This window comes from Melanotaenia boesemani, chromosome 8 (genome assembly GCF_017639745.1).
Source record: "Melanotaenia boesemani isolate fMelBoe1 chromosome 8, fMelBoe1.pri, whole genome shotgun sequence".
NCBI classification, from domain to species: Eukaryota; Metazoa; Chordata; class Actinopteri; order Atheriniformes; family Melanotaeniidae; genus Melanotaenia; species Melanotaenia boesemani.
In genome coordinates, this window is record NC_055689.1 from 23,786,529 (window position 1) to 23,851,422 (window position 64,894).

Here is a 64,894-nt window from a genome sequence, read left to right on the forward strand (position 1 = left end):
GCTCAGATGCTGACTAAATGAGCCACAGTGCAGAGCAGTTTGACACAGGTTGTGTATCTGTGAGTGCACAGTCACAAGAGCGTGTATGTGTCAGTGTGTGTATACAGGGTGACTGCATTGTTTGTGACTCAGCCATCATCTCTTACTGATGCAATGACTGAGAACGATGTGGGCTGACCTTTTACAGAGTGCTGCCATAACTGGCTGCGTTCCGGCCAGCACATTACAAAGCCTGGCATTAGACGGTTACTAAATTATGCCTCGCTCTTACATTATCCATTTTGCATACAGCTGGAAATGAGCATTGATTCACAGCTGAATGCATCCAAGTAAAGCCTGGTGTTTTGTAATGAATAAAACATCTCAATGATTGTGAATTAAGACATTTGGAAACAAAAGAAATGCAGGAAAACTGACGCACTAATATCCCATGCTTAAGCTAAAGTGCTAATGCAAGTGCAAAAATATGCCATTGCATGAAAAATTTGTGTTTGTAACATGCTTTGTTTTGCAAATAAGATGGAGCTACTGTAGGACGTTTAGTACAATGGTTTCCCATAGTACAAGATAAAGATTTATAGGAATAAAATAAAGAAAAGCTGAAGTTCTGCAAAAATCTGTTTCATCCAAGTAAATTTCAAAACGTCCCCTTTTTGTGAAAGTTTGGTTGAATATAACCATCTTTAAAACAAAAAAGGTCCCAAAAGGCACATTTTTCTGTGTTGATTTACAAGTCAAGCAACTGCTTTACTTTTTGTACATGTTTGACTTAACCTGCCCAGGCTGTACCCTAACTTTCACCTGACAGCAGCAGGGATAGGCTCTGTCTCTGCAACCTTGAATTTCATTCAGTGGGTTTAAAAAAGGGGTGGAATGATGGATGTTTTTTTATAGTTAATGTTATATTTAGGACATATGGAGACAGTGAAGAACAAAGTTTCATACTATCCACTCTTCCTCTTATCATTCAGGTGGTTGAGCAGATTGATCGTCTCACAGCCAACATCGATCTTAATGAGGAGGCTTGCATCACTCAGGGGCCATCCAATAACCTTCATGACTCAACTCATTCAGGAGATTTCAGGGTAACCCAGCTGCCGAAACACAAGCCTGTTTCCGTTCAGACATTACAGCATATTGATGAAGACAGAGTCATTCTCAGAACTAACTCTCCCTCCCCTGTCCACATGGCTTCAGTTGTCAAAACTAGCCGCTTCACGCCACCCAATCTCCATAAAGATGCCAAACCCCAAAAGCCAGGTGTGAATGGCCACCTGCCTCATCTGTGTTCCACAAGAGACTCCAACCACACCAGTAAAACATACCCAGAACACAAACTACAAACCTTAGACCCTAAAGTCATCATAGCAAACAGCACCACCAATCCGAGAACTCAAAAACCTCCACCTTACCCCCAAAATGGCCGGTGTGGGAAGGGACCATACCCTCCGCCCAACTCTGTGAAGACCCCTGCCTACCCTGTGAGAGGACGCCAGAGCACCAGTATGGTGTGAAGGAGGGGGTTGTTCTGCCTCAGTGCCATAAGGGGCCTGAAACATGAGGCCCTGCTGCAGTGATCGGAGGTCAGAGAGGGACCAGGCAGGGGGGTGACTCACAGTAAGTTTTTTTTTCTCTTCTTTTACAGTGTTGATGTTTCTGCTAGTACTTGCAGCTGATGACGTTTGCTCTGTTTACTGGCAGAGCAGAGTTCAAAGTCAGTAAATGAATTGCAGCGTTCCTCTCTGTTACAAGAAGATGTGTTTGATGTATGTGTGTGTGCACAATGTCTGTGTGTGGGCGGCAGTAGAGGGGGAGGGTGTAAAATGTCTGCTTTTGTTGATATCACATGATTTCCCCTCTTCACCACACTGCAAAATGTGTCTGTCTTGGCATGTGGAAAAAGAAATGATTTCTCAGTTATGCTACACATGTGGTTATAATCAACCAGCAGAGCGAAACATTTAAACTGACTGATGTAAAATTCTTCTTTTATGAATAGGTTTGAAGAATTTTTGACCTTGAAAAACATGAGCTGCTAGTTATTATTTATTTTAAAACACAGCTTTGAAAATATCTCAAAAAGCCTCAAAATGTAAGCTCTTTTAATCACTTCAATCTGTAAAATCTTACAGCAGAGGGCACATTAAATTCTCGAGACAGACTTTTTAGCAGTGTAACGTAGTCATAACTTTGAGGGAACTGAGACTTGGCAGGATTTTAGTTGTTTTTGGCAAAGGAAGACCCCAAAGCCCCTTGACTACTATTATGTGACACAAAAAAGGTGTCATTAGATTTACAGGATGATCATAGCTCTGAGTCAGAACTGACATAATTTACTGGTAAGGAGTTGATGATGCAGAACTAAGCTTTTCTTCACATGCCATAACCCGATTTATCATTACAGGCTGTAAACAAAAAATAGACTAATAATAAGGTGACATCTGAAAAAAGTTTTGTATAGCAGACTTGGAAAATTAAACAGCATATACATTAATTTAAGCTCTCCTCTGACAAGTCCACCTTTAAAGATGCTGCAGGGACATATGTGCATGTTTCTGTACTTCCCTCTTGTGCAGAGTATGCGTAACTGCAATCTATTTTTCTGGCCTCTTTGAGTTGGGTAAGCACAGCCTGGTTTTAATCATAAAACCCCCTCAGCCATGTGCCAAAAACAGAGTGAAAGAAACTCTTGGTATATTTGTGACGTCCATATAAACAGGAGCAGTGCAGATCAGAAAAGCAGACCTCTGCATACCGCTGCAGGGAGAAAAAAGCTTCAAAAGGTAGCCTCTTCAGGCTGAGACTTGCAGGCAGACAAAATGGCTCAACAAGCTGCATGTAAGTGAGTTTTTCATGTATGTGAATGAGAATAGGTTCTAAGTGGAGCATCCTCTGCTCAAAACTGGCCTTTCAAATTCAAGGCTTCCATGTTGTTAGTATTATAAAGGTTTGAATGATCAGACTTAGTCACCCAGAGCAGGTTCAGTGTTAAAATGGACAGCACAAAACATTGCTTAGCAACCAAGCCATGAACAGAGAGGTGTCCCTCAATGTCTTTTATTTACTTTTTTTTAAAAAAGAGAAAGAATTCTCTTTAAGATTATTGAATGCAATTCCTAAATCTTATTTTAGATGTAAACAACCTTTCATTCATATGGGTTTTAAGTTTTATTGACTTAAAATTGGGCTAAGTTTATCTGTATACTGTATAAAAAACTTTAATTTAGACATAAAGTTGGCAATTTCTTCCTTTTCCTTTTCCTCTTTTTTGTCTTCTATTTTTAAAACATGTCCTGTCCAGCATCATAGCAAGCAGAATGATGGTTGTCTTTATACCAAGGGGGCGCTTAATGGATTTAAAGAGAATGAAGTTTGTGGATATAAGGATCCCCTTGACACTTGAGTGTTGTTCTTTATTTTTTAATACATTAGATGTTAATGCTGGACCTGATAGTTAGGATATGTAAAGTGTGAGGAGAAGGGGAAAAAAGGAGACAAAAATGCAAAAAATAGAAAGCAACAACTGTACCATGAAAACCAAAATACAAAAACCATACGTCAAGCTGCTACACCTGTAAATAAACTCAACAGAAAACATCCTACAGCAGCTGTAAGAACACAAAGCCGAGGATCATCAGGAGCACGTATGGGAAGAAAACTGCAAAAAACATGAATAACAACAAAAACAAGTTGGAAGTTTACTTTAAAGCTGGCAATTTCTAATTAAAATCAAAGTTGGAGAAGTTAGTGATTACCATCCTGTGACTCAGAAAGCCTCTCCAGTAGTTTGTGGTCTGATCTATTTATTTAAGGTTGTTTGAGATAGTATTTAAATAATATGGATATGCTGTTGATGATACACATATATAATCAGAATAATATAACACCAGTGATTAGCTTATAGGAACATAACAGGAAAAACTGTTGCCATTTATTTAAAAGAACATGTGTTAGAGAGAGAGGGAGAGAGAGAGAATTACAAGTGAAGTATTGGATCTGTCACAGCAGCTGATACAGCCTAACATCAACCATGCAATAACTCACTAACTACTACTCCCACTCAGTCATGTTGAGGTTAAAGGCTCTACATCTCTGTCCCACAGAGTTTTTGTTCAGAATAAACTATTTTATAAAAATTTACATCTGCATCATGTTTAAGATAATAAATAAATAAATAAATAAATAAGTAAAAGCGAGGGAAAGCATAAAAACGGAAGAGTTTTTTTTGGCATTTCCACTTCTGAAATGAATCTGCCATGATTTACTGGAAGGGATGATTGATGAGGCCAAGACTGAATACATTTTACTGGTAGCTTTTCATTTATTTTTGTACTTCATCATGGCAGCGGATTTACTGTTAATACTTTTAAAATCTTTTGGCTATAATATTTGCGTAGTAAAAATATAATATCTTGAGGTGTTATGTATTTAACAAGACCTTAAAAGTTAACTATGACAACTCAGAATGATGCCAGATGCTAAACAGATATGCATTTAATTAAATAACTATGTTACTTGGAGTTCATTATCAGCTATGTGCTTTATAGCCTATTTCAGCTTCTCTGGGGAAAATAATAAGTGATTGACTGGATTTTGAGTGAAAGGGAAAACCTTCTGCGTTAACCGAAACCTGAAGCATATTTCACTTGTAGTGTAAAATCTTATGGAAATGCTCCCACTTTGAAAACATGTCCATACAAAAGACAGAAAGAGCAAATACACAAACCTTGTGTCACAAAAAGACACAAGTTTTAAAAGACCTTATTTAGAGTGCTGACTCACGTCTGGCAATGTGACTCACAAGGACACACAATGCCTCATTTTTCAGCACAGCACAGAACAACAACCTTGACAAAAAAGCACAAGTGAAGCATGCTGAGTGTTTGATTAAGGAGGACTAAGTTTGACTTTTCTGAGGTGCTGCTGAGTTCTGAATTTAAAATATGTTTTCTCTTTTTTTATGATATGATGTTTCCAGCAGGAACTGATGCCACTGAGACAAGTTGTCAGCTGGTGGAAACAGAGCACGGCCTGAAGGTGGGGATATTTCCAAAGGGAAAACTCCCCCTAAGAGTTGACCTGCCACTGTGTGTCACGTGAGCACAGAAGTGTGGAGGACTGACAGCCAAACCTTTCTCTGAATTTAAAGCTGGGCTATGTGGTTGCTAATGAGAGGAACAAATTGCAAGCTGTTATGCAACATCCACCATCTGAAACATAAATGTGTATTTTCATGATTATTTAAGTTATTTTTCCTATTTTTCATTCCAAATGATATCTATTTTTGGAGAGTTTACTGTCTAGATATTACATTTGCAATATCAGATTCCTTTTCCTCTTTGCTACACGGTTGTTTCAGGGTGTAGTGTGAGAATATATATAAAAAAATTATCTGTCAGGAAAGTTGCTCAGGCAGAGCAGAGACTGAATTGCAATACATCAAACTCTCCAGCACTTTCTCACACAAATCAATCTGACATCTTGGTTACATAATTCTAGAGATGCTTCATTGATTGCTGAATGTTCTGCATTTGAATTTAAAATAAAGAAATGACACCAGCATTTTATCAAACTTGTCTCTGCTAAATGATGTATATGTTCTCTAAAGTAAGAGAGACTGAAAATTGTTTAAAATCTCTGATCTGGAGGTGGCAGTGTGTGGTCTCTTAGGACCGCTGTGGCCAGCCAGGCCAGCGTCTGTGTCTCTGTTTATTTAAATCTTGTCTGAGAATTTCAGCACTCTCTTCTCACAAGCTCTTGCAGCTATCGAAGTCTACTGCTTCCCTTAATGAATCACCACTATCTATCTTCCTTTACGAACCATCCCTCCCTTTTTGTTTTTCCTTCTGACCTCAGAGACACAGAGACAGATGGAGGTTGACACACACAAACCGTTTACTGTCCTCGCCACTTTATCATTAACAGTCCATCTGAGTAATTGTGTTATAGAGCTGAGTGAGAAGCAAACTTATAAAAAGCTGATAAACTACACTAAATAGATTAGTGAGATCATGTGCAAGACACCAGAATTACTTGTCAACATACAAAATGAAAAATGCTCTCCTGGACTCCAAACATCCTTTGTATATCAGTTTCCCTTATATGAATAGAACAAATATGGAATTCCCTTAGTTTATTTCTTGTTATATTTCTTAATAGTTAAAAAAGCTGGTAGTTATGTGCTCATAACACTGGTCATTGGTTGGGTTTCTAAAGTGACTTAACCAAAAAACAAAACAAACAAACAAACAAAAACAAAACAAACAAACAAACAAACAAACAAACAAAAAAAACCAAGTTACTAGAGGTAACTAATGCTATGAGTATGGTTAGCTAGTGAATGTTGAATTAGCAGTATAGAAAATGGATAGCTAGACTGACCCAACTGAGGTCAGCAAAGCAAATTCAAGATTCTTTTTCAAGGTTTTCCTTCTATTACAGATCTATCTATCTATCTATCTATCTATCTATCTATCTATCTATCTATCTATCTATCTATCTATCTATCTATCTAGCTATCTATCTATCTATCTATCTATCTATCTATCTATCTATCTATCTATCTATCTATCTATCCATCCATCCATCCATCCATCCATCCATCCATCCATCCATCCATCCATCCATCCATCTTTCTTTCTTTCTTTCTTTCTTTCTTTCTTTCTTTCTTTCTTTCTTTCTTTCTTTCTTTCTTTCTTTCTTTCTTTCTTTCTTTCTTTCTTTCTTTCTACCAACAGTTAGATTTTAGACCATTAATTGTAACTGACTGTGGAGTTTACAGTTAGTTCATAAGAAGCTATGAGCTAAGGAAAAGTGGAAATCCTCTTGTTTGGAATGAGGAGGAATGTTTTTCACATAGTCACTACTGTAATCATACAACTGCAGCTGCCACACTGGAAATCACATGTAGTACTATTTGTAGTTAAACTCTAAAATTTTACTTTGGTTTTGTTTTTTACAGAAAATTTGATCAAAGAAAAGCTCAATCTTGTTGGCTTCTCATGATTTGGTTCCATGACAATGAGACTGAAGTGGTCATTGGCTTATGTCCAACGACCTCCTCACCCTGTTCAAAACAATGACTTAAACAGAGAAAAAATTATGGCACTTTGACTTTTTGCACTGAACCAACCTAACATAACTACAGAATGAGTTGCCTAAAATGTTGTGTCTTTGGAAACAAAAAAGAATTATTATTTTAAAAATTTTATTTAAAGTTGTGAACCTAAAATCAATTGCACAGTCATAGGTATAGAGCAGTAAATTTAATGTATGTTTTTAAAGAACATTCTTCCAAAGGAATTATCTTTAAGTCTAACCTTTAAAACAAATACCTGAGGTTAAGAGATATTGAATTTGCTGTTTGAAAACCAAGTTATAATCAGACAAGTATTGTCTACAAGCTTAGATTTCAGATAACGTCTGCCGCACCTAAAGCCGGGTGGGCTTAGAGAAAGGTCATGTCTCAGCCTGCTGTCCAAGTCTGAGCCTTGTGCACTGTGTCCATGAATCTTTTCAGACAGAGGGCACACCGGCTGAGCTGCTGGCTGTGGCTTTTTGTAAATACCAGAGTGAGTGGGGAATGCTAGACAGAGATTCAAACCAAGAACAACACTTACTAACACCTTCCTTCAATCCAACCAAAAAATAATGCACCAATAGGATTCTGTTAAGACAACACTTTATCAATGCTTTGTCTGGTTGAGTATTGTTTCTCAGTCTGCTTAAGTTCTAAATGGAAAGTTACAGCAACTGCAATTTTTATTTAAGAGACACAGCAACAAGTAAGTGCTAATCAGCCTTTTGAAATACAAGCAAAGAGACAAAGTAGCTCTTAAATAATGAAAAAGTTGATACTAATTAAAAATAGCATCACATGTGGAGACTGCAGCTACACTACAGCAGTTGTACAGTCCTCCCCCCCCCCCACCAAAAAACAGCTCCTTGTGTCAAAATTACATGTAGTGAAGGGCCAAAATCAGATTTACAGACAGGGGGCAGGCAGATGAAGAAAAGTTATTTTATGGACCACAGAACAAACCATATGAACTTGAAGGAAAGAAACCCAATACCCAAAGCTTAAATCCAAGAAATAATCATAAAAAAGTGCAGGGCAGAGTAGAAAACATGAGGAGGACATGAATGAAGATAAAGGGGTGGCACTGAAGACAGAAGAAGAAGAAGAAGAAGAAGAAAAAGAAGAAGAAGAAGAAGAAGAATTTATATATATATATATATATATATATATATATATATATATATATATATATATAAAAAATCCAAAATGCTTTGGTATTCAGCTGATATAAAATCAGGCAGGTTATTTCGAGATAGCTATGAGCTAGGGAAAAGTGACCTGTGTTAAAACACAAAAAGAGTCAAAAACCAATTGAGATGCACAAAGAGTTAATTTGACCTTATTGGGGATATCTTCATCATAAGCTGTTTGATGAGCTTCAATCTGTTGATGTGAACTGTGGAGAATATGAGAATTTTTCTGGGTAAAAAGGAGCTGGAAAATGCTACAAAAGCAGAAAAATATGCAAGTTTTGGCAGCAATAGGTGAAAGAGGACATCATTGATATATGTATACACATTGCCTTTTATTTAACCTTTGCTTTAAATTTTGCAGTTTCTCTGACTAGTTAGCTGTTGGCACAAACATGACTTGTTCATGTTTTTTTTTTTTCTATTTTTTTTAACAATAAATAACAACAACAATAACATGTAGAGAGTTTTTTTTCAGATTTCATTAGTGTTTTTGTTGTTTGTAAAACAGGATCCCCAGAAGCTATGTAAATCTTACAAGTGGGGTCCATGTACAAAATACATGCTAATATCGTGCAAACAATCAGTGTGGCAAAGATTTTCCACCAAAACCCATATACATACATATAATACCGTTGTGCCTTTTAACTATTTTAAATAAGTGCTATGCCATTTATACACATCCACTTTTTATACAATATTATACAAAAATTACAGACAAGTTTAAAAATAAGTTAATCGTTCAGACAGTCAGACCTGATGAAATCTGAGCATCAGTCATTTGCAGTTAGCTTCACAAAGTCGTAGTAGACCTTGCTTAAGATATATTTTAAATATATTCATAGAGGATAGTTATTTTATAAAGCTGCCCATCTCATTCCAGATCTCCGGGCCCTCCCATGCACTAAAGCTGAACACTTCAGCTTACGCTTCTTTCCATATAGTAATGATTTGATTCTGGTGTTACGGTCATGGGAAGAAGACGTAACAGAGTCTAGAATTTAACTTATACACTACATAATACAAAATTTTTAAATATACTCAATATGTTTTTGTGTTTTAAAATTCAAGAATTTGTCTATATATATATTCCTAAGAACTTGGTGTTCTCTACTCTCTCACAAGCTCTTCTATTTATTTTAATTTGTATCTTATCTATGTTTTTTCTGGCTTCTATTTGAACAAAATATGATAAATTTAGTTTTATTTAGCTTTAAATATAATTTATTACATTTGAACCAATTGACTATTTTATCTAATTAATAATTTACAAGATTTTGTAGGTTATTTGGATTTTTGTGTGACAAGACTAAATCATCAGCAAAGATTACCTTATGTATAGAATAAAAAGAAGTGGTCCTTAAATAGAGCCTTGAGGAACTCCACATCTAATAACTTTACATTGAGATTTGTTTCTGTTTTTTAAATGTATTGCTCCCTTTCAAATAGGTCGCTTCTGAACCAACTGAGCGCATTTCCTCTGACACCATTATGTTCCAGTTCGCCTACTAGTACTTCAAGATCAATGGTATCAAACACTTTTGATTAGTCAAGAAAAACACCAATCCCTTTATAAACAGCGTCATGGTTTTTTTTCAGTGAGATCAAGGATTGCCATTCAGGTAGTATTCTTCTTTCTGAAGCCATATTGAGAAGGGATGAGTATATCTAGTTTGTCCATGCTTTAATACTATTTATCAAAAGTTACTTACATCAAATGTAAATAATGTAAATGATTTCATTAAACCATCAAACACTAAGCATGCTGGGAAGTCTGGTCCCATAGTTCAAACTTACATTTTCAGATTAAGTATTTTCCATTATGTGAAATTTTAAGCACAGCTTGAGCAAACATTGGTAGATATTCTTTAGAAATATCACTTTGTGTAAAAAAGAAAGTAAAAAGAGAATCAGAAACTCTAAATTAATGGCATGTTTCAGGTATGATTTTATTACATTGACTTATTGCTGCAGACATTATTATAAGTGGGCCCAGATGTTACAAAAGACATATTTTTTGTATGTGAAACATGTGGTTTTCACCTTTTTGCTATTGCCATCAGGACTGGGAAAAAGTCCACTGACAGATCGCTTCAGGAAAAAATTAATACATGTGCTCGAAGAAAGAGATGAAGTGCTTAGAGACACCATTTGGATCAACAATTGTAAATCCTATAAGCCTGTCTCCAAATACCACCCAAGTTACAATACCACCCAGCTTGAAAGAGAAACAGAATTCATCATCAGCCCACTCGAAGATGACTCCAATGTTTTGTCTCTGAGCTTGATGTACTGTCGTATTCACTGGTCACGTACAGTAAATGACAGCGTGCTGCTGGTTGTGTAAGTGACCTCAAGTAAAGTAACCCAAAGTGTCTGCCCTACACTCCTTCGCTGGTCTTCAGCTGACCCCAGCCCTGCTCTTAATCTCAGCAGGATGACAGAGGTGCTGAGGAATTTCTCTGCTCTGTGCCTAAACCAACTTGCCAAGATGCTCTCTTTAGGCTGAGCACGTTCATCTGTTACGTCCCTGCCGTCTCTCACGTGGACCTGTTTTGTGGAAATACAACCTGCAAATACCAAACCCTGCCCTTAGTAACCTCTCCAAACAGTACCCACCTACGAGCAGATGCACCCGGAAAATGTCTCCCCTTGCTATACTGTGTTCAGTGTAGGCTGAAGGGACACAGCAAAACCTGTTCCATCCATAGCTTATGCTGGATCATATGTTCTAAAGGCCAAATTAAATTTCTGTATTTTTTTCTTTTACTTTGTGAGAGCTTTTCTGTGCTCGTGTAAGACTAACAAGAAACTATCCAGATGTAGGTGTGAAGCTCTGCAGCTGAGCAAACAGTTGCTTCTCCACAACATCACATCTTTAAAATGTCATATTGGTCTAAAAAGGGGCAGACTGTCCCATTCATTTTTAATCTTCATCCAGTGTAGTATGTTTAATTTTGGTAATCTGCCAGTGGCACCATATGCCCTTTGTCAGCTGTAGAAACAGAATAACTCTTTGGAACAGCAAGTAAGCTTTTTTTCTGCATCAGAACAAAATTTTTAAATGAACCTCAATCCACTTTGCAATACAATAATCTGACATTCATTCATATTTCAAATAGCTACTTTGATGCTTATTTCAGCCACCAAACTTATTTTGTGATCTGAAATTTGCAAATAAATATTCAGAATTAATAGGCAGAGATTTCAGTTGTAGTCTGGGAAGGACAGACCGGTCATGTTTGAATGGACTTTGGTTTTTACCTTAGTAAACATTCATGAGAGGAAAAAAGGTGGAACACAGTGGGAGAAACATAGTTTTAATAACAGTTTCAGGTACAGACTATTTAAGTCTAGCTTTTATAAAATGGATATGCAGATAGTCTTAAAAATATCATGATCCAGATGTTTGCTGACCCTGAAGCCCTACAATATCAGCCATTGTCTCTGAAGGCAAACAGCTGATTGCATCAAGCCAGTTCACAGGATTATGTGTCATCATTGCAACATTAACATCTAAATAAAATTGTTTTTCTCACTGTTTTCACCACTAGCTTGTCTCAGAATTTAATTTGCCACACAAAGGCACAGTAGGTAGTTGACCGTGGGCAGATCCAAAACAGAGTAGGGGCATAAGCGCATTGGCCCCTGTTGAAATGTGACTTTGCTTGTGTATTGTCACTGTCCAATCGCTGGCAACCTGACTCTTACGTAAAAGTTAGAAACTATGGCACTTTAAACACTTAATCACTTTTAAAACTTAATCAACTCTGATACAGCTAGCTCCCATGATCCTTTTATCAAACGGTATACTCCATTGTCCAACTTGTCCCACCTCATCTCTTCTCCTCTGTCCTCCTGCCCCTGACAGAGAATCATTCTCACCAAAATGTTTTCATGGATGCCTCAATTCTGCATCTGTTGGGGAGAAGAGTGAGGAGAAAGGAGGCGTGCCAAAGGAGATATGAGCAAGGGTGACAAACTTTTCTAATATTTTTGTACTTCATAATTTGAAATAGAAATAAGTAATATACAATGTCATTAACATCTTTAAAATGTTACTACTGAACTTTGGCAGATTTTCACTTTTTGGAGCCCCCTAATGAAGACTCACTTGGCATCCATCTTGCATCCTATCTCTTGTCTGAGCTCTCCAGTGAGTAAAAGACAGTCTAAGGGCTGGGATATACTTGCTGTGAACACAAGCGTACACTTTAATGTTCCACTACGTTTGTCTATATACTTGTGGCACAGCAAAAATGCTCAATATTGGAGGTCACCACAAGGGGGAGTACACAACACTTGGACTTTAAAATCATAGATAGCTATAATAAAGGCTAGATGACTCACCCGTGCTGCTGGCCAATGGAATCAAATGTCCGCACCGATTATATATATATATATATATATATATATATATATATATATATATGTATATATAAAACGTGATCAAGAAAAATCCGATCCTCTTCTGTACAATGTGCAGGACCTCCAACAGTCTGATGGGCTGTGATTGTCTGGAACTTGCAGATGCATGGTGATTAAGCTGCTCTGCTGCTCTGATGAGCCTTACTGTGCCTTCTGATGGAGAACACAACTATGCTGCACGTTTAAGTTGTTTTTCAAAGACAAAAGCTGCAATTTCAACATGTTCAAGTATCCATTCTAACGTGATGACATTTGAAACTCTGCCATAAAGCCTTTAGCGTTATTATAAAAATCTATCTGAGAAATAGTGAAAAGGTCAATCTAACTTATACCCCTTGATTTCACGTTTGCTTTGTCAGGTGATCTGCTGTGTTTCCTCAACATGTCTCCTCTGTTTCGGCCTTGTAAGTGGTTCTTAATTGAAACCTTCATTTCTGCACCCGTCTGCCTCCTGCCTTATCGTCCTGCATTTGGCTCCACTTCCTTCCTCAAATCATGACACAGTGTGTTGATATCCAGTTGTTGGTGTGTGACATGATGCAAAAAGCAAAACTCAGCTGTCACATGATGCTTCCAGGCTGGAACACAAAGTTGTGAAGTGTGGTTTCTCTGTCTCGGGACACTGTAGAGCAACAACAGCTGCAGTAATGAGCAGAATAAATGTATGTGTTCCATCAAAATGAGTCACAAGCACAAAGTTTAAAGTTTGGAAACTTATGCAGTATTGCTTTAAAGCTCCTCTAGTAGAAATAATTAAATTGTGTGGTACATGCAGCTATGTCAAACATCATGTTTAACTGATGTAATCTGCAATTACGGCTCCAACATGAGGAGTTCTACATTGATTAAATGTGTGTGCAAACTGGGAAATAGGAAAAGAGATATATCTTCTGTTATAGTTTTGACTGAGAAACCCTCTGATTACTGAAACTATATACTGTGCATTTGATGAGCATTTAATGGACTTTTTGGGAACATTTGCTGCTGACTGTCTGCCTGTGGTTCAGACAAATGCCTTAGCAATCATTTTATGGAATAACCAACATTTTGTGCAGACCTTTCTGGTGTGCAAAGGTGAAATCCTGTGGTGGTCTCTTTTTCCCCCTACATCTACCATGAACTGACGTTTTGGTATTTTTTAACAAAATATCTTGACAAATATTAAACCTCTAACCCGATGTTGACACTTATTTAGTGAAATGTTTCATAAAAAATTTAAGCTAGGGTCAATAATACAGTGTATATGTTACAACTAGACTTTGATAGAACTAGACTTTAACCCTATAGTATACAAATCCTCTGCTAAAACAATCATTGCCTGTAAATATTATTTTTAGACCTCCTAGACAGACAAAAATCAAGTCAGCTAAGCGGAAGTAAGTGGAATTTTCCAGACATATTCAAAAATATATACAATCTATTCTGACAGGGAAACACCTTGGCAATGCCCAAACTATTTCAATTGTACTTAATCTCCTTGGTTGACTGAGACTGAAGTCTGTGTTGTTATGAATACCCAACATCTGTGCATTTAACAGTGTATACATTGTCTGGAACATGTTTTCCAGTACATCATTCAAACCACTTATACAGTATAGGGCTTGTCTTAAACAGTGATTCAGGCAAAGCACTACAGATTGAACATGGTTTATATTTCCCTCGCCATTCCCTTGGTATTTGAAACTGTTTAAAGCTTGTGGCAAAAACACATTTGTCCTTGGTAAAAACAGCTTTTAGTGACTAGAAATATTTTCTTCATCAGTTTCATCAATTCTCCTGAGCAGATCAACATCCCAGTGCTATTACCACTGCATCTAGGATGATCCCTGATGAGAGTGAAGGCAAGGCAATATGTGATGAATTCTGAGCAAGGGAGGACTCCTTTACAGCAGCTGACAAACCCTATTTTCAGCATGCAGAAATGAAGACAGTAGAAAAGGCCTCCATTCATTGCTCTATGGACATGTTTTAGCAGATGTGGCAGGGATGTACAAGATCCTGCAGAGTGTGTCTTCACAGAGGTCTGTCAGCAAACATGCCACCAGATCTGCCTTGCAGGCCTGTTTGTCTCTGAGGCCACAAACTGCTCTATCACATCCTTCAAAGTTAAGCTCCACCATTTATCATGAGGAAGACAAAATAAGACATTTTTGTCTTGCAGTGTGATGTAATAAATTTGATAATAAAACACAAATATGCGTTTACAAACAGAAAAAGTGGAAGTTGTGGCATTTCACAAAATCTAACATTATCTCCCATTAATGACAAAAAGAAGACTGTTTTGATAATTTGAAAAAAAAAACTCAAATCTATTTATTTTAATCTAATTCACCAAACAGAATGTAATGAGAAATGTTTTTGCAACAATCACAGTCTTTCATTCAGTAACACAAACACACCACACATTCATCAATGAGACAGACGTTTAACCAAACCACCAAGAGCCAGAAGGATAAGTTAGGTGATATTCTGTATTTTTGTCATTGTTAACAATCTCATGAAAAAAATACCATTGAAAAAATGCCACAAACAACTATAATCTGTGTTCTTATCCAAGTCTGGTATATCTGACGCTACAGAAAGCTCAAATGAAAAAATATGTTATGCCGTCTTACCAACATCCCTTCTTTATCATGTTTTTTTTGTTGATCCCACATAAACTATCACACTGACCTACACACTCAATTGCAAGCTAATTATTTAACTCTTTTTATTGGAACAAGATATGTGACATTTGTGGTGCTGCGGGTCAGGAAAATAATTTTGATGTGGGCAACTTTTGAACACATGACAAGGGTTAAACTAGTTTGTGAAATATCTCCAAACATTTACAGTGCAAAAATGTTTAAAGTAACAAGTCCTCCCAAAGCATAAAGGAACTAAGTAGAACTTTTTCTATGTGGAACTCAGGGCTCCCAAACCACCAAACCCCCGAGTGTGCTTGACTTGTCAAAATATCTATCCATTGTCTGATGCTTATCTGGAGTCGGGAGCAGCTGCCCAAGCAGGGAAACCCAGACTTCCCTCTCCCTGGCCACATTCATCAGCTCATCTGGAGGGATTCCGAGGTATTCCCAGCCCAGCCGAGAGATGTAGTTCATCCAGAGTGACTTGGGTCTTCCCCAGGGCCTCTTTCTGGTGGGACGTGCCTGGAACACCTCACCAGGGAGGCGTCCAGGAGGCATCCTGACCAGATGCCCGAGCCACCTCATCTGGCTCCTCTCAATGCAGAAGAGCAGCGACTCTACTCTGAGCCCCTTTCGGATCACTGAGATTCTCACCCTATCTCTATGGGAGAGCCTGGCTGCCCTGTAGGAGAAAACTCATTTTGGCCACTTGTATTTGTGATCTCGTTCTTTCGGCCACTACCCACAGCTTGTGACCATAGGTGAGGGTAGGAATGTAGATCAACCGGCAAATCGAAAGCTTTGCCTTTTGGCTCAGCTCCCTCTTCACCATGACAGACCGATGCAGAGTCTGCATCACTGCAGACACTGCACCGATTCGCCTGTTGATCTCCCACTCCATCCTCCCCTTACTTGTGAACAAGACCCCGAGATACGTGAACTCCTCCACTTGGGGCAGGACCTCTTTGCCAACCCAGAGAAGGCACTCCACCCTTTTCTGGCTGAGGACCATGGTCTCGGATTTGGAGGTGCTGATTCTCATCCCAGCCGCTTCACACTCTGCTGCGAATCGCTCCACTAAGAACTGAAGATCACAGCCTGATGAAGCCAACAGAACCACATCATCCCAATCCTGAGGCCACCAAACCAGATCCCCTCAACACCTCACCTGCGCCTAGAAATTCTGTCCATAAAAGTTATTAACAGAATCGTGACAAAGGGCAGCCTTGGCAAAGTCCATCCCTCACCGGGAATGATTTTGATTCACTGCTGGCGATGTGGACCAAGCTCTGACACTGGTCATACAGGGACTGGACAGCTCGTACAAGGGGGTCTGGCACTCCATATTCCCAGAGTACCCCCCACAGGAGTTCTTCAGGGACACGGTTGAACACCTTCTTCAAGTCTACAAAGCACATGTAGACTGATTGAGCAAACTCCCATGCCCCTTCCAAGACCCTGAAGAGAGTGTAGAGCTGGTCCACTGTTCCACGACCGGGACAAAAACCACACTGCTCCTCCTTAATCCGAGGTTCAACTATCCGACGGACCCTTCTCTCCAGCACCCCTGAATAGACCTTACCAAGGAGGCTGAGGAGTGTGATCCGCTGTAATTGGAGCACACCCTCAGGTCCTCCTTTTCGAAGAAAGGGAGCACCACCCCAGTCTGCCAGTCCAGGGGAACTGCCCCGATGTCTACACAATGCTGCAGAGGCGTGTCAGGTAAGATAGTCCTACAGCATCCAGAGCCTTAAGGAACTCTGGGCAGACCTCATCCACCCCCGGGGCCTTGCTACTGAGGAGCTTTTTAACCACCTCAGCGACCTCAGTCCCAGAGATGGGAGAGCCAACACCAGGGTCCCCAGACTCTGCTTCCTCATCAGAAGACGTGTTGGTGGGATTGAGAAGGTCTTCAAAGTATTCCCTCCACTGCCTCACAATGTCCCAAGTCGAAGTCAGCAGCCCCCCATCCCCACTGTACACAGTCTTGATGGAGCACTGCTTTCCCCTCCTGAGCTGCCGGATGGTGGACCAGAAGCTCCTCGAAGCCGTCCAGAAGTCATTTTCTATGGCCTCTCCAAACTCCTCCCATGCCTGAGTTTTTGCCTTAGCAACTGCCGAAGCGACATTCCGCTTAGCCCACCGATACCCATCAGCTGCCTCTGGGGTCCTACAGGCCAAAAAGGCCCGATAGGACTCCTTCTTCATCTTGATGGCATCCCTCACTGCTGGTGCCCACAAACGAGTTTGGGGGTTACCGCCACGACAGGCCCCGACGACCTTGCGGCCACACAATACAGGCACAGAACACAGCCCAATCGGACTCAATGTCCCCTGCCTCACCCGGGACCTGGTTGAAGCTCTGCCAGAGATGGGAGTTGAAACTCTTTCTGACAGGGGACTTCGTCGGATGTTCCCAGCAGACCCTCACAACACACTTGGGCCTGCCAGGCCTGACTGTCATCCTCCCCCACCATTTGAGCCAACTCACCACCAGGTGGTGATCAGTTGATTAAAAAAAAAAAAAAAAAAACACAAATAAAACATTAAATAATTTAAATAAAAATAGTAATGATCACATAAACAAAATTTTATACTATTTTAATTATGATGAGAAAGTTTTAAGCTTTTTTATAGTAGAAAAAATGCATTTTGCACCATTTTGTTCCCTTGTTCAAAATTGTAGGAATTAAACTGTTTAACTTTTTATTCTAAATCTGTCTTGTCTGTTTATGGTTTCTCGGATTTTTAAATACAAATTTTGTATGCCACACACATACATGACACTGCATACTAAAAAGTAAATTAAATACAAGAACATTTTGAAGGTTAAAACTACAGAGTGATACCAGTATGATCTTAGTCACTAGTAAAAGTTATACACTCGTGATGTTGAGGTCATGTTCTGCTTGGGGTCTCAAAAAGGCTCAAGCCAGCCCTTAGTCCTCCTATCAAAATGACCAAATAAACTGGTTGCACCTTCAAATAGGACTCCTAAGAGCATCTTCTGAGCTACTGCCCCCTGTAGGGAGCAGACAAAAATGACCATCATTCAAATCAAAGCAAATTCTCATGAGTTTCCCTCTTAAAAAGTATGCTTTCACCTGCCTACATGCAGTGAGACGATGTTGTGTGTGTGTGTACCTGTTGCTCTTTGTTAACATGTACCAGTGGTTACACCTTAATCTTAGTTGGTCTAAGGGTGCAATGTTGACATTATCACAGAGTCATCTAAAGAAAAACCGCAGAATCTCACCATGTCTCAGCCCAGTATGAAGAGCAACTTAATCACATTTAGTAAATGAGACATTTTTCTGATCTACTGCATACAGTTTCCTCATTCAAAGAAAAAAAAGTGAAAATGTTTTGTTTCACAATTCATGCAGCTGCTTTAACGGACACTAAAGGCTGCAAATTATTTGAATGTAATTAATAGGTTGTTATTTCATGCATGCATGAACAAACATCCCACAGGGTGTATTTTGAGAGGAAGAATGTCTTATATTGATAATCTGGTTGGAAAGCACTAAATCTTTTACTGATGATGGGTTCAGACTCAACAATATGATCCCCCATCAAGATGTATGCTGATGCAACTAAAAAATATTTCATGGCAGCTGAATACTTTACCCTATATAAACCACACTGTAGTAGATATATTTAGCCAAAATGCTTTTTGCTTAATGCTTTCATGAGATTAAGTTGACAACAACAAAAATATAGAATATCTTATCCTTTAAATAAAACTGTAATAACAAATGGTGAGCACATTACAGGTACACGGAACAGGAATAAGGGAATATTCCACACATTTTAAGCAATTAACACCAAGCAACAAGCAACAACAGTGACAATATTCATATTTGCTAATAATTTGTAATTTAACATGGCACAGAAATACATAATTAGTTACTAGTTTCATTTACAGGATTGTTTTACACTGATTTTGTATTCACTACCAATGAATTTGACTTGAACCTTAACTGCAGGAAATACACTTGTAATGCAAACTTTACCTGCTGCACTTTTTGTTAGTGTTTTGATATTCAGTGCAGTTGGAGATACAGGGAAATGAAGATTTCAACCCCTAAAAGAAAAAATAAAAAGGCATAAACACACTCTAATACAACATTTACATAAATATACACTTCAAACTGTATAAATAAGATGTTATTACACTAAATTTCCTTTACTTTTTCACATTTTATTGTTACCAAAGAACAAATAGTTGTTTTAGGAGCTAAAATAGTCCTGTTTCAGCTGTTTGATATGCATTTTTTACTTTTTTATTCTTTTTTTTTTTACAAAACTACTGACTTTTCCCATGGTATATGTAACTGAAGAATTACTGTAAAAGTATTTAATTTTCATTTTTTATTAATAAAATGTAGATTATATTTACATCAGTAAGTACTACCACACACTTAAAATGAAAATTAAGTAGATGCATAGTTAATTTTGTTTAGAAACTCACCTTGTTATTCGACAGTTGCGTGTCTGAACATAAATTCCTGTGTAAATTATATCACATCTCACAATATTGTTGGTAAAGTCTGACTCCAGGACGTGGAAATTAGGATTGACTGTAACCTGAAAAAAACAAATACAAATTCTTAGCAGCTCTGAGGGCAGGTTTTTGTTTCTGGGTTGTAAACAAAACTGAGCAGGTAAACAGAAATTATTTAGCTCATGTTACCTTCAAGATGTAGTTTCCTGGAGGCACATTAGTGATGTCAATCCACTGACAGTCTATGTTGGCAGCATAGGTGTCATGACACCCTGGGCTCAGTCCCTGAAATCACATCCCAACCCACACAGTGCTCTTTTAAATGATGACTCACGATGTTTGACGAATGTGGACCCCAGTAAGAGTAGTTACCACCTTAGTGGCTAATTGGGATCCGAATAACAAATAAACCTATGACTATTTTCTTCCAAGTACAACAAAATAAAGCAGATTTGATTTTAAGTTATACAAACAGTTGTTGGATACAGAGTTTCATATGAAACCAACACTAAGTAGCACAAAGCCTGAATCAAAGAGCCTAGACAGCAGATACAATAAATAGTGACACGTCCTCAGGATTTGTTTTTCTTTTTTAGCCAGAGTTTAAGCTACAGCAACATTTCTAGAAAGTGGATCTAGAGGACATTAAAGTTTCTGTGCAGCACGGAGCAGACTAAAGGTCACCTTCGTTTTTATTTATTTATTTTTGTTTAAACACATATATTTATATACCTAATTAAACACCTAATCATTTCAAAGAAGGGTTGGTGTGTCTTTTGGCTGGTGCTGTAATGATAGCCAGACAATATCATTTGTGGGATTATAGTGACCAACAAGACCACTTAAATCCTGTAGCTATGTCTGAAAAAATATCTGAAGCAGAGTAAAGTCTGGTCTGCTGAATCCAAGAAGAAAACAAACAAAAACTTGAGGATTATTAATTTTTTTTTTTAGTTGGCATGAATCAGCAGGGAAATACCATCCAGAATCTGATGAAACATATTTAGAAAGACCAGTACAGTAACACACAACACATTTCTGTGTATCACCTGTGTATGGGATGTACAAGCGTAGCGCCGCCTGAATCCAGGGTCACAGCCCGTATCCTCTAGACAGAAACTTGCCTTGTGTCCCTCAGCAACTTTACGTCCCGTAATGGTGTCCAGCAGGTCGTAGTTACTGAAGGCATCCATACTGTGGTAGTGCCTAACAGTATAAAATATATTGAATAGAACAGAATAAAACTTTATTTTTTCTTGTTGCTGAGTTCAACGGTGCTTTTAGGGCCATAACTTTATTGTTAAAGCAGAATTTTCAGGGTCTGGAGGTAATGTCTTCTCTTGTCAAATCTGAGTACACTGGTCCCCAAAACAAGATAAAGAATTATGTGAATTTTGTATTGTCAATTTTAGACTAAGTAAACTCACTCACTGGTGACAGCTGTGCCAGTCCCACTGATATCTGGGCTTGAAAGGAAGGAAGTCAGCGGTTCCTTGGTTCTTCACCTTCTGTGGAAATCGCAGCAGGATTCTGAAGTCGATGTCTCGCACAGTGGGTGCATAAGCCGACCTTGGATGGATCACAGGGGAAACAAGGATAAGCTGCATTGGAAAGTGCCATTGGCACAGCTCCCGAGTCAAGTTTTCGTAAAAGTAACAGAGCGTAAATGGTTTGTTCCACTGAGCTTAATGCTTTTGGGAAAAACCAACCCAGAACATTTATGTCTTGGCAGGACATTATGTTGGCGAATCACTGCTCTAGGGTAAGATCAAACAGTTTTTGTAACTCAATCAACCAAATGGTTATCCTAACACTTTGACAGCTGCTACTTGATTGAATGCAATCCTAAAACAACTTAAAGGTGAAAGCAACTAAAATTAATTTCCAATGAGGAACTGCAAAGAAAGTACTTCTCTGTGAGTCTCTATAAATACTACTGTGTCTACATCACAGTCTTCTCGCTACCATGTGCATACTAAACAATTGAATCACTTTTGGCACCACAGATTACCTGGCCAGACAGTTCTCCTCAGCCGCACAGCGGAGCGCATACATTTGCATGCGCTGGATATAAGCACCTGCCTGGATGGCATATGGGTCTGGCACAAGGTCTGGTAGTCCTGGAGGAGGGGATTAAAGAGACAATCTAGGTTTTTTGGTCCTAGTTGGTGTCAGTTTATTCATGCTGAGAACAATTTATTGTAGTTAACATTGTCAAAGCTTTTTGAAGCTCAGCCTTCTCTTTTAGTAGCTCTGAAATCTGTCAAAGAATGACAGAATCAGCTGACTTTCAGTAAAACATATTCATGGTTTTATTTTATTATATGCATCCACTGGTTCACCGAGTTTATCTAAAAATATTTAAATCTTTCCCTAACTTTGGGTATGTAAGAAAAAAAATAGAAAAAAAGAAAAGAAGAAGAAGAAACAAATCAAAACAAAAAACAAACAACAACAACAAAAAGGGGTACATTTTCATGGCTCTTATTACATGTGAAACATCAGACTGCTGTAAAGTTTGCTTTGAATGAATGAATGAATGAATGAATGAATGAATGTCGTTGTTATTAAGGTCATGAAAGAATCCTTTAAATATAAAAAACAAATCATAGTTTTTTTATATTTAAATTAAACTTTTCTACAGATAATGCAGCTCTCTGTCTCACCTTGTAGTGACTTTGTTTCTACAGAAGCCCAGAGGGACAAACCAAATATCTACTCTGGAGAGCAACTTAAGTATTTTAGTTAACACCTCCATCCTTAGTACAAGGGGTGTCTAATTGGTTAAAATATGCAAGTTCATCACTAGAAGTCCCCCGATTCTATCCTGTTCCTTTTAGATATTCAGCTCAATCTGAAAAATTTGAGCTTGTATCCATTAAAAAGATTAATCATTTAAAGAATCAGGAATCACAGTCACGTACGACAATATTAAGGTGGTATGAGTGTTAATATGGGCACTCCACGACTGTTTTATGGCAGATTTGAAACACTGTGATTTGAAACATCAGCTTCTTTCATTTGGTTACACTGGTTTAAAAGTATAGGCCTGCACGTGACTTACCATTTTGGAAATATCTTGTTCCATACCCTGTGCCAGGCAGACGGTGCGGGCGGGCCACTTGCCTGCTTCTTGTGGGATGCATGTTGTAAAAAACCGAGTTCCTGTGGTTTTTTAATGGGTTTCGAGGGTCGTCGTTAACCATGCCATCTCCATCAACGGTGGCCTCGTTTGAAGCATCCACGCTTGCTGTAGGAAACGTAGCTGGATTATCCGACTCAGTTTCCAGACCCGAGGGATGAGCCGTGATAGACTGATCCGTATGCGCAGGTTGCCTGGAGACCGGCAACGCTTCTGGAACAGTGCGCATTTGCTGGTTTTGCACACCAGGGACTGGATCCCCTCCTCTGGTGTACAGCGCAGTATTATCCACACCTTCTCTCCTGCTTATAAAGCCTGGTGAACTCCCCGGTGAAGAGGCATTGATGTATTCAGCATCAAAGCGCTGCGCACCTGGATAGCCCATAACTCCTGTGCCATAAGGGCTTTCAGGCCGCTGTCTGGCACCTGACAACGGACCATTAATAACGGATACATATTGTCCAATATTTTGTCCAAGTGCAGAAGATCGTTGCTCTACTCGTTGATCAGTTCTTAAGTGGCTGGACTCGGCCTCTCTGGCTCTTCCAAGCGCCCCCGGCATATGACTAATGGTGCCATCCTTCCTACTGCTCACCTTCGACTGGCTTCTGGACTGAATCGGGGCCTGATACTCTGATCCAGTGCTCAATAAATTGTAAACTTGCCCGTTGTTCTCCCACTGAATGCGATGCCGCCAGGGGCCAGTTGTGCGCTGCTGCCCCCAAATGAGGGGAAATAATCCTTGAAAAAAGTACAAAAGTACAAGTAACAGTTTTGCCATGACAACAAACCTGAAAAGTAATTTTAAAAAATCCTTGCGTTTCGTCAATAACTAACACCTAAATTACGCGGTCAAACGCGGATGCTCTATGGGGAGCAGATGGAAATCAAGGATGCGCTCTCAGTTCCAACACACAAGGGCATGCCACTTCTCAGGAGGGCTGGCAGCTGGAAGGGAGAGGAGGGCTGAAACTGTCTTTTTTCTGTTCATTTATCGAATTCAACCCAGTTACTTTGGTAAAGTCAAACTTCTAGAAAGAACATTTAACCCGTCCCTTGCCGTGGTTATCCGTTACACAGGGGGCGTTTGCTGAGTAAACTTTACACACGAGTGTAAACTGAAGTCATTCACCATTCAGTCTTAATATGCTCAAAAGAAAAAATGTGGTTATTTGTGCAATAGTAAACATAATTTAATCCACACTAATAGTAAAAACGACTGCAAAAATAGCCTATTGTCCTTAATTAAAAAAATAAAAAAAAAAAGATATTTATTTAAATTTAAAGGTATTTAACGCCCACACACTGTAAATTTGAAATGTCAGCGGGTAATTCTGACCAAATATCCCGACTTAGGGCAAGAACTCGGAAAAGGTGCATTGCATGGTTTCACACAGTTAGAGAAGTTCACCACAGGGCGGCACTCTGAATCCACAAGCGCCGCACCTACAAACTCCGTTTCTCTTTTTTTCTTTCACAAAGGTTTATCATTTATCACTCCTAAATTAACGTACGAGCCTTGTTGTTAACCTCATCTATTGTGTATTTTAATTTCAGCCCAGCATTAGACAGTGAAGCTTGATGGTTGGACGACTAAGCCTGCATACTCTTTATTTTGTAAAAAAAAAAAAAAAAAAAAAAATGTCACAGTTACTTTTTATTTCACTGTAGCCAAAATAAACCAATTATGCAAAAACACTGATCCTCAGAAAGAAATGAAGAAAAGTGACATACAGTAGTCAGTATTAATAATAAACTTAACATTCTGCAACAGCAACAGAAAGAAAGAAAAAATGGACAAAAAGAACATGTAAAAGAAAAACTCCCTGAACTCAAGGTAAAAGAGTTTTGCCAGCTCACTGATCACTGTTTGGAAGTGCATACAGTTATTTTCAATACACAGTCATCTGTTTTTAGTGCAACACTACTTGAGAGCTTCATTCAGTATTGTTTTATTTGTTTATTTATTTATTTTTTAGCAGGAGTGTTGAGCCACTCAGCGTTTTTTATCACCTGCCAGATGTCATTTTGTCTGTTTCATCTGCCAAATAGGGCATTGAGATGGTGAGCTGTTTTATTCTTAGCCAAAGAAACCAAAACCCAGCACCGCCCTGCCTGCTGTCTGCGACGGTCCTGATTTATAAGAGGCACAGATCTTCAGCACTGGTTTGGCACAAGACTACCAAGCAGGACATGTAAGCCACAAAATATAGCCAGTAAGTATTGAAGTTGAATTGAGTCTTTATTGTGTATCTTACCTGAAAGTAAACAAATCACAACAAATGTTGCCACAAAAAATAGTTTTTATTGTAACTTAGGAGTGCTTGGAAATAAAACAAAGTTTATTTTGGTGGTACACCTACAGCAGAAGCAGCAAATCATTCCCTGAGTGAAAAACTAATTCTGTTACGCTTTGAATATATCTTATTCCATGAATCTAGGTATCCAGGGCTGCTCACAGCTTTGCTTCTTGTGAGATTTAACGAAGATGATGGTCTTAAAATGGTTTTACTACAAGAAACTTCCCCTACTTGGAATATACCTGTTGTCTTCCCCTGAAGCCTCACACTGCATCTCTGAAGAATAAAATGATAGATCCAGAGGGTTTACCACAGATCTTGGGGAGGCAACACAGGTGAGATGCTGGAAAACTGTGTGGAAAAAGAAATGAACGTTATTAAACTCTGCTGTTGCGTGGATATTTTGTATAAATCATTCTTTTTTCATAGTTTAAATTGAATAAAAAAATAATAAAAAATGTTTAGTGCTTACAGGTCTGCAGATCATCGGGTTTCTAGTGGTGCACATCTTGTTTATTTCTGACTAACCTTTGCCGGAATCAGCCTCGGCAGCTCTGCTCATGTTTCAACTTTGAGCAACATGCACCTGAGTCCATCTTCACGTTTTCATTTATCAACACGTGACTAAATTAGTGTTGAGAGCTTTTGATGTGTTATCTATTGAAAACCTTTTACAAGGACTTCCATAAAAAATCGCCTCTGCTATCAATGTCACAGTTAAGAGTCATTGTCTGAGAGCTTATCTTGATTACATAGCAGGACAAAGTAAAACATGCACTGGAGTACCTGGTTCGAAAAAGTTTGGAGGCACTGTGCTGAATAAACTTTTAGCTAAAGTTAGCTGTTAGCTTTCTGATCCATATCATGTAACATAGGTTACATAACAAAACAATACACTCATCTATATCAGAGCTGATATCACTTAACTTTTTCAGCTGCAGCACTGAATTCAATACATTTACAAGTTTTAATATTTATTTATTGGCAACTATGTAGTAAGTAATTTAAGTGATAGAGGGACTGTGAGGGGCTTTTGTTTGTCTGTTTTAGATTTTTATTGTTTCATTTGAAATTAAAACAGAATAATGCAATAAAAGTCATCAGGATAACACAGAAAATTAGTTTACATCCAAACATTTAGCTGTTTTTAGTCCAAAGGAAGTGAAAAGATAGATTAAATGATGTGAGTGCAAGCCACAACATGTCTTTTCCTTCTTATTTCATTCAATCAAAGTTTATTTCTATAGCACCTTACAACAACACTCAGTTGACCAAGGGCTTAGCATCATATTTGTCAATGAATGCTTCTTTACATCCACTAATGATCATCATGTGCTGCACAAATGAAGAAACTGTGATTTGGTATTTTGTTAGTAAAACATATTAATACTTAATGCTTTCATTGCCATTTACAGCTAGTTTACTGCGTTATAATCAACAGAACTTATATGCATATACCGCCTTTAAGTATAAGGGCACGTCAAGTCACCTCCAAAATGAATTCAGTTGTTCACATTTGTGAACAGGTCGCCATAAATATTCCTCCCATTCTTTTAGTGCCATAACTACAACTTTATACATGGCTCAGGGGTCCTTGCAATATCACTGTCTGTCCAGCATGTGACAGCTGCTTATCTCCTGTGTCGCTGCCTCTTCTCCCTTATTTGGATGCTCCGGCTGTACATGCGGGGGTTTCCATGGTGGCGGGTGACGTGGAAGCTCATGTCACCCCACAAAGTTCTCACCTTACTGGGTGGTGGTGTAGGCAGGAGGGGGAATGGACCCTCACTCAGACCAGTCTGAGGAGCTTCAAGTGGGTGTGTGGCAATCAGTAACTGGCTCTACATTTGTTAAATATGTTCCCTTGACACCACAGGAACTTTTAGCCTAAATATAAACCAGCAGAGCAGCCACCCTCTCCTCCAGGCCAAGTGCTGGCATGCAAAGACTCCCAGAGATGCATCACAAGACTCCAAAGTCCCCTGACACACCCTTTGTGATCTTGGTACTGAGCTCAGTAATGTACAGTGTGAACCGAGTTGTGGGAGCACAAGGAGATAAAAGCCATATCCTTGTACTATTTTATTTTATTTTTATTTAGTTCAAGAGCTCTTTTGATTACTACATCATTCCTTTGCGTTCTGATATCAAAGTATCAATAAAAGTGAAAATACGCTGTTCTGTGTCTCCCCTCCTTGCTGTGCAGACAGTACTGGCTCAGACTGAGGGTTGAGCAATGTGAGCGACTTCTGAGAAGACTTTTTTTTCTTTTGTCAAGGTGGAAACCTATCAAAACAAATTAAGTTAACTGACATCAGGTTATTAGCATGATTTGGTATAAAAAGATTTTTGAACATGGAAAAGCATGTTTCAAAGACTGCATCCAGGCAATGCAATAATAAAGTTCTGATTGTAAAATTAAAAAATGGTCTGGAGATTGCTTCACCTGTTGTATGAAATTCATGAGGGATTCTGAAAAGAAACATTGATCAGAAACTTAGTACTGAATAGTTTTGAGCTGCATTAAAAAAAAGACATGATTCTATTGTTGAAATCAATGCATTTGATCAGTAACAGTCATTTGCTGCATCCACAAATATAAGTTAAAGAAAGAGTGAAGAAGAATAAAAGGAAGGGTCCTGAAGTCATTAACAGACTGGTTTAAGGTGAAGAACTGCAGTCTAATTTTAAAACCTAAATTCTTATTTAAAAACGTAGATGTTGCATCCTTTGAGCTACAGAAAGAAAATCTGGCACAATTTCTAATAAAGTTTGTAATAAAGGGGCCAGAAATTGTTGAGCTATTTAAACCCAGTTTCAATCCTGTACCAGCAACAACCGGATCCCATTTTTAGTTTTTAAACTAATGCTGTTTGTCCCCCCATTTCTCAAAGTTAGTGATGTTTGGAGAAGAGGTGCAATACATTTGACTGTGATTGTCTGATTCAGCATTTGACTGGTTGTCTTTGCTCTATTTGTTTTTATTTAATGTACTTCTAGTATTTAGAAGGTAGGTTGTATTCTTCTCCAGGTAACATTACATTACTTTTTATTTTATTCTTTATTCCACATGGTGGTGTTCTGTGATGCCTGTCTTGAGTATTTATTATTTACTGTTAAATAAGTTGTCAATAAATCTATTTATCTGATACTTTTTTTTTCTTTTCTTTTCTGGTATTTATCTTGTACTGAATATTATAGTTCGCCCAGAAGTAAACTAAGTCAGGATCTTAAAAAGATAACATGAAAATGGGTTGGATTTCTTAAAAGAGGTAGATGCTATATAGGTACACTACCATTCAAAAGTTTGGGGTCAGTTCCCTATTGAATCCCATGGCAAAGTGACCCCAAACTTTTGAACGGTAGTGTATAAATAAAGATGTTTTTATCTTGACACATCCCATTGTAAGACTTATCCATTTAGAGCAAATTAGTCTGAATAACTTCTTATTCCTTCCTGATCTGCAATTTTTAATTTATTGTCATTTGGGGAAAACTGTCACTCACTCACAGGTGCTTTAACTGCACAACCCTCAATCTAATCTGGCTGATAAGGAGATTCATTGAAGTGCTGAGGAATGATCGATAGTATCGGTCATTGTAAACAAATACAGTTAGGCTTATGATGTTTTATGGGAATGACGTGGGTGTGTGCGTGTTATATGAGCTTGAGTGGGAAGAAAAACAGGAAACGTGTAGTTGATTCAGTTGTTTCTTTGATTTGTGAGACACAAATGCTTCTTCCCAGTTGACATTTCATACTTTCATATACAACCGGATAAGAGAGTAGATCAGCTACTGGTGTTAGAATACTGGGTAGTACAGAGGTGGCTTATCGTTTTAGAAAAAGTTACACAGGATTATACAAAACACATAACTTCTGCCAGTATTTCTTAATAAGTTGCATGGTAATCTATTTACATATCAGGCTAGAAGTACAGAACTGGTGTTAAACATTAACCCAAAATATATTTACAAGTCTATACACATCCGCTGGCAGCCCGTCCTGCTGTAGAGAGAAGAGGAGCAATGTTACTCATGTGGAGTGTAAACGATGTGTAAATGACCAAAATCAAACAACGTCTTTACCTATAAGTGGTTCAGCAGTGAGTTTTGAACACTTTCACACACTTTGTTGTAGATCTCCTCCTTTGTTGACATCCCATCGAGGTACTCTGTCGATGAAAAGACAAATCAGGGTTTAGGGTTAGTAGGATTGGGCCATTTTAATTTGAGGCAAAGAAATGTTCACACATTGTGGAGTGTCACTACAAATGTGTTGTTGACGAATAGACTTTACAGACCTATTCTGTTGCAGTTGTTGTCCATATCTTTCCTGTGTTTCAAGTACATGGGCCAGACATGGCCATCGAACAGGCCAGGGGGGTCAGGGACTGTGTATGTTCTTGTACTGCAGAGACAGAAGCAGTCAGGAATTATTACAGCTTATACTGCTGTTGCTTGGACTCATCCCTAGTTACTCAGAGAGCTTGTTACCTTCTTCTTTTTTTGCACTCCTCATAGGGAATGGAAATGTAAAAACATTTGTCATAGATGTCAATCAGAGGCCTGCAGAAGGGAGTCAGAGCTCAGGTCAGTGAGAAGCTTCAGAGGTCAAAAGGCCAAGACAGAAAAGCAAAATAGATGACCCACTTGTAGTTGTAGATGAGGAACCCCTCCACAATGAGAATATGGATCCCCTTTTCTCCAGATTTGGATTCCTCAGCTTCAGGTGATAGACTGATGCCGTGCGAGCGGGCAAACTTGACTGGGTTTTCCTGCCAGCCTTTCACAGTGTTGACCATCGCCTCCATGTCCAGAGCAGTGATCACTGATGCAGAACAAGGAGAGAACAGAAAATAGCAGGTTTTAACACACATGCAGCCAACACTCCTCACCAATGTGCTGAAACACACATTAGTCACGGTTAGTGAATGTCTTTAGCATTCACAGAAAATTTGATATTTGAATGACAAAGTTTAGGATTGAGTTGTTTGTTACCATAATACAGAAATGTGCAGGAAAGAAAAAGTACATTACTGCAGGGTTTCCTACGTGAAATCCATTCTTACCATCCCACTGTCTAAAGCCGTCCTCCCCGACTTCTATTTGATCGGGTTTCTGAAATAACAGTCACCAATAAAACATTGCTGCAACCTAGTAACCAATCGGAGCTGATCACACCTGGACAGGACAAGTCAAGGACTCGTCTCCACCAAAAGTGAACACACAGCGACTTTTTTATGCAGTTAAACAGTCCCTTTAATTTAATGATATGAAATTTGGTATGGACCTATGAACACCTTATGCTATCCCAACATTACTCAAGAATATTTTAAAACTTTACATGTGAGTGGTAATGCTTTCTGGCACCACTTTTGAGGAAAACAATGTTACAAGAAATTTCTTGCTTGTTTATTCGACTGTTTACTTTGTTCTTTCAAGAGAAAAATCGCGCAGGCTCTCTTGAAATGGAAATCTTAACGTTTTAGTCTCTGACACAATAACAGAAAAAAAAAACAACAATAAACCAAATGATGTTTGATGGTAATCTCAAAAAGATTTCACCATAAGAACTATTTTGAGCATAATGCAGTTAGTACTAACATAAATGGACAGAGTCTGACTTTTAGTGGGGACGCTCAGCCCTTTCATTGGCTGTCCAGGACAATCAGCCAGACATATTACTAGGCTGCTGCGATGACAGGACATCTGCAGGTCAGACTGGTGATTTTCTTATTTCTTAGCATGACTACTCTTTAATTGCAACTTTAATGTAGCAAATAAAACATGTGAAATTCAATTCTTGCAATACGTAAGAATTGATAAATTACAGCTTTGAGGTAGTTTCTTAAAAGGAAAACATAATGGAAACTTTGTCTTACCTTGAAAAAGTCATCCTGATGCACCACACAACAGTTAGGTAATGTCTGTAGTAGTCTATTTGTCAATGTGGTCTTCCCACCGTTGGTCACTCTGAATTTAATGCCACATAAAATTAAGTTACATCCCAAGTTCTTGTAAATTTCCATTAACACATAGCTGGAAAAGTAGAATGAATAAGACTTACCCTCCAATGCCAATGATGAACTTCATTTTTAAAATTTTCTGTTGGTCACTGCTTGAATTCAGTAAGTAAAAGCAGGGAACCCAGCCAAAGCAAACAGTCTATCAAGCTTCAACTAAAGCCCTTTCCTTCTCCTCCTCCACAGAAGTTCCCCCCCTTTTACTACTTCATTGATAGACAATCTCCTTGCCTGGCATATAAAGGATGTGGCTGAAGCGTCACACCCTCAGACCAATCGTGCCTGATTCCCGGTAGCCAATAAGTTTCCACTTTGCAGCCAGGCGCACCAATGATCCGAGCAGGACCTCAGGGCCTCACAGTGCCTGAAAGGACATCCCAATTTTTGCACCTGCTCTCAGGGGTCAACCGCATGCACAAAAAACCCCCACACCCAACCAAGGTGTTAGATGTCCAGTCTCAAGAATGATAGCGAAACTGAGTTGTGACTAAACAGTGAAACACAAAATTAGTCCTCATATTGAAAAAAACAGTGATTTGTGGGAACTTAAAAAAAAATAAACTTTTGTAAAGTGGTGAGGACAAAAAAATTTGATTTAGTAAATTCTTAAATTTAAGCTGTATATTAAGGGAAATATCCAAATCTGAAAGGCCTTTTCTGAGACACTTTCTTAGGTGCCATTTATACTAAAAGGGTTTTGTCCTTGAAAGGGCAGTGTATGGAGAGGACGAGAGCTGCCAGCTATACAGTCATGACACAGTAAATGAACAATAAATAATTCCACACATAATGTATATTCTGAGACATCTGTGTCACAGTACAAAGTAATGCTTTGCTTAGACGGCTCTGGGCGAGTGCAAACCAGGAGCTCTATATTTAGTTGGCTACGTCTAGCTGCTGCATCACACATATTTCTGATGCAACCTTCTAAAATACAGGGCAGCTTGCCATGTGACTACAGTGACTCAAGTCAGAGCTAAAGGTACAAAAAAAGCACACCTATTGCCCCCAGCATAAGATCCTGCTGCTTATCAGCCCTGATTGTTACACACCTCCGGACATGTGCAGCTTTGATGACAAAGTATTTGAAAAATTCCCTTACAGCTGCTTTTTTTATCTCTGGAGCTGTGAAGGTGGGAAACTGAGCTCTAGCGAGTAGAGAACATGGCCTCGTGTTTCATTGCCAGGACAAACTTAGTGGAAAAGTGATGCTTGCTGACAGAAACTGATTGACGGTTTTGATGTCTTGTTGCAGTCCGATGTTCCCAAAGAGAAAAATCTACATAGATAAAAAAGAAAAAAACCTGGAGAGTTCAGAATTGTCCCATATGGAGCCATGCCGACTTCAGGGCATAAAAGCCTGTACTCACACATGAGAAGCATGTGGTGCACACACATTTTCCTTCCTAGAGCCACAAGACAGACACATCTTTATTTTTTTTTCCCCCTTCAAAGTTTAAATCTGTTTATGTCAAATTCAAATTTTAACATTTATGTAACATTGCATAAGGAACAGTTTGACATTTGATGCAATTTGCTACCTTTATAAAATTTTAACAATATATTTAAAACCATTTTTTGTGAGTTTTAAACCTGAAACTAGAGTCAGAACACTGTCAGATAATACAATGCTAACATAAAAAAGAAATCCAATGAGAACAAACAAACCTTAATATTATTTAGTTAATCTGTAACTGATATTGAGCAAAAACAAATAAAATAAATAAAAAAAAAAGAAATGGTGACATGGTGCAATGTGGTCCTGGAGGATGTTACATAACTCTCCCTGGACAACATGACTCTGGAAAGTCACTGCACCTGACAGCTGTTGGTCAAAAATACTTTCCATGTAACAAATCATAGCAAATTAATCAGTCCAGTTGAGGTTTTTGAATTGAGGACAAAAGCAGAATAATTCCCCTTTGTAATTGCAATTTTACTTTCAAAACTAAATGTATCTCACTCTATTCTGTTTACAGAACATGAAAATAGTGTCTAGCTTCCAGTCTAAATATTTATAAGAAAAGAAATTAATGTTTAGCTTACTTTCTCCCCAAAACAAACTTGTACTGTTCCTTAAGGTGAAACAAAGTAATTATTTTACTAACTTTGAGTTCACTGTAAATTTCAAAACATCCAGTGCAACAGTTTCCTGTTACTTAATTATTTTTCCCAGTTCTAGTAAATTATGGTGTTTAAATCAATTTGTATGCATAATTTACATAATAGTAAAAATGTCGTGAACCTGCAGAGGAAAGTGCAGTTTGTTATGGGTTATGTATTGTAGGAATACCATGTGATCACATAAACACTGCATATAAAAATAAAGGAAGATCACTTCAAGGGTATTAAACCCTTACAGAGCAGGACAGGATAGTCAGCTGATGCAAAGAGCACGAACATCAACTGAGTCAGCCAACACACACATAGATCACAATTACATCCCTTTAAAACTCAACTGTCTGAAAGATTCTGGACCAAAGTGGAACACAATAACACTGAAAATATACTGTAAGGCACATTGACAACAATGACCTTGCAAGATTTTTTTAGGAGTCAATACTGCAGGAGGTAAAAAATGATGACAAGGCTCATTGTAGTTTGCTCATTTATTCATTTTTACAAACATTAAACTGCACATTTACATAAATAACATTTAAAGCAATATTTTAAGTCTTTCTTTGAATAAATAAAGTTTTATTTGTAATAATGTGTGCTTTCAACCTGTTAAAACCTAAAAACGAACAAAAACATGTACCAAAGGAAGGAAGAATACAAACAAGCATGCCACCTGCATACTCAACTCCAGAAAATTTAAAAACTGTTACACACTTTTGCACCAGTGACATCTACCTCAGGTCCGACAGTAATATCATTGCACATTGGTTTATAATCAATATCCATGTAACCAAACAGAACCCATGCTGTTTAATGTGCAAACACCTTTCTCAAAAAATAGATTACAAATTTGTACATGTTCCAAGTTCTGTAAGAAGAATTTTGTCTGAGTCTGCAACTTTTCATTAGAATGACTTCGTCATGCTGTACAGTAAAGTTCAATGCAGGCATGCAGGAAGCAGATAGTTTCTGACTGAAGCTGTAATGTCTTGGTGTGAATGATCTGTTAGAAGCAAGCACTGAGAACATGAGCTATATTGAAGAATGATTGTCCTGCAGGTAATAGATTCCTTCAGAGCATTTAATCCTGTGCAAGAAGCTTGAGATGCTGGTTCCATTTTAATGAACGTCCCTCACTGGCTCTTCAACTCAAAGATCTGAAACGCAAATACAGCAAGTTCAACCCAGTCTTTGTCACTTTAATGCAAACAGTTAAACTGATTTCATTCACATTTGTGCAAATCTGCAAAAATAGTGTTTAGGTTTGGTAGGACATCAGTAGGCACTAAATCAGAACTAAATTCAACCTGACATATCATATTGGCTGTGAGATGGTGCCTATGTCCATTCCTGGGATGTTGGCCAGTCCTCTAGCTGGTGGCTTTTTTGATATATGAGGGCTAGGAAGAGCGATCTACACCGCAGGACAGCTCAGAGGGTTGAACTTCTAAAATAATCTCTCTTCCTTTGCCCATCCTAACCCACCCAGACCGGCAAAGGCAGTTATTCCCTCCCCCCTCATTTCATGACAGGCTCCATGGTGCAGATCAATTTGCCAGACGTTGTACGTAAAGCTTAATAAAATAGAATCGATCGGTTGTGCACAGACTGGTTTGAAAAGACAAGCAGCTGTGCTTTATATAACAGGGGGGTGCTGTGTGGGGATTAGCTAACATTACTTGGATTCACACGAAGCCTGAATTTCAAAACCTGGAACATGACTTGGCAAAATAAGCCGAGTGTTTTGTTTGACGGTAATCAGACAGCAATGTCCTACAGTTTTTAGGTTTTTGTCCCCTAATCCCTGTTTTCTTTGGATGGAGTGACTAAGATTCTGACACCAGACAAACAAAACAAACAAACAAAAAAGGTCAGAAAGGTAATTGTCCGTCACATGCTGCTGTTTTCTAATATGATTTTTCACTGTACATGGGCAGCTACTAATTTTTGAATTTTGAAATCTGATTAGATGGGCTAATTAGGATCTTTGTACTCTGGCTAGAGAGCTGGCCCTTTAGACTTGTGACAAATGACCAAAGATTCTAGACAGGCCATCATCCAGCATATGATTTAGTGTATCGTGTGACTTTTGCACACATAAGCAAATGTGTGTGCTCAGAGTAAATGTTCTTGTATGTCAGAGATAAGTTACAGTGGATTGACATTACAAACCGGCTTGCAGAGTTAATGTAGTGGCATTTAAATGAACAGGACCTCTTACCTTAATGTCAGATGTCACGGCCAACCTCTGGCATCATTGACTTAGGCCTGAAAACAGCAGATTAAAGTTAAACCACATGTAATTATTTTAATAGTTGCTACCTACTGTATGTGATTGTAGATAAAAGAAGTAGTAAATTGATTGATTTGCTTTGCATCTTTTCATTAACTTGATACTAATGGAGAAATCTGCCTTAATTCATGATCTTATATAGAATAAATGAATTGCATAAAGTTGAACTAAGTATTTTGCAAAGCTGCCTGTAACATACTGCATATAGTCCAAGATTAGCTCACCTCTTTTTAGTCAGTGTTGAGTTAGTCTGCTGCTCTTGCTCAAGTCTGCAGGTAAGGGAGGCACATGTTTGCGCAAATTAGATACAGAAAAGAAAATAATGTTTTTCTTAACACGGAGCCATTGAAAATTTGTGGCTTACCTTTCTCTTTGTGCTTTTATCTTTTCGTCATCATACCTTTAAAGAAGTAGAGCAGGAAACTGTAATTGGTATGCTGTTATATCCACATCCTTCTCAGCAGTGATGAAGTACAGCAAAACTAAAACATTATTACATTTAGTCCTACAAAATCAGCCAAAGATGAGCCTCATACAGCTGTTGGAATTCACTACATCTACCTAAAGTCAGATTTAATCAGCATGAACACCAGTATTTATTAAAGTGTTTATTTATTGTAGCATATAGTATATATAGTGCATCTGAGCCATCAAAAGTTTTATCCACAAACAGATGACAAAAAAAACAACAACAAAACAAACATAAAAAAAGTATCTCACTAAGGTACCAAACAACAATATTCTATTTCATTGACTCTAAGTGTGTCTAAAATGACAATATTCCAGTAATCTTAATCTTCCACAGATGTTTGAATGGTTTTGAGATCTGTGAATGTAAATCATTGAAATTCCCATCAAAACATTCAGTGATATTTGGGGCTGTTTAGATCTAGAAACATGAAAGACATTACTCCAAATGAGATACAAATGTTAGCTCAAAGTGTGACGGTAAACATTAAGAACAACTCTGCCAGGCGTAGTAGTGTCACAAGAATGTGAGATGGCAACAGTTTGATATGATGCAAAATAGGCATGCATTTATTGATATGTAAGTATATTCATGTAACCATAATCCCAAACCTTAACCCTATTTACACTAATATCTAAGCCTAACCATGTATGTCTGACTCTTATCTGTTAAAAACAGAAAGTGAATTGCTGGTTATTTACTCCAGCACTTACACACAATGATTTCTTGTTTCTCCTTTTTACTCTTATTTACACTCTTCTTCATTTTTGGATTTTTGCTGCAGTAACAACTGGAATTTCCCCAATGTTGGACAAATGAAGGGTCGTCTTATTTATCTTATCTTTAAGTAGAAGAATGAAAGGTTGTTAAACAATCTTAGGATTCAAACTTGATTCTTTTGCTTGAGAGTCTGCAGTGTAATACTTCACTCCAGTCTCTTTATCCATTCATTCATCCATTGGTTATTCCAATGCATGGTCTTATCCCAGCAGTTATCTTGTACACCCTGGCCAGGTTGCCAGTCATTCTTTCTCCTAATGAACACATTTGAACGTATAGCAGTTGTACAACATGTGGTTATGTGGTATGAAAAAACAACTGAGTTACAGTTGACAAATGATAATGTCGACACAGCATTTTTCTGCCGACAAAATATTGTCATTTTGTAATTTTTGAGAAGGTTTGACAGGTTCAGATGATGCAAAGTGTAGGAATGTTACTACAAACTGTGGCCCAGAAAGTACTTCTGTGTTGTGTGTTGTGGCCCAACAGAGTTATTTCACATTCCAGTGTGAGACTGAGCTGACTTTGTCTTGATTTGCTGTGACCTTTCCCTCTAGAGCAGCAAAGGTATGCCATATGCAAAATGACTTCCAAACTATAACTGAGCCACCAGATCCCCTTACTGTGGAAGTCACGGCTTCAAGTTTTACCTTTGACACCCATCAATAAATAGTGGTGACTATTCATTTCAGTAGATAAACCTTTATCTGAATCTCCATGATTAAAAACAAACAAACAAACAAACAAACAAGCAAAAAACTGTCTATAATTGGTTGAGGCCATCTTGATCTGCAATGTAATGTAATTTTTTGATATCCAAGAGAAGCTGGGACAAACTTGTGTGGCATCTCAACAGTGACCCTTAGTGCCTGAAAGTACTTACTGCAGCACACATTCAGGGATCTGCACATGCTCCATGGGGATTATCTGGCTGAGCTCTTCCAGGGTGTGAACATATCGGATCTTATCCATGAACTTTACACTGTGTAAAACATGAGCAATGACAAGTTATTGTCACAGACTGGTCTGTCTAAAAACTTATATGAACTCATGAGGCAACAGATTGTTATACTGTATGTAGCAGCTACACTTTTTAAAGTTTCTGATACTTTGAACATATATCATGGCTTGTGAAGAACTTCATAATCAATCTACGATTTTCTTTGTTTACTAGATGCCTTAAGTGATATGCTGCTAGAGGCTAGAGCCAATAAACAGACTGAGGCGGCAAAGGATTTCATTACCTGATGAAAGGTCTTGAGATAGCCAGGACCGTCCGGATAAACCATGTGGGGTGAGCGATGATGAGACACTTTAAATTCTTCCTCAGTCTGCAAGAGACATTCAAACACTGTTAATGTATTCCCTTCATACTTACTGTTAAGCATTAAAACATATCACATATTTCAGCTTTCCTTCCATTACTTTGGCACAAACTATTTTGATCTTGTTTGTCTTACTTTCTGTCAATCATCTGGTAGCATCTCTTCAGCCAGCTGATTCCTGGCATCTTCCTGCGAGGAGTGGCTCCATTCAGGTAAACAATCATATAATCTTCAGCCACCAGCAGCTCCAGGCTGCTCACAACATACCTGTCAACAGAACAAAGTCAGATCTGCATTTTAAACAACATATTAAAAGAAGTGACTTAGTTTAACTAAAACAAAAACTCAAATTGAGATGTTGCTAATAAGTGAGGTGAAAATGAGACAGATTCCACTTTTTGTTTTCTATTTAGCTTGATGTTAAACAAATATTGTCTTTGTTGATGTTCTTTGATAAATTATGCAGTTAAGAAAAGAATAAAGCAGGATCACAGTAGGACATGCTCAAAGAGGTTATAGAGAGGCTTTTACAGGAAGAGATTCTCCATGATGTATGTGTAGTCGTCACAGCTGCTGTCAGGGAGGTAGCAGGCTGCAAACACAATGATCGCATTCAGACCTTCACCATAATAACCTGAGAGAGGAAAGAGACATATTTAGTCCATTTCTCACTTATGGTTTATTTGTTTCAGTGCAGTGTTACCACTTTATTGTCATGCTTCTGTTTGCTGCCTTGTTGTGACTAAGTGACTGTGGGTTAATAATGTATTTTCATATTTTTTGTGCACTAAATGCACTGTGTAAATTAAGTTCCATGTGCCTGTTTTTTCTTTATGAATTTGAATTCCTTCATAATCTGACTGCAGCTCCAGAGACTTCCCTACCCTTACACAGCTGTATAGAAATTCTGCAACTACAACTGTTCAAATACTTTAAATATGAAAATGAAAAATTTTCTTTTTCTTAGATTTTATACATGCACACCATAAGCAAATCGAGTTTTACAATAATAAACATTCAGCAGGTATTAAAGCTGCTTTTTGACCTTTTCCAGGAGTCTGGGTCTTTCAGGAGGCCCTTTTCTTTGCCACTGCAGGAGCCAGAGCTAAAAATGGTTTGAGTGGATAAGTTAGAAAATCTTCCTTAAAAATGCTCGGAGCTTTCAGACCACCCTGGATCTTTGAAGTGAGGGTTGCAGCACTGAATGTATCTGATTGTCTGAGAACCCAGTGTCTTTTTTAACATCTCTCTCTTAGGTTTGATATCCACAGGTGCTCATAAAATATGTAAACTTAAAAAAAAAAACGAAAAAGGCAGTTGAATGAAACATTTACCTCTGAATGTTTCCCAGCAGTTGTGCGCCATGTGACAAACAAACTAAAATGTGCTACATTAACATACAAACAATCAAACACTTGGATAAGTTTTAGTTAATTTATATGCAACGAGCACTGGCTTTGTAGTATGTTTATAGAGGCCTAATTTTAAAACATTCATTTAGTTTCAGAAAGTGTGCATGTTTGTCTTTACCTGTACATTTTAAATTTGGTATTGTAAAGTTCACCCGTTTGATTTCCAGAGAGAAAAATCTGAATCACCTATACATACACTTAGCCTACTCAGTATCCTGGCCTATGGGCTTATCTCATTTTCTAATATGGGGCTCCTTATCACCCATGGGTCACAAAAAAAAGCATTCTTAGCTAAATATTTTAGAGGATGCCTCAATTAATGCAACTAAAGGTGAGAAAGAGATCTGTGGAGGAACTATAGGCAAGGATGCATTGATTATAATTTGTGAAAGTCTTTTTAAACTCTGTGATGTCTAAACAGGCCACAACACACTAAAACCACCTAGTAAATAGTTAATAAAGAAATAAGGAGTTATGAAATACCGTAGTATTCAGAAACAAAATGATGATTTTTACAATGAAGCTGTGCCAGATATATTTAATTAACATCATCAAAATGATGCTGAAAGCAAGGACGTCTCATTTTGATAAATGCCCGTCATCTCGACTCGTCTCTCTTGTCTGTCCTCACCCCCTCTCCTTGCAGTTCTGGTGGGAGGGACTAAGATAGGAGGAGAGGAGCCAAGGGGAGGAATCAAATGTGTTCAAAATGAGAAATGGAGTATACAGTATGATAACAACCTCCATGTGTGACCACCCGCAGGTACGGTCTGATGACCTGCATGTCAATCCTTTGCTCCTGGTCGCCTATGATCACTGTTCGCCACAGACGACCAGATGAGTCTCTCTCCTCTTCACTTTCACCTGGAAGACGCTTGGCGGTGGCCACAGGAGTGTCATCTGAAATCAAGATGGCACAAGACAGGTGCCGGTCCGGTTAAATGTTTTCACTGCTTTTCATCACATTTATGTCATCAGGATTGAACTTTGGCTGTATCTCTTTTGATCAGAAACGTCTTGTATCTTATAGAGAAGCCAAGTGAAGTTTATTTATAAGGCATATAACTGTCATTGACCAAAGGGCTGTATGTTAAAAACAGATCTATCATGCCTCAAGACACTTCAAACATAAATACTTGTTTTATTGTCATTTTTAGACTCTTAGTGATATTGATACATCTCTGAGATCCATAATGCCCCTGATGTAAACGTGAATGAAAGACAAAGCAGTGATCTTTAAAAGCTCTACAGAGATCAGTTTAATTTGATTAAGGAAAAAGAGAAAGTATCAGCATGCCTTTCAGGCCAAATGTTTATGAGGGCATGAAGTGTTCATTCAGTGTGGTTTTATATGATAGGTTAGCTGCAATATGTAATCTGATACTTACAAAGATCCAGAACTGACTTCAGGTAAATGAAATAAATTCTAACATGCACCCATTGGTGAACATCTAATCGCCAACATGTATTAATATTTAAAATAGTCTGTCTGACCTTCCCACTCCAGCTCATTTCCATTGTTGATGAACTCAAGTGAGTCTGTCTCATCAGGAGTCTCGATGTCATCAACATTGATGTCCAGGTCGTCGGGTGTTTCCAGGAAGTCATCAGAGAGCACCGACCCCTCGCTCTGATCCAGGGACAGGTTCATGTCGGGGGCGACCAGGGTACGACGCTTCCTCTGGGTCATAGACTCCCTGACATTCAGAGTGGTGGGAGGATCTAAAACAGCAGAAGGGTTTGGATATAGGAAATACTAAAATAGTATAAATAAATAAATAAATTCTAATGCTGTGTATTTCTTCCACTTACTGGTTCTTATGTCTGTGAGGCCACATGAATCAACATCTCCATCCTCTGGCAGTGGTCTGCAGAGAAAAAGATAAGTATGAAAACATATATTATCAATGAACTGAGGAGCTATAAAATTCATTATCCTTTCTTGCTATGTTAACAACTATGTTAGTTATCTTATCACATTATAAGCATGCCGTACACACACACACACACACACACACACACACACACACACACACACACACACACACACACACACACACACACACACAGACACACACACACACACACTCAGACACAGAAGAAAACTGACATTCACAGACACACACACACACCCCAAAACACCACAAGTACAGGCTTGCTAACGGAGCTGTGAGGATAATTGTTGTTATGATGTTAGCTGCTTTGCAGAGATAGAATAAGGTCAGCACTAACAACTGAGGAAGATTCAGTTAAACAGAAGAGGAGAGAAAGATTTCGCTATTCTACTATAATTCTGCAAAACATAAAAAGGTGCTGTCACTCCTGCTTTGTCTTATTCAAACTCTTACACATAATGTGTTGAAGCAGTTTCCTCCTATAATGTATTAGCTAACACTCATAAGATAATTGCACTTGCACATACAATAAAAACCAGTATTACTTGCAGCAGATATAAAATAGACTAGAAATGCTTAGACTGTATGTGAATGTGTGTTTGGAAATGATCTGAGAATAAAAATGCCTGGCTGTTTTTCCACTGCTGTACACTGTGATGTGTTTGACTCCTTTTCTCTCTTTGCCAGCTGCTATTTTGCTCACTGACATAATACAGTCTCATCGTGTAAGAAACACGTAATGGAAAGCACACACCTGCTTCCTCTCAGCCTAACAGGCACACACGTGACTGTCTTTCCATCACAGCCTGATTTGTTTGTTTGAGCCTGCGCACAAACCCTGGAAACACTCAAACACAGACACACACACACACAAGCACACACCTAAACACTAACACACACAAACAGAACTTCTTTTCCATACTGCAGCCACAGATACCTGGGGAAGTCTTCGTCCTGCCACTCATCCTTAACCTCCATGCTGTCCATTCGCAAAGTGGCTTCGGCTGTACCCATCCTCTGCCAGGAAGGACGGGCTTCAGCTCACTGTGCTCTAAAACAGATGCAACAATTCATCCAGACATCCATTAGTGGGAGATCTCACGTTAAACACAGTTAAACACACAGTACTTAAAGCTGTATTTAAGAGGCACCCCACCCATTTTTGCACGGCTCTTATGGTTTTATCTGGATTATCTGAGTTTTGTTTGGAGTCTAAACTTTTGAAAAGTGTTTTACAAGCTAAAGGTGTGGAGTTTAGAGAAGTGGGTTGTAACCACACAGTAAAAATCTGATGAAAGGAGGTGCAGTTGCAATATGGTGAAGGATTCAGTGTGCGCCTGTTCTGCTTCCATGCTGTGAATTTCTTGTGAATCTATCTGTCTATCCAGAGAAGAAAGAAAAAGTCTTGAGCCACCCCTTATTTAATTCTTGCATGGAAAACTGGAAATAAATGCAGTGATTTATTGAAATGTGTGCAAAGTGAACATAAATGGAAACACAGCATATAAGGCAAAAACTGAGTTTGTACTATTCTTACAAGCTTTAAAGTCAATAATTGGTGTGACCACCTTTTGATACAGCTTACCTACTTATACAACATTTCTTATAATAGGAATAGTTCTTCAGACAAACCAAAGCTCTATGGATGGATGCTGTCTTTTGTTTTATTCTCTGTCAAGATGATCTCACACTGCTTCAGTTAAGTTAAGGTCCAGAATCTGAGGAGGATTCATCCCTCCATAAGATCTGTTGACACTGAATTTCAGACCAGTGCTTTTGTCATGTTGCATACCTCCTTTTCTCTCTGTTTCCATTCCTTCAGATTGACTTTGTGACAGCATCCCTTCATGGAGACCATTTCTGATAAGGCTTTAGTTAACAGACTTCCCAAATGCATCTCTCAGGTTCTGTGTCAGTGTTATGCTCTACACACCTTCCTCTAAAAATGGCTATGTGAAATTATTAGACTGAACTGTGTGAAAAAGCAGTTAATGAGCAATAAAACACATTGAAAGGCTTTTAGAAAGCCTGGAGGCCTTTTTCTCAAAACCACTTGAAAAGATTATAATGTTTGAGTTTGGCTGGAAGCAGAATATACAGAAATGAAGGGGTGGATTAATACTTTTGCAAACCTTATTTATACAACTATGCATCCAATGATATGAATAACATAAGGCCTAGTTCATGACTATGTCTAAGGCTTGAAAGTTAAGACTTATTATTTTCAGTTTAGCAAAGACTTTATTCTGTTTCCAACTGAAATAACCCAGGGCACATTCAGCTCATCAGCAATTTCTTACATGCAGCTTCAATTTAGCCATGAATAAGTATTGAATAAAAACAGTTGAAAGGGGAAAGCAGCAGAAATGAAACACTGAATTGCTCATAGAGTAGTCAGTCCCCAGAGGACATGGCAACTTAAACATGCCTCAGTAAAGTCAATCCATAAATGTAAACATAAATCAATCTAATGCATTAAGTCTTATTTTTTTTGTATTTTATTTACTGTGTCTTGTGTCTGAGTCTTTCATTTCAGTCTAACATACAAGGATCACTCAAGTACAGAGCAAACATTACAGGACTTGTGGTATAAATATGGATTGGAGGTATTAGTGCCCATCCTTTTCCACGGACCTAGCCAGTGTTCATGCTACAGCAGACGTTACTGCAACCCATTTGTCCACTGGGACGGAAATGATGTGCTACAACCAGCTCATACGGTTAAAAAAAAAAAAGTATTTTTGAGCTAAAAGGCACAGGCCCTCTAGCTACTTGCTCCTGGTTCTGCTGTGCTGTGACCAGATTTAAAATGATGGAGAAAAGAGGTGGAGCACTTATACTGTTTTAAGCACAGGGGAAAGCTGAAGTGTTTAGTTACAGAATTGATGAGGAGTTCCATCAACATCACTTTAATTTAACCTACTCAAACTAAACCTCTGCCCTCAGAGAAATAAATTAGTGTGATCAGAGATTGTGGGTTTTTTGCCTTTCCACAGTTAGACTCTGTTTTCAAGACTCAGTTGTTCATTCATTCAGTGAACAGCTGATTGATGGACACAATGTGATGATGCATCGTGTTTAGTGGGAATTTGAGTCCAGATGGCAAAGCTGCCTTAATTTCCCTGATACTGTTTTGCTATCTATTGACTGTGTTGTTTCTGCCAGACCTCATATTTTAGATTTAGAGGTTTTCTTGTCTTCGCATTTTTCTGACAAGTTCTTTCTTTTAATTTTCTTTTGAAAATGTTTCCTTTCCTGTTTACATGGTGTGAAGTTTAGTGAGCATAGATTGACTGAAAATAAAAGGTAATGTAGATGTAGTAGCCTTATTTTCATCAACTTTCCAGATTTAAAAGTACATGTTTTAGTATTACCTTAATGAAAGAGCTTCGCTCTCTGATCTCAGCTAATTTGTTCCAGAAGGGCTGCGTAGGTGTTGATTGATCAGATTTAACTGACATATGATTTTGCTGCAGAAAAATCTTTTTTTTTCTTTTTAAAAACTTCTTTGCTTAAAACCTTCAGTAAAGCAAAAATAAAACAGGAACTATACAAATGTTTGACATGAAACTGCAAACTCTGCAACTTTAGGGGAAATAAACAGCAGCAATGAAAGCAGAGAAAACTGATCTGTGGTGAGTGATAATATTTAGTTATTAGAGCTATAAAAACCCTTAGTACACTGACTAAAATGCTGCAGCAGAAAGGAACAATGTAGAATTTGCCCTAAAAAATTTTGTTTTATCCAGCTTTATCATAGAAAATCACATGTCCTTACTCACATATTGTATTAATGGAGCGGTACACTTCACCGTTTTGGAGACTTCCTTTTTCTCTTGCAGATGCTTCCTTTCTATACTGGCACCTCCTTAAAGCTGCCGAGTCAGGGTCATCCCTGTTTACCTCTGCAGGTGGAATACTCCGGATGTGCTCTGGATCTGGGCTGCAGATTACTGATGCTGGAAATGGAGGCAGGGAGACAAATCGTGTCCTCCTGTAGAGAGGAGAATGATGAGGAGAGTCACGAGCAGACATCCCCCTGCTATCACCTTTTCAACATCCTCTGCAAGTCAGGTCCTATGCTGTTTTTTGGACAAAAGATAATCCTTACCCTTGCTTTTAACTTGTCTCTTTTCGTTCAACCTTCTGCTCTTCTCGGCTGAAACCCCCTTGCCCCTCTTCTCTCCACCAACACTAATGCCCCCACCCCAGGCTCTAATCCTTCTGATGATGTCAGCCATCAGGCGCTGTGTTATGATGGTTATGTAATCAAAACCACCTACCTTCTCTTTGATTCTGCAGGGTTGCCCAGAGTCAAAATCACCTGTTTTCCTCACGTTTGGTCCATTTAGCATCCATCATTAACAGGGTTTTCATCTTCGAGCAAGCTGTTAAAGATGGGCTCTTCTATTTTAGGCTTGTTCCCTGGCAACAGCATCCTTCACTCTCACACACAGTCTCTGTCCCTCTCTTGCTTTTTCTCACCGTCTATTGTAACCTCTCTCTTGATGAAACCCCTCCTCCATGTGAACTACCATCCTTTTCTCTTGCTTGTTGGCTCTGACGCGGTCCCTCCCCTCCCTATCTTTCTCTTCTGATTTCCTCACAGCTGCACTGAGCTCTGGGCGATGTCAGTAAAAACAGAGTGGCGTGTTTCTCTTGGATTGTCCTCATCTACCAGCAGAATGAGCCATGATTTTCTGTTTTCTGTGTGTTTAAAGTTTCTATTAATAACACTACATTGCACAACACTCAAATACTGCAAAAGAAGTGGCTAGTGACCAAAAGCATTTGTTTTCTTGTGAATCAGGAACAGATCAGGCTGATTCTATATTTATAACAACGAGCTTTAGGCATTTTACACCACAACAAAATTGTAGGTAGGAATTTAATGCTTTAGGGGTAAACTACAGTAAGTAAGGTCAGTTAAAGATGTTTTGGGTTAGTCTGGCATTTTCTCCCAATAAAATGAGCTATTTTGATAAAGAAAAAACAAAACAATAAAACATTATTCTTCTGTTGCACATCGACATGCTGCAATTACAAGCTCAAGCTGCAGTATAATAATGTGTATAAGTCCCAACTGTTGTCAGTATGTAACTGGGTCACTGACACGCGAACCTTCCTGCCACCAGATGGCGTCATAATACCAAAACAAAGACACGTCAGCACTTATAATAAAAAACACAAAAAAGAAACAAAAATAAAAACCAACAAAAACAAACAAACAAACATAAAAAACGGGCAAAACAAAAAAACCATGAGCTGCTTCTTAGTTAAAACCCACATCAGTGGCGGGGGGAAGTATTAATTTCTTTGCTTTACAGTGAGGTTTTTTAGACCAGGAAACTCTGCACACTATATGAGTTGAGTTGAGCGGTTGACGAGGTAACTGCTAATTACAATAGGTAAGTTGTTTATTTCTACAGAAGCCGAGAATGACCGTTATCGGCTATTATTCTATTTACAACTGTTATCTAGAGATAACATCTTAATTTTCTCGTTATCTTGAGATAACGAGGACCATTTTGTAGCGATACCAGGATAATTTATCTCGAAATCAAGAAAAAACAAAGTTTGTTTTCTCAAGATAACGACATAAATGATCCCATAACAGTATAAAAACAAACATGTAAGCCTGGCCGCTCTTGGCTTCCATATATTTCTGAGGCAACCAATGGGAATTTTCTATGCGTTCAGGATGAGAATTTCCCAGGTTGCATTGTAAATTGTTTGGCTTCAAAACTGTCAGATGCTAATATTTTGACACATATGACATAATGGCCAAGCCCAAGACAAGATATGCTCCATCATTTTTTCATGCTTCTTTTTTTGTTGAAATGTCTGTTGTTGATTAATCCTTGCTTGTCCATTAGTACTTTTACAATTTGTCCATGTTTTACCAGAAATACAAAAACTATACATTTTATCCAGCCTAACCTGACCCCCTGTCGTAACTCTGGGCTGCCACTAGGGGGCCTGGCCCCCTGGTTTGGGAAACCCTGGACTTGTCTTGTAGTGCTGCTTGTAATAATATGGAATTCAAGATCAATTTTTACGAATGTATTGCACATTTGAATGAAGATGGCAAATTAAATGTTAAAATGGATAAATTTAGTTTGACTTTTAAAATATAAACTCATTTTGAGTTTGATACCCGCAACAAGTTTCAAAGAAGTAGGGACTTGGGGAAAACACAATGTAAAAAGTCATGCTTTACAAACAGAAATGCTTACATAGCAACTATTTATTTGGCAGCAGGTGAGTAACATAACAGAGTATAGCAAGAACATTTTTTAAAATCACAGAGAGGTCCTTCACTTCTTTATTCTTTATGTAAAATCAAAAAAGTAAAGACAAAAGGATGTAATTTTTACAAAAATATTTAGAAAAAACTGACAAATCTATGTGCTCAATAAGATTTAAAACTAATAATAAATTCAATTTTTTGGCTCTGTAAATTATTGCATGACCTCAACCTCTGTGACAAACAGTTTTTTGCTGCTTACACAAATGACATGAAATTAAAACGATTATAAAAACATCAGATTTTATTTATATTTAGATGCCGCAGCCTTGACTTGAGCTTATTTGCCTGAGTCAAAAAAAAAAAAAAAAAGTGTCATTTGGTCTGTTGTATATTTATTAATACTTCTAATGAAGTCTGTTTCAGGAAAAATTTCATTTATTTCAGCAAGAAAATGCTAAATCACTGTCTAAACATGTTACAACATCATGGCTTCATGATCCATACTTATTTTGGAAACAGATTATTAGGATAGTCGTTGGGTCTTACTAACTGATTTCCCAAAACTTTTTCCATAAAAATAAATAAAGTCATGGGCAAAGTATTGTTGTTTGTGTCTTGACTAATGTACTACTCAGATAATATGTGGACGGTGCTTTTAACTCAAATGCTTCTTGAATACTAAAAAAATAAGTCTAAAAATTTTTAGTTCCACGACACTACAGGACCAGGTGTTGGATAAAAAAAAAAAAAAAGAAGTTTTTTTCAATTTCACTCTGTGCCATTTCTAAAGAACCAATATTTGTTTTGAGGGATTTCTGTCGACATTTAAAGCATAAAAACCACTGACACCAACACATCATGATTCCACTCAGAAAAGTACTTCCTTATGTGCGGCTGGACTGCTGTAGCTCATTACTGGACAGATGCTGCACTACACCAACACCGATGCAGTCCCCCAGCACGTTGGTGGCAGTCCTTAGACGATCCCTGTCAACCAGATACAGTAAGATCTGAGGTTGGAAACTTATAAGCAACTTATATATTACTGTGCCTTTCGGGTAAAGCTTAACTGTGTTACAGCTGAACTGGAAAAAAAACAAATTGGCAGAGTAATTTTTAATCTAATCAAATTGTTGAATGTAAAACTGTAAATGCAGTAAATTTTGTATAAGAAAAGGTTTTATTTTTCATTTAAAGCAAAAAAAAGAACATAACTTTCTACAGTTGATTTTGTTTTATTTAACTAGAGAGCCTATCACTGTATTGTATTCATTACACTTTAACTCTAGATACATTCTTATCTGATAAAAATGTGCACTTACAGAATCCAATCAACAATCATGAGAAGTGATATGTCTTCAGTAGGCAGTCCAGCTGATGCCAACACAATCACCATGGATACCATTCCGGCTTGTGGGATGCCTGCTGCACCAGTGCTTGCTGCTGTGACAATCAAACTTGGCAAAAGAAAATGATAATACTGTAGTCATACAGTATAATTATTGTTTCAACATCCAAGAAATCAGGTGGAACTTGTTCATATGGCTCTAAGCTGCAGAGGCATGCAGTATAATTGTACAATAACCATCAGCAAACTTTTTAGGAATTTAATTTTCCCAATGTAAGGCAGAAGCAAACCAAGTGAAAGAAGTGTAGAGCATGGACTCATGACAAGCTAAGGAAACATATTATAATAAAATAAAAAACTATTACATCCACTACATGTAACTTTAATATCCTGGTGATTAACCTGACCAAAATGCTTTAAACATGGATTTCTAAATCTTTCATTTAAGTTCTGTAAATGAATTTGAAATGGACATGCCCTACCTGAGGATAATGATTTGTCCAAGGTTAAAATCCATGTTATTAACCTGGGCTATGAATAAAGCAGCTACTGCTTCATAGAGGGCTGCGCCATCCATGTTCATTGTTGCTCCTAAAGGGAGCATGAAGCGTGTCACTTGTTTGTCCATGTTGTGATTCTCCTCCATACAATGCAAGGTAACAGGAAGAGTTGCAGAGCTGTAACCAAACACATATAAAATAAAGTTCTCTCATTCCATCATTGTTAATGAGTCTGCAGCTCTGTACATTTAATATTAACCTGGATGATGTCCCAAAGGCAGTAGCAAGAGCCTGCAGGAAACCTCCCATAAACCTCAAAGGATTTTTTCGTGTCACTGTGACATAGATGAGGGGCAAGGTGAAGAGGCTGTGGATCATGAGGCCAATCATCACAGTGAGAGTATACATGGCAATGTCATGACCAATCGCTGCTCCATCTGTCATCTTCACAACCTGTCCTGCCAGCAGGAAGAGAATTCCCACTGGTGAATACCTAATTTAAAGATAGATGGCAATTCAGCAAAGAGGATTTAATGACTTAAGCTAACTGTAGAGCCAAGGAGAAACAACAGATTAATTTACAGTAAACAGACTGAGCACACAATACCACCCAGGAAGTAAACGGCATTCTAACCACACCACAAACATAAAGACAAAACAAAAGATAACACTAAAAAAAGCCTACAGAATGCTAAATACAAGCATTGATAAAAACAACACAACCACCTAACGCTAATACTAGCCTATTCCTCTTACCAGATGACTGTGTTAACCAGAAGCATGATAGCTTGATTCAGGCAGTCAAAGAAATCCCTCAAAGGCTTTCCCTGTGTCTCCATACTGCTCAGGATGAGGCCAAATGCCATGGAGAAGACTAACAGCCCCAAAACATTGATGCCATCTGAGGTCCCAGGAATTGGTGCTAACCAGAAGAAAAAGTCAAATTAGTTGTGAAATAATAATGTAATAACAATATTTGTAGTACCATAACTGACATTTCTTTGGATATTGATTATTATCACAGATACAGACAGAAAATAAGGACTCACTATTTTCAGTCGTATTGACTTCATTGAGATGCTTTTCTGAAGAGTTACTGCTGGAGTAAGCTGTTTTATACTGGATAAAATGTTAACAGATTTTGGCGACAGTTAATTTATAATATCAGTGCTGAGACTACCAATCTTACCTTTCTGAAACAAGCTTCCACCAGATTTGAGGGGAACATGTTTCTGCAAAACATAACTGTCAGTGGCAGGCATGGTCAAAAATACACAGTCAAATGTTAGAATTAGGTGCCCTGGAAAGCCTTTAATACACACCTGATCAGATCCAGGAAAGCATCCACACTCTGCACAGCCTCTGCTTCACCACCAGAGGACTCTGAGCTATGCCTGGATGATTTTCCAGGCTGGATAAGGATAGCCAGAGTAATGCCAGTGAATGCAGCCATGATAGTGGTAAGCATGTAATAGCTAAAGGCCCTAAGACCGATTCTCCCATAAGCCTTTCGGTCTACATTTGCCATGCCTGAAATTGAAAGAAGTTGTTGTAAAGTGTAGAACTTCATGGCTTGCATCGGGTTTCAGATTATTCATTTCTTGGATCACTGACCCACCACTAAATTTTACATACAACATACAAACATACAAAACATCCTGAACACACAAACTGCATGCCCTCCTGAAATGCAAACATGGAATTTAAATAAATAAAGCAATTTGTAGCTGTTCTTTTTATGAACTGGCTTACATTAACACAGTTATTATAAACTGAACTAAATTGGATTGTAGTGAATTGGACTATATCTGTAAAAGTACCTGAAGAAGACTTTATTCTGAGTTGGTGCTATACAAATAAAGCTAAAAGAAACTGATCAGATTTTAGGACACAAGATGCAGTTAGCTCCATAAAAGTTACTTTTTTATTTTTCCTATTATGTAAGATTGAAAATATATAATTAGTTAAGATGTTAAGTTATATACAGCTGGAAGGGGTGGAAAACTGTATAACTCACAAATTAAAGTTAATTACTTTTGTTTTTGTTTTTTTTTCTTTTAGAGATGGGACAAATGAATGAGCCATTTTTATGTAAAAAATGCATAGAAATACATCTTGGCTCGACTAACTGAAACCCTCTCAATAACCTACACTTTGTATAAGCATGCTGTAAGAACTTTAGCAATGGCAAGAATATATGTATGTATCTAGGATTTATAAATAATTTAGAAAAATATTTGATTTAATATAGTATTATGAATAGTAGGGAAGAAGCAAAACTATCTATAAAATTTAATGAATGGACAAAAGCAAAAAAAAAACAAACAAACAAAAAAACCCAAAACAAAACAAAAAACAAAAACAAGGGATTCTGGTGAAAAACGTGTTGATATCTAAATAAAATAATCTTGTCTATTCACTGGGAATTTTAGGCAATCACAGATTACTTGTAAACCTCAGTTTTACTGATAATTGTCCACCTTTACATAAGCTAGAAGCATTAATTGAGTTTATCTGCTTTGTTGTTTTACCGTTATTAGGAAGATTTTAACTTGTCATGTGAGTAAAAACCAGTCTATTTACTGGCCAAACTGCTAAATCAGGATTTAAGATATGGAGCAAACCTGTAATCAGACTGGAAATGATGAGAGGAAGCACCAGCATCTGCAGAATTCTCATCAGCAATTCTCCAGGAAACGTTAAATATTTAATTTCCCTGACTGACATGTTAATGTGTCGCAGACCAAAGCCCAGGCCAACTCCTTTTGGGAAACAAGTACATAGATCAGCAAATCAGTTTCTAGATCAAAATGCCAGTTATGGGGTGTCAATTCATACAGCAGAGCTGAAGAAACTCCCAGCAAGGTGTTGTAATGGTGGTAAAATTAAAAGAGGCCTTAGTATTCAGAAGTAAGACCACTTACCTATCGCAACAGCAGCCATTGTGAGAATGACAAAAGCATTTCTTTTGAGGAAAGTCCAAATGTTAGATCCACTTTGGACAGCAGCAGCATCGTGTTTTTTTCCTACTGGCTCTACAACCTCAATGAAGTCAATCTCAGGCATGTCTTCAGAGCTTGAAAGCATGTACTTCATAATTAGCCCCAGCAGGACAACAGAAAAAAAGAAAATTAAAATGCTCTCTTATTAACGCCAATAAAGCAAAGATTAACTATTAAAACAATAATCCTAAGGCTAACGAAGCTTGTCAATGAGGTTTGAAGAAAGTGAGTTAAAATCTTACAAATGACACATCATATAAATGACATAACAACCTGTTTATAGCCTAAATGTAAAAGTAAAAAAATCCACATACTCACAGCAAAATGTAAGAGTGTAGTTTTCTGAGCTACTGCACATAAAATTTAGTTAGCTTGAGTTAAAAAACAAGGTTGCCTGGTTGATGGAAAGCCCAGTTACTTTCCTCTTGTTAACACAATAACTTTACTGCATTAATCATCAGCTTTGTACATGTGACCTGTTGGGTTTGAGGACTCATCTTTGATAAAGCTGCAGATAAAAACCTGCAAGTTCACAGGTTTTTAGTTCAGTTTAGTTCAGCTGGATTTCTTTCTGCTCAATGCACAATACTGAGAATTTGGCATTTTTTTAAATTTGGAAATACTGTTATTAAAAACATTTTAAGAAATTGTGCTTTGTGATAATTATGCTGCTATTAAAATGAATAAATGTATTAATTTAAACCTTTATTTGAGCAGATACCCATGTCTAAAGTAATCTCAAGTTGCTCATTCAGTAACACCGGCATTCAAAGCATTGGCTTTATTCATAAAAATGGATGAAGATCATAATTTTTCTACTTTTCTAAACTGGACCATGTTCCCTTCATGCTCTCTGGTAGCTGCAGACTACAGAATATCTAAAACAAATCCTGCATAATTAGGTGATTTTAAGTCCTACAAGGTTAATGTCCAGAGCCTTATTAGTTCTGTGTTGGGTACATAGGTTGTAGGCCAATGAGGTGCTAAGACTATAATGTTCTTATCTTAAGACAATATATGGCATGCCCTATAGACAGTAGAACTGATCAGGAAGATTTTGAGTATTTAACAACCTCTTTAGTTCAGTTCAGTTCAGTGAAGTTCAGTTCAGTGCAGTGAAGTTAAGTTAAGTTCAGTCCTTCAGGTCCCATAAGGATTCTTATAATGAACCAGTAATTCATGATGAAGTGCAATTGTTTGTCGACTGAGTGGATTATTTAAATAAAAGCCCACAGAACATAAGGATATACAGCATATTCTCAGAAAATTGATCTGGTGATGTTTTGTTTAAACAAACTTTTAATTTTTTTTTAAAATTATTCTACTGATTTCTCTTTAAGCATCATAGCAAGCAAAATGATAATCTGGTTGCTGTATCATGCTGAACAAATTTGCTCTGCCAAGGGGAGGCCTATGGGTAGGGCTCCTCTTGATAATCTGATTAATTTATTTATTTATTTACTTTGAATCATGGAATCTATGTAATCTTGCTGGACCTGACCGGAGGGGACAGAAAAAGATGGAAAATAGCAAAAAGATGCAAAAGGGAAAGAAGAAGGGAGACAAAAACATCACAGACAGAAGGAAACGACCCTTCAATCCACACCATCTGTTACACCTGTACATGAACACACCAGAAAATTTCCTACAACTTTTACAAAAAAAAAAGAGTTTTTAAAATAATAACCAAATCAAAAAGACAAATCATGAAAGTAGCATAACAGCGACCAGATACTAACTCACAGGAAAAATAAAAAGAAGAATGATCTCTTAGTATATAAACCCACTGGACAACTCAGTGACTGTGTCAGCATGCAGAGAATAAGGAATAAGGAGTGATCAGTCATGAAGAGTGGTGAGGGAGATCGTGCAAATGCGACCACGCCTCTACGGAGGTCAGAGGCAGACCAGGGCAGCCCAGAGACCCGAGACCCCAGCAGCAGCCCCGGAGTTATTATTAACTGCCTAAATTTTTCTGCCAAAACGGCCAATTTCTACTTTATGACTGATTGTTGATTTCAGTTGAGTTATTAGAAAAATTCCATGAACTAAAAATTCCTTATTATGGCATTAAGGCAGCATTTAGCATCTTCCAAGTGTTGTTCAGGTTCGAGGCATCTTTTCTTAATCTTTGTGTGCACCAAACTTCCTGTAAAGTGTTGCTTCATTACCTGAAATTTGTGGTCACTTGCAGCATTACAAATAGCAAAATCTAATTCATTCGTGGTAAATGGTAAATTATTTCATTTTAATTTGAGTACTTTAGCACTGTGGAATTATTTCTTTAATTTTCTGTCATTACTTTAGTAAACATAATGCAGTAATTTATGCAGGTTTAAGGAAGCAGACAATGCTGGTGCACATCCAGAGGGTCCAACCTGCTCAATCTTGTTGTTGACAAGGTAAATAGACTCCATTGTCTGAGAGTGTCTGTTATAAGCTAAGCTCTTTAGTGGTTTTATTTCAGCCACAAGTTATTGATACAGTCTAATCACTGTGACACACATTAGGTGAGGTTTCAAATTGGGATGTTTATGTACTCAGCAGCTTTGATAAAAAAAATTCTTGATTTAAATACCAAGGATTTTTTTTTATATTAACCTCTCTACCTTTCCCTTTTGCCTATATGATAAAATAAATGTAATCAAATGTTGGGAAGTCAGTTGAAGAGTTTTTCCAGAGGAGGTGGCGAAGATGACACCAAAGCAGGACCAGAGGGATGCAGTCCAAAGGAATATTGAGGGAGGAGCTTAAGGAGTGCCATGAAAGTGAGTAAGAAGAGAAGCTTATATTAAATCTTAATATCATTCAAGGCCGCTCAAGTGACACCTATTCCTCTACATTATATTTATACATTTATAAAAAGTCGGTTAGCCCAAATATTTAAAGGAATGCTATAATTCATAGCTCCCTTCAAGCAAGCTCGGGTTACCCCGCTGCTGAAGAAACCCACACTCAACCCAGCCCAGGTTGAAAACTACTGGCCGGTCTCATTGCTTCCATTCATGTCTAAATTACTAGAGCGTGCCGTCTTCAGTCAGGTCTCACAGTTCCTCCAAGACAACAACCTGTTTGATCCATATCAATCTGGCAATAGGCAAGGCCATTCTACTGAAACTGCTCTCCTGTCAGTTACTGATTCCCTACGGCTTGCCAGATCCGCTGGTCAATCCTCAGTCCTTATATTGCTGGATCTGTCTGCTGCCTTTGACACGGTCAACCATCATATCTGGTTCTCCACACTCTCGGAGACTGGCATCTCAAGATCTGTCCTCTCGTGGTTTACATCCTACCTCACAGGGAGATCATTCAAAGTATCTTGGCAAGGGGGAATGTCCAGATCACATGGGCTGACAACAGGGGTGCTTCAGGGCTTGGTGCTTGGCCCTCTTCTCTTTTCACTGTACACCTCCTCATTCAGTGCAGTCATTAGCTCTCATGGTTTCTTCTACCACTGCTATGCAGATGACACTCAGCTTTTCCTTTCTTTCCCACCTGACGACACAACCGTGTCAATGCGAAAATCAGCATGCCTTGCTGATATCTCCACATGGATGAAGGATCGCCAACTTCAGCTAAATCTGTCCAAGACTGAACTTATTGTCTTTCCAGCCAGTCCTTCCTTACGGCCACAGATAAGCGTGCAGCTTGACTCTATCACACTTGTGCCTACGTCTTCTACTAGGAATCTTGGTGTCATGGTAGACAACCAGCTGACCTTTAAGGACCATGTTGCCTCGGTTGCCCGGTCTTGCCAATTTGCTCTCTACAACATCAGGAGGATCAGACCCTACCTGACTGAACGCACGGCACAGCTCCTGGTTCAGGCTCTGGTCATTTCACGCATTGACTATTGCAACTCCTTACTGGCAGGCCTGCCTGTATGCTCAGTTAAACCTCTGCAGATGATCCAGAACGCAGCAGAACGTCTGGTCTTCAACCAGCCCAAAAGAGCTCATGTCACTCCGCTGCTAATCGCTCTCCACTGGCTTCCAATTGTAGCACGCATCAAATTCAAAGCTCTGCTTCTGGCTTACAAACAATAACCGAAACGGCTCCTGTCTACTTTCACTCCTTCATCCAGAGCTACACTCCCTCTCGACAGTTGCGCTCTGCCAGCGTAAAAGGCCTAGTGCTCCCACCACAACGTGGCGCAAAATCAGTAGCTAGACTCTTATCCTCTGTTGTCCCCTGGTGGTGGAACAATCTACCAAACTCCGTCTGATCCGCAGAGTCCTTATCCACTTTTAAAAGCAAGCTAAAGACTTGTTTAAGGAGCATTTCTGCACTTAGCTTAACTCTTCTACTCAACAGGACGAGTTAGAAAGATTTGTCCAGCTCTTTGGCTCAACCAAGTACTGAAGAAGCTGTGTGCACTTATGCCCCCCCCCCCCCAAAAAAATGATACACTACCATTCAAAAGTTTGGGGTCACTTTGCCATGGGATTCAATAGGGAAGTGACCCCAAACTTTTGAACAGTAGTGTAAGTTTTATTAATTCGATATTAGAATACTGAGAAAATCCCTGACAGAAACTGCAGTGGTGGAGAGGCTAAAAAGCAAGCAGTAGCAATAGTGACATGAAAAGCAGGTATCTTATCCTGTTGGGAGGCAGCAGTGACAGTAAGTATGAGGAAGAGAGCATGACAGCAACTGTGCAACTAAATAGATCACCCAGATTGGATGGGTATGTTTAATATATGGTTTCTAGTATAAGAGACAGGTCACATGGAAGCAGCAAAGTAGAGTTGCCTGCCCGAACTAACTTGCAGGCATTTTGAGTAGCCTTCATTTCAATCAGGTAACTCACATGAATGTTTATGAAAAGGATAAGCTTTAAGTTTGGCATCAGGCTTACATCCCATTACTCCTTCTGCATATACTTCTCAATGATTGTGAACCTGATGCATTACCTTTAGAGGGGGCACTATGGAAACAACTGACATTAATGCAGGGCCCCAACTTAGTGTGGTCAAGCTAGCTGGCAAACTTCTCAAGATTGGGATCAGATGGAACTGAAATGCATCAAACCAAAAAGTTGTGTATTTACCATCTGACAAGTCATCCAAAGGCTTACACACTTCATATTTCATAACAGAAAACCTACCAACTTCAGATAATAGTGGAGGACTGACAAATAACCTCATGACTTTTAAAATATGTTATTCTGATACTGGGTCAAGATAATCTGGCTAATCATAGTCAACTCTTTAAACGCTGCACCCCCATCGATTCAAAAAAGCTTCTGCAGTGTCACAAGATTTCTTTCCATCCAGTGTTTCTTTTTCACCAAGACCTTGTGGTAAAGATGAGAGAGTCAGTTTGCTGTATAAAATACAGTACATCGCAAAGATTAATTCTTTAGGTCAGGTCTATGCTCATTATTTAGCATAGGCCTGACCAAGTGCAGCAACCCAGATCATTGCACTTCCCCTATAGGTATAGCAGGGACATGGCATGATGGGTGCATCACTTCAACCACCTCTCTTCCTACTGGTGAATCTGGACACATCGGACTACATGACCTTCTTCCATTGCTCCAAAGTCCAATCTTTATGCAGATTGAAGCCTCTTCCCCCTAATTAGCCTCATTGATAAATGGTTTTCTTAAGACTGTTTAGTCTCAATCCCTTGAGTTTCCTTCCCGTTCTGTTTGTGTAAATTCTTACTTTCACTATTAAACATAGAGTTGTGTTTTTCATGATTTGGTTTCGTTAAACGTCTAAGTGATCACCGAAACACTGGTTCAAGATTTTGTTGAATGTGTTGGACAGTTCTTAACACAGTTTTGCTTGATGCATACCAATAATCTGACCCTTCTGAAACAGACTAACATCTTTACCACAACCACAGAATGTGTCTTCCCACATGGTTGTTTAAGAAATGAGAAGCATCCGTTAGGGTTAAATGACTTTTTAAATGAAATTGAAACATAATAATAAAAGCAGTGATATTCCAGTAGGAGGCTCATACCTATTTGCTTGGTTAAATCCAAGTAGTGACTTTTTTATTTTTTGAACAGCAGTGTAGTACTGAGAGTGCACTTGTCAGATGCATGACCTTTTGCTTGCTGCTGAATCAGATTTGTACTCTCACTTGAAGTATCTTAGATCTTAGTACAGCATTTGACACTTTGTACCATGGTGTTGATTAACCTTCTGAAAAATCTTGATGTCAGCGCTGTGTGCTGCTTTGTCATCTCCTGAACTGGTCATGCTTGATAAAATTCTCGTGGCTTCGTGCAGGGGTCTAATATACTGTATATGTATGATTAAAAAAACAGTCAACGCATGGAAAGATTTCTGGAGGCTTGTAAATGTAGTGAGAAAAGAGCGTTTCAAGAAATACCAAATGTAGACATGCAAAGATTTTGTAGCCCAGAAAGCATAGTTATTTTACAATATTCGAGTCATTGCAGAACTACATTTTGCTCTTTGTATCAACTTTATATCAATTTACCAACTGAAGACTTGGATGACACAGACAAGATATTGTTTAACTGAACGCATCCCTGACACGCTGTCAACAACAGCTAAAAATAATGGTTAAACCTAAAAAAATTCACCCTTCCTGCACATTTAGTAATGTTTTAATTAGGATTCCACTCACATGCATTTGGGTTTGTAATATCAGATTTTTGCATCCCTGTTTATTTTCTTATAGTGTACATAATGTAAATACAGCATCATTTTAACTATATATCTCTTAGTGGCACAGAAATCTTTCCATTGATGAAAGGGAGTTCACTTTTAAAAACAACGCAGAGCTGTGCTTTACATAATCTGATCTAGCTCACCTGCCTGCGTGGCTACTTGTGATGCATGTGTGACATCAACGGATGCGAGCCAGGCTTACAGGGTAGCTTTAGGTAGGGGTTTATTTCCTTGGGACTCAAATTAGCCAGAGAAGCAGATTAGGCTCTGTTTGTAATAACTCATCAGGGTAGAAGCCACCATTAAACACGTCTCTTGGCCAGTGTGCTTTAAAACAATGATTATTTAATCACCTTACAATCTCATGTAAGGCTGAAGTGTTTGTTGTCTTTAATTAGGTAAAAAGACAAATTATAATGACGTTAAGGTTTTATTGTAAATGAGAAACTGTGGTGCTGACATTTTCTTGTCTAAGTAGTTAAGATTTTCTTTTATTTAGGTAAGCGCAGAAGTAATTGAAAAAATAATATTGATGTTAAATATGTCGTTTTACCTGCAGATCATTTAACATCTGACTGTGATACTTAGAAAATGAAGTACTAATGTAAATAATCAAAACATGTAACCATAGAATATTATTCTGTCTTTGCTTAGAGGTACTCAAGATTAAGATTCAGGGCTCCTGACTGGGTTACAGTTAGACCTTCAGCATTCAAACAGATGCCCTACATATTCCTAAGAAAGCTAAATGAACTTGAGACTTAAACATATATAAGAAAGATTTCCTACAATATTTCAGATTTCAATCAAGTTTTCTTTTTTCCTACAACTAGAAAGGTAGAAATAATAATTTTGTTTAAATCTGTATCTAGATTTGTGGTTGAGTTAAATAAAATAATTTTGACAATAAAAAAAAAGTTTACCTTCTGTAGTTACTACATAAATGTATATCAGTAAATGCCAATGTAATATTGTCAGTGTTTAAATGTGGGCCAGCAGTAGAAGTTGATAAGGTGAGAGTACAATTCTGACCAAGACATCAAGTAACTGAGGATTTGTGCCAAGCGGCAGCTCTTGTCAAAGCTAATCTCATTAAATCAGGGTTACAGCAAACCACCCTTAAATAGACACAGGCCAAATCTACCAACATGGAAAATGTCCCATAACACTGATAATGACGTTAATGCAGGCACACTTACAAAAGTGGGCTAATAACACAATAGACGTCAAATCAGAGTTTCTAGTAGGGCAAATCGGGTTCAACTGCGTCACCTTTTGTTATCTAAAACAGTTAAGTGGTTTGTAACCCCGCATTGCTGTTAATGGTATGCATATTAAGCCTTTTTTTCCATAACTGCTGTTGTATGGATCAATTACATTTTTTAATGTAAACCAATATCTAATGTATTTGGTTTACTTTATATTTAGTTAAATTTGCCATCAAATTGAAACATTATGCAAGATTAAAGAATAATGCAGCACAAAGCAGACAAACATAATATCACTTTTACCAAGTTATGTTCAACGGGTTTGAAGTTTTTAAAGTTGGGATGTTAAGATCTGTTTCTCAACAGTCACAGCACCCTCTACAGGTCAATCTAATTATAGTTGCAATGTGGCAAAGCAAAGAATCCAAATTGGGTTTCCTCCCGATGTTTTGAGGAAAAAATGTGAACTAAGTGTAAGAATGAGAACAGAAGCTAAGGTTGGGATCATGAGAGAAACACATCTCATGGGGCCAAGTTTTGACCATTAAGGCAGGAATAACAAAGTGCTGCAATGGAGGTGGCTGTTCAGATTAACAAGATAATGTTTCATACAATAATCTAATTGAGTCCACTCAGATGTTTCTGGTGTAAACTGTCTTCCCTTGCTAACAGTATTACTGTAACGTGACAGAGCTTCTCCTGATGAGATTTTGATCTCCTAGAAAAGCTTACTTCAAGCCACCTCCTTCATCTGTCCTTTAACCTCTTAATACACTGTCCTTATGCTTCAATACATCTATTTCCTGGAAGGAACGTGCCATTGAGTACAAAGAATTACAGGTCACATTTGCAGCGTGATTTACATTAAGATAGACTGTATGAAATGTTAATATTTGTGTGTGTGTTACCTTATCACATAAAAGATTCAGCCACATAAATGCACACACAAGTCTGCCTTGTAGTTTCTGGAACTGATTGTGTTGGAAACAGTTTGTGTTTTGGAGAGTATGAGGACATCACCTCAAAAACAGCTGAGAGGTTAAACTAAATAACAGCTCTGAGAGACAAACATCAGAGTTAAAAACCCTCCAAAAGTGTAATTTTCTATTTTTAAACCTTCTGATCACTGAACTAGTGGAATTCTGTTAAAGAACATATATATGAAGATACAGGATAGTGTGAATGTATGCTCCATATATTAATAATAAAAAAAAGAAGAAAAAAAAACTAAATAGACATTATTATTTATCAGTCTACTCAGTAATTATGCTACATGCAGACACTTGTTTTGGTGCATCCAAAAGCAGAAGAAATACCTTGTTGCTTGTGTACCTTGTATTTTACCTTGGGGTTTAAAAAACGCCTCAATAAAGCATGAAAAGCAGGAACAACACTTGAGAAAAACATTTGGCTTGATATTTTCCATTTTGGAAACCAAAGTCTTTATTGTTTTTTAATTTTACCAAAAACATGTGTTCTTTTAAACTGAGCTCTGAAGGAATTAATACACATATAATATCACATTTATAGACAACAACATGTACACACAGAAATATTCATTCTAATTTTGTTTTTAATGTATTCTTTTTACATCCGTTAGTTGTTGATGTACTTTGTTTTGTTATCAGTTGTTAGCACTTTTGTATGTTAATTTATGTTTTGGATGAAGGGTTTAAAAAATTCTGTATCTTGCAGTTTATTGTTTTTATTTGTCTGTTTATCTTTTTTGTGTATTTCTAATGTTGCCAGACAAACTCAAGAGAAATAAAACCTAAAATATGAAGGGAAAAATTTGCTTCTAGATCTCCTCATTTTTAGCAAATGTGTCAATGCTCTTGTTAGATCTAAATATAACTATGTCTTATCATATATATCATAATATATCTTCTACAGACTGGGAACTCTTATAAGAAGAGATAGACTTGTCAAATGTATCAATTATGTTAATTGTTGGATGTGCAGAAACTTTAGAATTAAATAATGATGAAACTGAAATAGCGATGTTGGTCCATAAATACAGAAAGAAACACAGTAAACAAGCAAGAACACTTGATATCATTATAAACAGTGATCTCAGCTTTGACAGTCACATTACAAACATCACTAGAATTGTTTTCTACCATTTACAAAATATATATCAAAAATGAGAAAATTCATATCTTAATCAGACTATAAAGAAACTGTTTAATTCATTCATAGCAAGTCGACTGGATTACTGTAATGCCCTATTTGCAGGATTATCCAAACAATCAACTGAACGACTACAACTTATTCAAAAGGCAGCAGCAAGAGTTCTGACCATGACACCAAAATCTGATCCGATCCATCAATCCCTTCAATGGCTGCCTGTTCAACACAGAATCACATTTAAAATCCTCTTACTGCTTCGTAGAGCACTAAATGGCTCAGCCCATTCATACTCCTCTGACTTGCTCTTTGTATATGACCCCATCAGGACCCTCAGGTCAGCAGATGCAGGTCTTCAAGTTATTTCTAGAATCTGATCTCAGGCTGCAGAAAGTGGCTTTAGTTACTGTGGTCCTGTCATAAGCTGCTTGCTGACCTAAAGTCAATTACTACTATGTCTACATTTAAAATCAAACATAAAACTTTACTATTTTCGCAGGCTTTTTTCTTAAATAAATAAATCAATAAAATTACAATAAATAAATACAATTGCCATAGCTACAATAATGATCTTACACAAGATTATTATTAAATATTATAAATATTATTATTATTTAGATTAACTAGTCTAAAGAAAAACTAATTTTGTATACCCTCTGATGCTGCTGTAGAAATAAAAACAATCAAGAAACGTGTGCTCCTTTCATTAAAACATCAATTTCCATGGCACATATTGTGGCATATAGCATAAAATCAATTTATTAGCTGCATGTATATCCATTTCAGGCTGTGGTATAGAGACAAATGGCAAAAATTGTTCATACTCAGATGTCACTGGACTGTGGAAGGAAACCACCAGCTGAAATTCCAGGTAGACATGAAAAGCTAAAGGACATACAAACTCCATACACAAGGGTCCCTGGGTCAAACCAAGAAAAGATAATTGTAACATCACGTTGTACAATTAATTTATTTGGAGTAGTATGAAAGCGCATTTATACCCTGGTGCAGACCATAGAAGCAAACTCTACTCAGCTTGAAAACCTGGGGTCTCAGTTAACCCTAGTGTGGTTTATTTACAGTGTGAATCAAACATACCAGTGGACCAAAGAGAGGAAGTGACATAAGATGTGTCAAAGCAGAACATGCAGGATTTTGCCATTTCAGGGAATACCACCCTAGTGAGCAGGTACTGTAACTGCATGATATTATCCAGGTGGTTTTGTCTGCTTCAGTAAAGTGCAGTGTGAAAGCAAACCAAACCAAATGAAGGTGCAAAATTTCTCAGCATTCCCCACCCAAACAAACCGAGCCCCCCGAGCTATCCTGGAGTGAATGATCCCAAAAAACCTGCAGGACTGTGGCCCTGGAGGACCAGCTTTGGTCACCCCAGCTTAGACAAAATTGTTGACACCCCTATGTTAATGAAAGAAAAACATTAAACAACTTGAAACTAACTAAAGTAATAAGTAATACAAATTTACTGAAAATTAAGCAATGACAATCTTACATGGTGCTTTCAAATTGTTGTTTAACAGAATCATTTAAAAAATAAACTAATGAAACAGGGCTGGACAAAATGATAGCACATCTAGAAAAGGTTTAAAATAACTTGACCTGAGAGACATGTTAAACTAAGGTGTGTCTTCTAATTAGCGTCATAGGTGTCTTCAAATAGTCATTCTGCCTATTTAAAGGGTGACACGTAGTCGCTATGCTGTTTGGTGACATGGTGCGTACCACAATGAACATGGACCACAGAACACGAAGGAGAGAGTTGTCTTAGGAGAGAAGAAAGTCATAGATAAGCATGTTAAAGGTAAAGGCTATGAGACCATCTCCAAGCAACTGTCATGTTTCTGTGTGTATGTGTGCCTGAGTTTGCAGGTAGGGCTGAGCAGGTTGCCATGGGGACAGAGGGCGGAGGCTGGAGCCTCAATTGACACCACTTGCAGATCATCAGCATGCTCGTTAGCCGGCTCTACTGTCGGCTATTTAGGTTCATGCAGGAGCTCCAGTCTTCGCCAGATTGTCATTCTATGCAGCGTGGTAATCAGGCCTCTTCCTATGATCTAGCTTGTACCGTGATCTTGGATTATTGACCTTGTCATCTCTGTTCTACAGCCTAAGACCTTGATCCCTCTGTTAACCTCAGCATCCAGGATTTGGACTACTCTTCGTATCAAGCCGACTACCTGCCTGCTCGCCCTGCC

General features: G+C 38.0%; 5 protein-coding genes across 9 annotated transcripts in view; 1 reads left to right on the forward strand and 4 right to left on the reverse strand.

Annotated features, from left to right (window-relative positions):
• Positions 1-5,566, forward strand: part of LOC121645265 — a 7,427-nt gene extending 1,861 nt beyond the window's left edge. The window contains exons 2-3 of one of the 3 annotated variants that reach the window (XM_041993675.1): positions 972-1,617; positions 4,963-5,566. In XM_041993675.1, coding sequence (XP_041849609.1) covers positions 972-1,514 — 543 coding nt within the window. In that variant the 3' untranslated portion in view covers positions 1,515-1,617; positions 4,963-5,566. The remainder of the gene's footprint in view (positions 1-971; positions 1,618-4,962) is intronic. The other 2 variants (XM_041993674.1, XM_041993677.1) reach the window with 2 other exon arrangements.
• Positions 5,567-19,221: 13,655 nt separating this feature from the next.
• On the reverse strand, positions 19,222-24,782 carry LOC121644975 (protein-lysine 6-oxidase-like). The gene is made up of 9 exons (XM_041993246.1): positions 24,707-24,782; positions 24,033-24,071; positions 22,895-23,713; positions 21,842-21,950; positions 21,262-21,399; positions 20,880-21,036; positions 20,020-20,115; positions 19,798-19,913; positions 19,222-19,410 (listed from the first exon to the last, which is right to left on the reverse strand). Exons 1-9 carry the CDS (start codon positions 24,780-24,782, stop codon positions 19,404-19,406), a joined length of 1,557 nt encoding a protein of 518 aa, XP_041849180.1. The 3' UTR covers positions 19,222-19,403.
• Positions 24,783-28,970: 4,188 nt separating this feature from the next.
• Positions 28,971-31,514, reverse strand: LOC121645252 (nicotinamide riboside kinase 2-like). 2 transcript variants are annotated; one of them, XM_041993651.1, is made up of 8 exons: positions 31,343-31,514; positions 31,158-31,248; positions 30,345-30,393; positions 29,926-30,103; positions 29,770-29,841; positions 29,577-29,683; positions 29,362-29,447; positions 28,971-29,281 (listed from the first exon to the last, which is right to left on the reverse strand). In XM_041993651.1, the coding sequence occupies exons 1-7, from the start codon at positions 31,366-31,368 to the stop codon at positions 29,362-29,364; spliced, it is 609 nt and encodes a 202-aa protein (XP_041849585.1). In that variant the 5' UTR covers positions 31,369-31,514; the 3' UTR covers positions 28,971-29,281. The 2 variants fall into 2 exon arrangements, with proteins under 2 accessions (XP_041849585.1, XP_041849586.1); XM_041993652.1 differs by lacking the exon at positions 30,345-30,393 and having other exon boundaries at positions 31,343-31,390.
• Positions 31,515-33,934: 2,420 nt separating this feature from the next.
• Positions 33,935-46,250, reverse strand: LOC121645035 (caytaxin-like). Of its 2 annotated transcripts, none has more exons than XM_041993313.1 (14): positions 45,877-46,250; positions 45,376-45,587; positions 42,531-42,644; positions 41,511-41,566; positions 41,193-41,420; positions 40,440-40,598; positions 38,818-38,920; positions 38,422-38,553; positions 38,206-38,292; positions 37,845-37,943; positions 36,074-36,109; positions 35,934-35,978; positions 35,638-35,684; positions 33,935-34,573 (listed from the first exon to the last, which is right to left on the reverse strand). In XM_041993313.1, exons 3-13 carry the CDS (start codon positions 42,605-42,607, stop codon positions 35,645-35,647), a joined length of 1,062 nt encoding a protein of 353 aa, XP_041849247.1. In that variant the 5' UTR covers positions 42,608-42,644; positions 45,376-45,587; positions 45,877-46,250; the 3' UTR covers positions 33,935-34,573; positions 35,638-35,644. The 2 variants fall into 2 exon arrangements, with proteins under 2 accessions (XP_041849247.1, XP_041849248.1); XM_041993314.1 differs by lacking the exon at positions 45,877-46,250 and adding an exon at positions 45,705-45,785.
• Positions 46,251-48,187: 1,937 nt separating this feature from the next.
• LOC121644609 (excitatory amino acid transporter 1-like) lies at positions 48,188-52,787 on the reverse strand. The gene is made up of 10 exons (XM_041992679.1): positions 52,616-52,787; positions 52,316-52,453; positions 51,014-51,221; positions 50,881-50,923; positions 50,741-50,810; positions 50,448-50,613; positions 49,951-50,184; positions 49,674-49,868; positions 49,166-49,300; positions 48,188-48,830 (listed from the first exon to the last, which is right to left on the reverse strand). Exons 1-10 carry the CDS (start codon positions 52,785-52,787, stop codon positions 48,728-48,730), a joined length of 1,464 nt encoding a protein of 487 aa, XP_041848613.1. The 3' UTR covers positions 48,188-48,727.
• Positions 52,788-64,894: the final 12,107 nt, after the last annotated feature.

What these genes read in the sequence shown, in the direction of transcription:
- LOC121644975 (XM_041993246.1), bottom strand. Translation starts at nt 24,782, where the DNA reads ATGTTCTTTTTGTCCATTTTTTCTTTCTTTCTGTTGCTGTTGCAGAAT. An exon ending in TATTATTAATACTGACTACT is followed by an intron (nt 24,072 to 24,706) that starts GTATGTCACTTT and finishes TCGTGTGTAAAG; the next exon opens with TTTACTCAGCAAACGCCCCC. An exon ending in CTTGTACATCCCATACACAG is followed by an intron (nt 20,116 to 20,879) that starts GTGATACACAGA and finishes ATGTGATTTCAG; the next exon opens with GGACTGAGCCCAGGGTGTCA.
- LOC121645252 (XM_041993651.1), bottom strand. Translation starts at nt 31,368, where the DNA reads ATGAAGTTCATCATTGGCATTGGAGG. An exon ending in ATCAGGATGACTTTTTCAAG is followed by an intron (nt 30,394 to 31,157) that starts GTAAGACAAAGT and finishes CTGTTATTTCAG; the next exon opens with AAACCCGATCAAATAGAAGT. An exon ending in CAACAACTGCAACAGAATAG is followed by an intron (nt 29,448 to 29,576) that starts GTCTGTAAAGTC and finishes TTTCATCGACAG; the next exon opens with AGTACCTCGATGGGATGTCA.
- LOC121645035 (XM_041993313.1), bottom strand. Translation starts at nt 42,607, where the DNA reads ATGGGTACAGCCGAAGCCACTTTGCGAATGGACAGCATGGAGGTTAAG. An exon ending in CCTCACAGACATAAGAACCA is followed by an intron (nt 41,421 to 41,510) that starts GTAAGTGGAAGA and finishes CTGCTGTTTTAG; the next exon opens with ATCCTCCCACCACTCTGAAT. An exon ending in GCGGGTGGTCACACATGGAG is followed by an intron (nt 38,921 to 40,439) that starts GTTGTTATCATA and finishes TTCCTCTCTCAG; the next exon opens with GTTATTATGGTGAAGGTCTG.
- LOC121644609 (XM_041992679.1), bottom strand. Translation starts at nt 52,787, where the DNA reads ATGAAGTACATGCTTTCAAGCTCTGAAGACATGCCTGAGATTGACTTC. An exon ending in AATGGCTGCTGTTGCGATAG is followed by an intron (nt 52,454 to 52,615) that starts GTAAGTGGTCTT and finishes GTTTCCCAAAAG; the next exon opens with GAGTTGGCCTGGGCTTTGGT. An exon ending in CATTTCCAGTCTGATTACAG is followed by an intron (nt 51,222 to 52,315) that starts GTTTGCTCCATA and finishes TTTCAATTTCAG; the next exon opens with GCATGGCAAATGTAGACCGA.